This window comes from Opisthocomus hoazin, chromosome 7 (genome assembly GCF_030867145.1).
Source record: "Opisthocomus hoazin isolate bOpiHoa1 chromosome 7, bOpiHoa1.hap1, whole genome shotgun sequence".
Taxonomy (NCBI): domain Eukaryota; kingdom Metazoa; phylum Chordata; class Aves; order Opisthocomiformes; family Opisthocomidae; genus Opisthocomus; species Opisthocomus hoazin.
In genome coordinates this window covers 31018693-31088490 of record NC_134420.1, presented here as the reverse complement: position 1 = coordinate 31088490, position 69798 = coordinate 31018693, and the positions used below count along the sequence as shown (strand labels likewise).

General features: G+C 49.6%; 2 protein-coding genes across 3 annotated transcripts; both read right to left on the bottom strand.

Annotated features, from left to right (window-relative positions):
* Positions 1 to 1795: 1795 nt before the first annotated feature.
* CHAC1 (ChaC glutathione specific gamma-glutamylcyclotransferase 1) lies at positions 1796 to 4190 on the bottom strand. The gene is made up of 3 exons (XM_075426870.1): positions 3885 to 4190; positions 3761 to 3796; positions 1796 to 3572 (listed from the first exon to the last, which is right to left on the bottom strand). The coding sequence occupies exons 1-3, from the start codon at positions 4131 to 4133 to the stop codon at positions 3141 to 3143; spliced, it is 717 nt and encodes a 238-aa protein (XP_075282985.1). The 5' UTR covers positions 4134 to 4190; the 3' UTR covers positions 1796 to 3140.
* A 26570-nt stretch (positions 4191 to 30760) lies between these two features.
* Positions 30761 to 42799, bottom strand: DLL4 (delta like canonical Notch ligand 4). Of its 2 annotated transcripts, XM_075426091.1 has the most exons (11): positions 42651 to 42799; positions 42243 to 42506; positions 41872 to 41929; positions 41004 to 41273; positions 40082 to 40142; positions 39843 to 39973; positions 38255 to 38424; positions 36938 to 37157; positions 35755 to 36463; positions 34896 to 35004; positions 30761 to 33689 (listed from the first exon to the last, which is right to left on the bottom strand). In XM_075426091.1, exons 1-11 carry the CDS (start codon positions 42702 to 42704, stop codon positions 33684 to 33686), a joined length of 2052 nt encoding a protein of 683 aa, XP_075282206.1. In that variant the 5' UTR covers positions 42705 to 42799; the 3' UTR covers positions 30761 to 33683. The 2 variants fall into 2 exon arrangements, with proteins under 2 accessions (XP_075282206.1, XP_075282205.1); XM_075426090.1 differs by lacking the exon at positions 30761 to 33689 and having other exon boundaries at positions 33876 to 35004.
* Between the last annotated feature and the right edge of the window lie 26999 nt (positions 42800 to 69798).

Genomic DNA, 69798 nt, shown 5'->3' with positions numbered 1-69798 from the left:
GCATCTCCAGAACCGTCTGGCAGCACTTTGCAGATGTGGGTGGTTGTCTCGCCTTTTGCCGCGGCGAGTGCTCTTCCCCAGGGCAGCCATCAGCCAGGGGCAGAGCTGCCAGGAGCTGGTGCTGCACCCACAGCCAGCTGCTTTGCCTGGGCTGGCATGTCACGACGGGGAGAGGAAGCCTGTAGCAACACATGCGCGGGGTAGGACACTGTCCTTGCGTGTCACTGTTGGCCTGGCACTAAGTGCCTTGGCTGTATGGCTGCCTCCAGGCAGCAATTATCTTCATCACGTTTGGTTTGTCAACGGCAAGCCACCATGGTCCCCCATCTTTGAGTAGCACAACAACCATGAGCTGGGCATATAGCGAATGTTGCTGAGTGCCGCCTCTCCACACTCACGTGGCCAAAGCTCAGATTTGGGATGTTCACCTTTTAAATGCACAAACTGACCAAAATGTGACCAGTTCCCAGACTCACAGGACACAATAAAAGCCTCAGGAGAAATAAGTTACGCGATGCCTCACTGTCTGCCTTAGTGACTTGACGATGCAGCGACAGCAGCAAGCTGCCACACTCACCACTCCTGAAAAAGAAAATGGAGTCCTTTTTTTGTAAGTCCACTGCACAGAACTCATTGGGAAGAAAATGGTAGTTCAGTGGACCAGTGTATCTGTGCTTAAAATACTTTGTTTTTCAAGGGAAGAAGAAACAGCAGCTGAAGGGATATTCCTAGCGCTGATGGCTCACGCCCAAGCACTCACTGCTTGCCTTTCACCAGCGGTGTGAAAGATCACAGGGCCAGCCCCGGATGGACAAAGCCAGGAGCTCCCCCTGGGAGATGGCAACGCAGGTTGCTTGGTGCACATCCACTGTTAATTCCTGGCAGCAGTGCCTTTGTGAATTTGAAAGGTGTGAAGATGCTGCTGTTTATTCTGGGGGTATTTGGTATCTAACCCGTCTCGTACCAGTAAGGGAGCATTCCCCTGCAGGCAAGTTGATTCTTTAACCCTTTGATTTTCCAGCTGGGGGATACAGCCCCCACAGGGAGATGCAGCTGCCCCACTGGAGCGAGAGCCTCCACCGAACAGGGAAAGCATAGTTTTCTTTATAGTCTGTTGTCCCTGAAACATGCACCTGCCTTTAATTAGTGGTAAATTCAGTTGTTTCCATTAGTTTTCACTCCACCACTCAAGTCTCAAGAGAGGTAATACTGGTAGGTACAGTGGTCTGCTAGTGCTGAGGCAGTTGGCAACTAGAGAAAGCGGAAGGGCAGCTGCCCATTGCCCCTGCGCACAGCACACTACACACAAGGCAGAAGAGAAAAACTCATCCCCCTTACTGCTGCCAGCAGACCCCGCTGCAGCAGCAATTTCTTGTCCTTTCACTATTACTTCTTAGAAACAGCGATGCCAAGTTAGACTCGGAACAAAAATCCTTCTACGTGCCAAGGGAGAATTATATTTCTGTGCCTGTCCTGTACAGTCCAGAGGGCTGGCTCATATCAGTTGTCAGTACTAGCACTCCAGAATCAGCGGGAGCTGGAAAGAGTCAGTCACTGAATCCCCTTTCCTCAAAGGGAAAGAGTCAATGGGTGTCTTCGAGTAGATCCAGCAGAGGCAAGCTGCTCAGCAGTAAGGTTTTTTTTTTTTTTGAAGAACACACACACACACACCACAGGAGCTACAGCAGCATGACCAGCTAAGGTTTTGGTTTTAAGACAAAACACATTAGAAAAGGAGGATCAGTGTGAACTTTAAGTCAGTAATGAAAAAGACCAACACCAAAGCACAGAAGACTAACTTTGCAAGTTTGTTTTATTACTGGGCGCAGCACAGTACCACTTCATATACATACAAGCCACAGTAATACAAACAGTCCCTATCCATTTTTCACAATAAAACCCCACACGGTACCGGGGAGGAGTCCAATGTCCCAGGGGACAGCTCAAGAGCTATTTTGCTGCCATTGCAGCAGCTTTCTTAACAAACACTATGGGTTTTCACACTGTTAAAGCCTGAGCTTGCAGCAGTGCCTCTGCTCAACCAGGATCAAGGCAGGCTGCTGAGTAGCTCAAAGGCTTGGAAGTGCGCTCAGTTACAGTCCTTTGGAAGTACAAGCATACCAGTCAGACACCCCTGCACAGCACTAGAATCCTCAAATGCTTCTGCAGAAACCCACATTATCCTGAAGCACCAGAGGTTTATCCAGCACAGGGCTTGTTAAAACACTGCTGTGTCCAGACAACTTTCCTGCAGGCAGCACAGACTTCCCACACAGGCAAGACCGTTTCTTACAAAGTCAGTTAAGTCTGTAGCAGCACAAGGTCAGTGAAGCTTGGAGAAAAGCTTCTCTCATCAAAACAGGCTTAGCTCCTCAGAAAACTGATTTAAAACTAGAAGGCACAAATGCAAGGTTGAATGCAGGCTACATACCACTGTGGCACACAAGCAGTTTAGATACCCCTCCTAAGGGGAAATATAACACATAATAAATACAACATGGCATTTTCGAAAGTAAGTGCATTACTTTGATCCATCACAACATACAGAAGCAGGATCCACACAGGAGCCTACAGAGGCCAGTTCACTTAATATTGCACAGAAGTCCCAAAATTTAGTGCCAGGTCATTGAACCAGAGGTGGGACATGGCAGGAGTTAAAAAAAGGAGGTCTCATTTGGCAGAACCTGCCCAAGTCTCCACCACCACACAGCTTTTTGCTAATCTGAGGTAGAATTACATAGATACTGCTTAAACCCAGTCAAGTCCTGCTCAACTAGTCTTCAAAAGAAAAAAAAAAAAGTGCACAGAATAAATTAACCTCTTTCTTCTCTAAAGAAAGTGAATGCTTCAGGTTTGGCACCTGGACACAAGCCTTACAGCGAAAAGTTCCAGCGAAGATCCATGCTCCCCACCTGGAAAGCAGCAATGGTTATCTTGGTGCTACAGGTAAGGAGCATAACAGGTACTAACTGCAAGTCCTATAGCAAGCGTGTTTTACTCCACTTCCTCCCGCCCCTACTACTTGCTAATTCTCTCTTTATTCACTCAGTCCCGTATATTTTATCAGAGTTAAGAATGTCCCCATTGCTTTCTCCCTTACGTCCCTTCTACTGGGACCTTACAAAAAACAAATTTCTCTTTCAGCACTTGGATTTCTGAGGGACACTTGCAGTTTCTTCTAGCGACTCCTCTGTGTAGTACAGGCATGGAAGGATGGAAGTGAGAGCCTCTTCGATGGAGAAGAGGTGTTTATCCTCTGCTTGAGGACAAAAGTAGCGCATGAAGTCTGCCAGTCTCAGCAAGTACTCAATGTTATGACCAGCACAACCACTCGAGACGATGATTTGAGCTGCAATGTCTTCTTCCGATGCTGGGCCGAGGTAAGAAGGGTTCTGGGGTGTCGCAATGTAAACAAGAGCCAGGATGGGTTCCTCCGCATCTTTCTCCTGAGGGTGGAACTTCACCAGCTTGGTGTCGTAGCCTCCCAGGACAGCTTCTCGCATGTTGAGATACTGGAGCGATGCAGCAATTTGTTCCCCGCGGACTTCGTAGGCTACACCCCACGTGCACGCCTACGAGCAGGAGAGCGAGGCGATTACGGGACAGCAGGCAGGGCCACGCACACGGCAGAGCGAGCCGGCCTCGCTGCTGGGGCCCCACACGGCTAACCCCAGGGCGGGGGAGATAACACCCCCCGCACACCCCCGGAGGGCAGACGAGCGGTTTCCAGCTGCCCCCCCCCCCCAATCCCGGTACTCACCCCGCAGTCCTCCAGCAGCGTCACCACCCGGCCGGGCTGTGAGGGGAGGCGAGGGGAGAGCCGTTAGCAGCCGGTCCCGCGCCCGCCCCGCCGCGCCCCCCCCCACCCCGCCGGCCGCCCTTACCGCGCTCCGGCTGCCGCGGTGGAAGGTGTCTCCCTGCCAGAAGCGCCGGCTGTACCCGCGGATGAAGCCCACTTTGCGCGACGTGAACTCGAAGCCCGGCCTCCACACCAGCGAGCCGTACCCGAAGATCCACACCGGCGGCGTCGGCTTCGGCTCGGCGCCCTCCGCCTCCCCCGGGGGCGAGGAGGAGAGGAGGGGGGACGGCGGCGGCTGCGGGCGCTCCTCGGGGCGCTGCGGGTCGCGCTTCATGGCTGCCGGCGGCTGCCTGAAGGATGCGGCGCCTGGGCGCTCGTGGGCCGGCGCGCGCCGCCGCCGCTCTTTAAAGCGCCGGCCGGGCCTCCCGCCCCGCCCCCGCCCGCCTCGCATTGGCGCGGGGCTGCCCCGGCTCGCGGCCGGGTGATGCAACGAGGGCGGGATGTTTCGCCGCGCGCGCGGGTTGCGTCAGGCGGGGCGGGGGGCGGCCGTTACCCCGAGCCCGCGCTCGGGCGCTCGGAAGCGGTGCTGGCTGCGGGCGGCTGAGCGCGCTCTCCCCTGCGCCGCACCCAGGCGGGGGTGCGGGCCGGTAACGCGCCGCCGCTCGTTGGGTGCCGGGTCCGAGAGCTGCGGGTGCGTGAGGCGGAGACCCGGCCGCGCGTCAGCCCCGGGCACGGCCGGAGCGGCGGGCTCAGGACACGCAGTTGTTCGTTCTGGTAGCAAGGGAGAGCAGGGGGAAAGAACGAGGAGCAAAACCGCGGGGACATTTTTACGGAAGTATTTCCCATTGTCGTTCTTGTCCTCTGTAGCTGATGACACCAAAGGGTCTGTTTACAGCATTTTCTTCAGTTTCCTGCCGGGTCCCATCGACCCGGCGCCCAGCTTTCTGCTCCACGCCGCGGCGTTGCGGCTACGATGCAGACGGGCTGTGCTGGGTGCTCCCTGCGCCTTGGCCCGTCACAGCGGGTGACCCCCGCAGCCTGCACGGCTGTCCCCCGCGCCGCGGTGCGCAGCATGCCCTGCGCTCCTGCCCAGCACGGCTCACGCTCTGGCTTCTCACCTTGGATGACCCTTCACAAGGTCGGCCTTGACAGAGCCCACAGCTCCTTAATTCTCCTCTCCGCTTGCGCTTTTCCCGGTCACCTTCTCTGTCTTACTTGGGCACAGAGGTACGGGGTCGCACCGCGTCCTTCACAACGCACACCCACACCCTCACAGGCCTGCAGCTTCTTACTCCTTCCCCGCCGGCCCCTCTCCGAAGGCAGAATGGGAATCCATGCCCTGTTCGTACAGCTGCCGTACTCGGGGCCCAAGTCACTGACAGGAAAGCGCTCTGGAGCATGTTCTCCTTAGCAGCCGTCTGTACCAAAGCTCTGCTTGGCAGGACAAGAAGTGAGTCTCCAGTCTTACATTTCCAGTCTTGCCGATCCTGGCTCTTCAGATACAAGACTCCTGCCTTAGCTGTGCAGTTTGTCAATGCTAAAATAACGTGGCTTTTCAATCGCATGAAACTGGTTTCATCTGGGAATTAAACCAGTCCTCTGCATCCCATTGCAGCCAGCGTACATTTTTCGTATTTAGCTCTTGAGTTTTTTCCTGCTAAAATCAAGGAAATTTGGGCAAAACCCCAATATGTGGTTAATAAAAGCATTAAAACTTTTGGGTGTAGCTGCATCATCCTTATCAAGCGAGGGCACAAAGAGCGACTGACAAATCAGTGTCTAAAAGATAAGCTGAAGGAGCTCTTGCTAGGTTCTGGTGTTAGTGATACCAGTAAAAAGAATCTGGCCTCTTTCTTCAGCTTTCCTCAAGACACGAATTTTATCCGTCTGAGAAATGCACTGGATTACGCATGTTGGTCAAATTAAGCACTAGGTATCTTATCTGCTAGTGTAAGCTAAGGAAAATTGGATAAAGAAATAAAGAATATGCTGCTAGGAAGTGACTGCATGCTTGCTGACGGGGGGAGAAAAATTGCTCCTTTCCATTGCAGAGCTGTCTCAATTGTGTGTCTCACCTTGCCAGAGGACTCTGCGGCACAGCTGGGCCAGATTTGCAGTGGAGAGCCAATGCCTGAAGCAGAAGCCTGAGGGGACCAGCTTCAGATCCCACACCAGTTAAACACTATGGTTTCTGGCCCCTTCAGTGCTATTACACCCAGATCAATTAGGTATGAAGTTAGAAACTCCTTTTGAAGTCGTCTGGATTTTCTCATGTAAAGACATTGGGATATTGCTCCATCATTAGGAGCACAGCCCGGGGCAAGACTGCTATTGAAGTTGTGGCATATACAGCAAGAGGTTAAGAATTCTTTTTTGGTTTCAAGCTTTCATTAATCCATTTCTTGTTACTGACTGTACCTTCATTGCACAGTGGTTAAATAAACCAAAGGGTGTGAGGATCACCAAGGAAGGGCTGAGCGCAAGAAGTGTCTTGCAGGTGGTATAGATGTGGCCATGCAAGTAAGGCAGGTGGATACTAAGCAGAGGTCTTAGTGTCTGTTGGTGTTGTTGGAGCTGGCATTCATAAGGCAAGGAGAACAGTTTGCCAAACTAAACCACAGGAATGCTCAAATAGGTGTGAAGGAGGATGTGGAGCGGCAATGGAATTAACTGTTAAGGAACATGATGTAGATTCAGGAGTACAACAAAAGGAGAGGGAAAAAACCATAGGACTTCAACAGTATAAAAGTGACTAAGGGGAAAAATAAGGGAAGATAAGGGTCATACTCTGTTAATTATAATTTTAAAAATGCGTAACAGCAGTAAGAATTTTTATTTTGGCCTGGAAACCTTAAGGAAGGAGAAAAAGGCAATGGTAGTTTTGTTCATTACATCCTGAAACTAGTTTTTCCAGGTTCCGGGAAAAGGAGGAGCTAGTTTCTCTTTGGCAGTATATGCTCTGCTTCCCCAGAGTGAGCATTCCCAGTGCTGGGTGACTAACCCATTGCCAGAGCTGCCTGTTTGTCAGGACAGTGGTGAATCACCCCAGAGCTAGAGGAACCAACAGGGCTGGCATGACACGTAGCAGTGGATTGAAACTGTCATTAGCTTCGTCTGGTGTTTCAGGCCCTGACTTGCTTCAGTAAGCTGGGGATGCACATGGGGTTTTACCAAAAGTTGTTTCTATTCAGAAAATACCAACTGGGGACAGGCAGGTTGCCGGTTCATTTCCAGGTGCCACCACATCTTCCTCCAACAGCTTGGCACTGCTTCCATCTCTCTACAGCAAGCAGACAGGAGAATCTGAAAAATAAATCTGCCCCTTTTCCCTAAGGCTTCAGTAAAGATTACAACTTCTGCAACTGGAAGTGAAGTTCAAACAATGTCACAGACATTTAAAAGTGATGTAAATCACTACTATTCGCCGATAGTCACTATGCCATATCCACGTGCATCACCAAGGGTCTTACTCACTTCTGTTTGTTGAATCGAATTCTTCTGGCATTTACAAATCTCCTCCAGATGTGAACACTTACCATATAAATATGCAGTCGTCCTTGTTTCAAACATGGAAAGTACTGTCAGGACACCAGACTGAAAACCCAACGTCTGCCTATCTACGACAACACGGAAGCTCTGCATACAAGGCACCACTTGTGCATACAAGGGTGGAAATCAAACAAGGCAGTGAAACCAGTCTCCACGTTTATGTGGCCTGTGTGTCAACGCTAACAACAGGATTAATAGTTGCAGTATTCTTCTGCAGGACAGAACCTAAGCTGCTGCTGCTGACCTACTCCATGTTCAGTCTGTTCACCCCTATGGCTGCTGCAGCTGTGACTGTTGTCAGCTGTGTTGGCAGTTTTTGTAGTGAGCTGAATTCATGTCCCAAAGACTACTGAATGCCCACAGACGGGAATGACAAACTTAACTGAGCCATGACAAACTTGATTTGTATTTGAATTAGTTATGTGAGGGGAAAGAAATATAATCGATAAATCCAAAGAGCATTTTAACATGTCATCAATCCCCAGTGGCCTGGTAGCTGACTGCGAAGTCCTCTGAAGAAAACCCAGCGTTATCATTCTGGCTTTGGAGTCTTGTACCCCAAAGTGACCTGCTGCAACTGTGCTGCTTGCTGACTTCCCCTCTCGGTCTCACTTCAAGCTGGGGGGCAGTTTTGACCCTGTGGGCAGGAGCTGGACTCAGTTGCTCCGGACACCCTGCCCCTCTGTCACATCCCATGTTGCTGACTGATACTGAGGTCCCCCCAGCAGGGGTCCATAAAAAATCTCTCCAGAAAGAATCAGAACTCCAATTTCAGACTGGATTTTATCTTGGTTAAAGGCAGACACGGTGAGCAAGGCTGAGGAGCCAGTGTAGAGGGTTGTAGCAGGAGCATAGGGATTTTTGTCTTTCTTCCTTTAGGGTAGGGAAGAAACTCTAGCACTTCATACCAGCACAACTTGAGGGATCAGCAAATTGGATACTGAATGTAAAAGCTGAGTGCAGACCTGCTGGAAACCCAGCAGAGTTTTGCTTGAGCCCATAGCATCCCAAGCCTAGGAGCTCATCCAAGTGCCAGGCTGTGAGCCATGACCTAGACGGGATCATCCTTTGGTGCAGAGTAACTTCCTGCTCCTTTGCTCCCCATGGCCTTGCTCTGCTGCACAGACACTACGCTGACACCTAGAAGGGCATTTTGAGGTGTCACGTGGATGTCCATGTTGGCAGCCTTAAGGTGAGACAAGGACAGAGGAGGCATGGGCTCATGTGGCTTGGGCTGGGAACCTCAGCCTTGACTGTAAATGTCAGCATCTTATCCGGGCTGATTTAGTGTTGTCATTTAGTTTCACTTCAGGAGGTGAGTTAGTTTCACTTCCAGTATAAAGAGAAGAAAAATGGGTTTAAAGCTAAAATTTTAACAAAGCAGAATTGAGAAAAACCTGAAGGAACAGGTTGATGCAAGCAGGTAGACTGAAGGGTCCAAAGACAAGTGTGGAATACCCTCAGAATTTTAAGTCAAAGCTAGAAAGCAATCTACGATTTGCATCCTAAGCAGGGAAGGAAAAGCATGTGGGGAAGTAGCCAGCTAATTTCAAATAGGGTTTGAGAAATAATAGGGAGCTCCTAAAGGATGGAAAAGGAATAACGCAACAGAAAAACCTCTGGTTTGTCACTTTGGTATGAAATGAAGCAAGAACTGCAGAAGTTAGGGGTAATTTATACATCAGAGAGTTTAAAGCTCAGTAAGAAGCTTTCTAGTCAAATAAAAAGGGGATCAAGAAAGAAGTGAGACAACAGGCAGCAATATGACTGTCAAGACGAAAGACAGCTTAGATGCGAACCAATAAAAGACAGGACGGTGACTGTTATGAGGCTTCACATCTGAAGCAAAAGCACAGTTCTGAGAACTCCTGGTGCTTGTGTCAAGGGAGGTGAAAGAACAGACACAGACCAAGAGTCATTAGCGAGGAATGTAAATACATCTAAGTGGGGCAGGTACCAGATGACTGGAAAATAGCAAGCAGTCCCTGTATCTGAGGCATGAAAAATAAAATGCAGTGGAGCAAACTGAAGAGCTGTTAGCCTGACCTCAGCAGCACACAAATCTTTCTATTATATGCTTTGACAGAAAGAATAACTCGGGATGCAAATATAGTTGAAATACGCAATGGGCTGAGCAAAACACTTCAATGCAGACTAATGGCACAGCTGTCTTTGGCAATTGACTTTTGCATAGAAGAGGATGCACAGATGCAGTTTGTCTAGGCTTCAGCGAAGTATTTAATAGGGTAATGCATGACAAATTATTAGGTGAGATACAGACAAGAACTGTTCAAGGGGAGATGACTGCACTGGATAGGAGAGGAAAATTGGGGGATATTAACTGGGTACCATTATTTTGAGACACACCGGTGTGGTTCCAGTCTGCACAAGGGGAACACCTGCCAAATCAGCAAGAGTTAACGCTGTTGCACAATACACTGCTGAAGCCGCAACTGAAAGACTGTTCAGAAGAAAGATGAAAGCATGGACAGAACAGGGAAGAGCTATTAGGCTGATTGAGGGGATGCAGAGCCCTCCCTCCTAGAGGATGCTGGCCTTGCTTAGTCTGGCTGTATGTAGATGGGGAAGTAGGACTGGTTTACATCAAGGGGTTTATCCTGGTGACTGAGGGAGAGGAGGAGAGGGGAGCTGTTACTCAAACTGAATTGGCACAGAAGCGTATGAGCGTTACCTGGACATGAGTGGCGTAGCCTGGAGATTGAAAAGAATATCCTAACCTGCAGGGCAGCATGTTTTTAAAATTGCAACCCCCACTCCTCCAGGTGAGGAAGCAGTAACAGAAAAATAACTACTTTATGTAGATTTGACTGCAACAGAGATTATGTGATGTAATTATATCTATTACCTACAGTGTGTTTCCGTCCAATGCGCTCGTGTTTGAAGAGCAGAAAGTTTCCATTTCAGGAGCATCACAGGAAAGAGCTGGAGTGTAGCCTCAGTCAGTTGGAGCTGAACTCCAGAATTTCCACAGACCTGTGGTGTCAGAAAGGCTTCATCAGTTTACGATGAGAAGCTTTTGTCCTGACTTGCTTGCAGCTACTCTCGCCCACATTGTCACAGTGTCTTCGTAACAACCATTGCTTCTCTGTGGCCTAGTTGTTAGGGATTTATATTTATCAATGACATGGACAGCAACATCGAGTGTACCCTCAGCAAGTTTGCCATCCAGAGGGATCTGGACAAGCTGGAGAGGTGGGCCTGTGTGAACCTCATGAGGTTCAACAAGGCCAAGTGCAAGGTCCTACACCTGGGTCGGGGTAATCCCCGCTATCAATACAGGCTGGAGAATGAAAGGATCAAGAGCAGCTCTGTTGAGAGGGACTTGGAGGTACTGATAGACGAAAGGCTGGACATGAGCCAGCAATGTGCGCTGGCAGCCCAGAGGGCCAACCGTGTCCTGGGCTGCATCAAGAGAAGCGTGGCCAGCAGGTTGAGAGAGGTGATTCTGCCCCTCTACTCTTGCTCTGGTGAGACCTCACCTGGAGTACTGCGTGCAGCTCTGGAGCCCTCAGCAGAAGAAGGACATGGAACTGTTGGAGCGGGTCCAAAGGAGGGCTACAAAAATGATCCGAGGGCTGGAGCACCTCTCCTATGAGGACAGGCTGAGAGAGTTGGGCTTGTTCAGCCTGGAGAAGAGAAGGCTGCGGGGAGACCTGATTGCAGCATTTCAGTACTTAAAGGGAGCCTATAGGAAAGACGGGGACAATCTTTTTAGTAGAGACAGCAGTGACAGGACGAGGGGTAATGGTTTTAAACTAAAACAGGGTAGGTTTAGGCTGGATATAAGGAAGAAATTCTTTACAATGAGGGTAGTGAAACACTGGAATGGGTTGCCCAGAGAGGCAGTGGAGGCCCCATCCCTGGAAACATTCAAGACCAGGTTGGACAGGGCTCTGAGCAACCTGATCTAGTTAGCGGTATCCCTGCTCGCTGTGGGGGGGTTGGACTAGATGACCTCTAGGGGTCCCTTCCAACCCAAAACTTTCTATGATTCTATTCTATGATTCATTTTCTGCTAAATCCAAGACACAGCTAGCTAGAGGATGACCACAAAGCCCCAAACAGGCACAAACTGGGAGTTCTGAAATACCTGATTGATGTACCGATGGCAAAGCAAGAGGTGCAGAATGAATGCAAACCCTGAAGAACCATCTCATCCCAACTACTGAGAAACCCCAAACAAGGTGACATTATAGCATCATCTGGAATTTTGAAGGGGTGGAAGGAGGATGAAATTCATGTTCTACTTGCTAGCAGAGAAGTGAGCTACAAAGTCTGTCACCAAGCTTTAAGAAAGGACCAGAACTAGCCCCTGCGCTTTCCAAAGACAGGAAGCAGCAAGTTCCCAAGTGTAATAACGGCACAGGAGGCTTCCTCGTGGGAACAGAGCCCAGAAACCACACAGCTAAAGAGATGTGAGAAAGGCCGATAAAGAGAGAGTAGGGTGAAGTCTGGAATGAGACTAAACAGCACAAAGAGGAACCAAATCCCCCCTCTACCAGCCAGCTGGTAGAGCCATCATACGCTGCTGTGAGGAGGGCAGCCGGTCCCCCAGCAGCCCTGCCCCTCCTTACTGTGGCCAGAGGGAAGGATTTGCACCTGCAGCAGTCAGCAATAGTCTTCATCTGAGAGAGAAAGGAAACCCCTCTACTACCCACTCATCCAAATCCTTATGAAGGCAAAAAGGAGGGTCATACGAGTGCTTCTGTTTAGACCCTTGATTGCTCCAGGGCAGAAAGATGTGTGTTGACTGTCCAATCAAATCCATAAACCAACCCCTCACCATGTGGGACTTATGGATCAGTGTGGAGAAAGAGAGATAAGTAGCTATCTTGGCAAGAAGCTGCTCCTACACTGGATCCTTTCTCCTTTACTGTATGTAATGCATAAGTGTTCCTTGCTTATATTACATTTCACTCTTTCCAACAGTTGAGTGTTGCTGCAAGTAACCGAGCTAGATAACGTGATGCTTAATGTAGAGGAAGACAAAATGTTTTATGTTGTTGTTTCAGCAAATGAGATTTTCTTATTTCTAGAATTACTAAGTCTTGTTGCTGTGACAAAAAACCCTAAATGGACCTGAAGTTGTGGCTCATACCAGTCAGATTATTGTTGGTGACAGATACCGAAAGACTTTGCTTTAAACATGGACCCACTGGGTCGAATTTTGTATTCTGATGGTAAGACTATGTGTCTGTCTGAAGGGAATTTGCAGTCCTGTAGAGAATTCCTGGAATAAACAGCAGAAAATATTTGTCTTTGTATTTTAGTATCTCTGGCATCTGTACTCAGAACTGTTTGAGGTTTGAAAAATAGCTGTAGATGTGTTGTAAGTGAGCTAACATGTTTGGTTTTATGGTATGAATGGGACAGATTCTGGCTCAACAGTAACTCCACTTCTTTTGCGATTTCTTAATTCATATCCACTTAGGTTTTGGGCCCTCAGTTCTCAGCTGTCTCAGAATAAAACCCTGCTTTCTTCTCCCTTCGGTTTGGTAACCTAGGTCTGCCGTTTCCCTTGCTGAATCTTTTTGTGATTAGCCCAGCGGAACTGAAGATCTGTTCTTACTAATTACAGGTGCTCTTCCCAGAGATGAGGAGCAGAACGTGCCAATGATCACCACCTTCCTTAAAGCACAATGCTATTTATTTAGAACAAAATGTTATGGAAAAAACACTTAATAAGCCAAGAAATGACTCGCACACCTGCTAAACGTTGCCTGTCTTCCTTGTGGTGCCCTGGCAAATATGATAAGCAAGTTCTGCCAGCTCTTTAATTCAGAGAGAGCATCTGTGTGTCAGATCAGGCTGTCTCTCTGCCCCAGAAGACAAAGCTGAGTGCCAGGATAACAGGCACAGAGGACGTGCATGAATACGTGCAGGTTTCACAGAAACACTCTCGTTTGGCCTGGAGCACAAACACGCAAGTCACACGTGCTGCCCAGCAGTCTGTCCAGACCATCCCTTCCATGCTGTGGGTCCATTCTTGAGCATCTCTCCAAAGTTGGATATGCTCCTGCCTGTAACTTAGGTGCGGGTCGTGCTGCTCTGTGAAGTGCTTGCCACCTGTTTGCACATGGGGACAGCAAGAACTTGCATGGCTGGACAGCTGAGAGTCCTCAAAAGTAATCGGTAGCTGTTGGACTTTCTGTATGGCCAGTAATGGGCTCCTACGCTCAACCATGCTTAAGACCAAAGCAGGGAAAGCATCTGCCTGGACAGAGCTGTTGTGTGTGTTGGCTGTGATCCGTCCTGGGTAGTCCTGGTGCTTTCCATGCTTCGTAACCTTTGTGGCAGTTCACTGTAGCGCCATTTGAAACCTCAGTGTTATCACTTCCATCAGGGGGATATCATGACTCTCAGATACTTAAAAACTATTAAAGATGATGAAGATAAAATTATTTCAATATTAAACATCTTTCAGTTCAGTTTAGGAGATATGTTGCTTCCAAGCCCTCTGGAAAGAGAGGTCAGAAAGTGCAGCTGTAGCCCATATGGGAACAGAATTTTTCTAGCAAAATAAAATGGATGTTCTTTTTAAGAAAGCCGTGATTTTTGTGGTCTGTTACCAGACTGGCAATGGCTCTGGTCACAGCCTCTAGATTTGGCTTTAAAAAGAAAAACAGTCATACATGTGTCTTGCTATGCTCTTTTTGGGGAGGGAAAGTTTCCTCTCTGCCCCTGTATGAAAAACCTGGGCCCTGTGGCAGAATGGTTGTGCTGTCCCGCAGCACCAAGATGGAAACAGAAGGCTTGTGAGGGCATGTTGCATCAAGCCGCAGGCTGTGGTGGTAACAGAAGGCAGGTAGGAGGAACATCAGCGGCCAGGCTTCAGGCGCTTGGACTGCCCGGCCAAGGCTGCTGTTGTAGTGGCTGCAAAGAGAGAGGCTGATCAACAGGCTGAGTCAGAGCGTTAGCATAAATTGGGGTGAATTCCCTGTGGCTGCACTGTGCAAGGAGGTGTGTTTCGGGGAAGCTGACTCCAGGCACGTATGAAGACCAGGAGCCCCTGGGCTCATGACTCATGGCACTGTCAATGCAAAGAGCCTTGGACTGTGGGGCTGCACCAGCTGGGCTTACTGTGATCGCTGGCGTTTCTGCCCTAGCTTTGTGTCCTCTAGACATGGCGGTACCTGCAGGCACCAACTTCACCTGCTTTTTCCAGGCAGAAACAAGAAGTCACTACCCAGAGGCAGTGTCCTGCATTTTTGTTCCCTGGGTAGAATAAGGCATGGGCGCATTTTGCATGAAACGGCAGCTGTGTTGCCAAGCTGTGCCTGCCTAAGCAAGCAGGGCTCCTGCAGCCCTCAACAGCCCGTCCATTAACCAGTTACAGCTCTCCTGCTCCGAGTGCAAATGTGAGAAGGCCGCTGCTGGCCTTTTGGTCGAATACGTGGTAAGGAAGGGTAACCCAACAGCTTTTCTAGGTGCAGGGAAGATGTTCCCGCTGCACCTCCTCGCCATGTAAGCTGTGCGTGGGAAGTGTTGACAGTGCAGTTCTGTGGTCTCTGCTCCTAACTGGCAGGCAACAGGAAAGTGACTCATGTGACATTGCATCCCCTTCTACGCAGGGAACATGGTGACTCGAGGGACAGGTGCTGGGCCACACAGTAGCTGTGAGATTGACAGTAAAATTATACTGGCTGGCAGAGACCAAGCTCTTGGTGGGTTAAGATCACCAGTAAAGGCATTTGAGCTCCGCTTAGGAGTTCCTCAGCTACCAATGACCTGTGGACACCAGCAAGCAGAGTTCTGCTCCATCAAGAGCTGGCATACTTTGCCAGTGTTTTGATTCCTGTGGCCAAAAACAACCTCCAGTGTTGACAGAACAAAGTATTTACAGTTAGCCTGTTCTCATGTCTGCTTGGGTAACTCCTCTGTGTGTGTAGCTCCAGTGGCATAGTCTGAACTTTTTCCTGCACTCACTGACTGTACCCTGATGTTGCTCCTCTCTTGGCTGAATCTGACCTACCAATATGCCCTATGAGATTGTTTTTCTCCATCCGCTCTGGTTCTGCTATCGATCCTGACCTGGCACTGAACATTCCCTGCTCTGCCATGATATTTCTCTGTTGCAGATTTTGATTCTTCTCGTGTTCCTAGCCTTGTCTTATCTCAGACCCTGCTACATGCTGAGCTTTTTGGAACTGATGTAAGAGCAGAAGCTAAGCTTAGCCTTCCTGAATTCAGTAGCTTCATCTATCTATACCAAGGCCAGAATTTTCCTTGTCACTCTTAGCTCTCTAATGTCAGCTCTCGGCAGCTCTTTGGTAGTTTGAGGTGCTGTGGTGTCTTCCCAGTGCTAAATACCCTGCTTAGTTATGTCTGTCTGTGTGTGGTGATGGTGATAAGATCAGAATTTAAGAGGAGTTTATCTGCCTTGGCTGGAGTAAAGGGTAGTGTGGGTGCAGGGACACAGACATCTTGGCCTATTGGGCTCTTGAAAAGCAATGGGACTTTTTTGAGGGGAGGTGGAGAAGAGGCAGAAGTGAGGTTGATGTGGCTTACATGTTTTTTACAAGTAATCTACTTAAATTAATACAATCTGAATTCCACCTGCATCCCTGTACCTCATCTGTAGCATTCATCCCCCAGTGCCACCCAGCCAGTCATAACAACACAGGGTGAAGTGTGATGTAGTCTGGATTAATCTGGATGCAGATTTTACCAAGGCACCCTCCCTGTTTAATGGCCAGCGTGAGATCTGGCAGTGAGCTGTACAGTGCTGGCTGTGGGGAATCCTCTCCTGAGCCAGACAAAAGCTGCGGGCACTCTGGTTGCACAGATGCTGGAGGCTGATGACTGGTGTGTCAGTGGAATATCAGAGCCATAACCTGAGTGATCGGTACGTGATGTAATGATTGGACTGGAATGCTGTACGCGAGCAGAGGCAACGTCACCGCCTGTTTACTAACTCTGGTGTTACACGTAGCCTGAGGTTACATCGGGCAACAGAGAGCACGGCCAGATTTTTGTGAGGTGGGAACACTAGACTGATGCCAGGACAACAGCTGACGATGTCAGCTTCTTTTTTTGATAGGTATTTTCCTCCTCTCGTTTCAAGGAAAAGCCTTGAAACGTTCCCTTGATGGTGTGCTTGGTATAAGATTTCACAACTCTCGGCTAGCACGTGTATTTCAAACCCTCAAAGATGTGTGAACCCCACCTTGGTACAGATTGCACTGTTGAGGAAAGACTCTGTCCTGATACCTGTATGTATTGGATAGAAACCAGTTCCTTAAGTCCATCTTTCCTGTAAGAGAATAAATAAACTCTTACCCCAGAGCCCCCAGATGATTACAACAAAGTGGTTGTATAGCTGCTTGCGTTCCAGCTTCTGATGAATATGAAATTGCTCTTGGCAGTGCTGGGACATGCACAGCCCATTCTTAATTTTGTGGGGTACACATACACGTCCTGTTGCAGTACAGTGCGCACTTTCCAATACATTTTAGTCTTCTCTAGAAGAAGTCCCATTTTAGGAAATCTGCTCCAGCTAAGATAGGAAGGCTGTTGCCTTATAGCCCTTTAAGAGGCTAACGGTTCTTTAGGATAATCATTTTCTCTTTTTTAAATCGCCTTCTAATCTCACAGCCTCCAATCCCATAGCGCTTGGCTACAGCCTGCCGAGACCGCAGCCTCTAGCAGCAGGTAGCTTGCAATGTCCGCTGGAGCTTCCGAGCACTGTCTGGGAAAGAGAGGCTGAATGCAGAGGTGCACGCAGGGTGAGGGGACAGTAGTGTTCTGCTCTCTAGGATCTTGGTTGGTGGAGGCTTATTCCTAAAGTCTGTCGCTACAGGCTAATGCCAAAAATCTTTAGCTTTTTTCCATATTCCACTGCTTCAAATAGGAAAGGGTAGTCACAGTGCTGCCCACTCAAGGACCACCTGTGTGTATAATGTTGTGATCAAACCCCATTATGTTGCAAAGCTTACACAAAAAAATAAGGATCTTGCCAAAGCAAGACTCAATCAAAATTCTCAAAGGTTCCTGGGTGAAGAGCGTTAAGAATGTGTTTAAATCACTTGATGTTGAACTTATTCACCTGCTTAAGTAGTTAGTGAGATCTTTAATTTGAGTCTGAGTCTATGCATGACAGATGCCTTCAGAGTCAGAGGTGTGAAGAATCCCTCCAAACCTACCAATGCCTTTTCTCTCCAATCCTGGAGATAGCTGAGGTGATCAAACAGTTGTCCAGGGACTGTTTAATGCTGCATGTCTAGTTGAATCACTGTCCACGTATTCCTCTCCTATCTCCCACTTCATTACCTTCTGTGCTGAAATGGAAGCCTGTAACATGAAATCTCCTTGAAGAAAGACTGTGGGCAGTTGTTCTCTGCAACATCCAGCTGGTGGGAAAGTTCACCAGACTCAGTCTGTCCCAGCTTGTTCTCGCTGCCCCTCCAGACCTGCTGGCAGGTTTGTGTGTATACATTTTAGCAGAGCATTACACATCAGAGTAGGTTAAGCCAACACCTAATAGCACAGCAGTTCAGAGCGCACATCCACCGCCCAGTGTTCCTCTTTCCCCTTAGCTGCTTCCTTGAACTGGCTTTCCCAGTTTGCGCTGCCATGTAGTGTAAAGCAGTACAGTAGAGCCCTGGTATTTCTTAGCCCTTGGATTTCCACGGGTGAGCAGACAGAGGGGAGAGGAGCAGGCAGCTGTTGCATGCCAAGGGCTTGGGTATGAATGGCTAATTGTGGATGGATACATGGGTAGGCAGGTTAAGTGCAACAGCAGCAAGGATTTAGATTTTGCTGCAAGGTGGTAGTGTCTCAAAGCAGTGATGGATTTGGCTGAAGAGGGCTCCATTCATCTAATGCAAAGCCTATGTACTGCACTTCTCGCAGTCAAGGAAAACAAATAAGAGAGAGAAAATCTCAGCCAAGAACTGGGTCTCTTCTCTTCCTCCGTTCAAGGCAGGGTGACTTGGTGTATGTTGAACAGAAATATAGTTCTGCCATGCATCTTCTTTCAAACATCAGCAGGTGTGAGATCTTCTAGTTCTGTCGTGATAAGGAGATCTGCACCAAAGAAGAGTCAAAACTAGACTCCATAGTGTCTTCTGTGAAACCTTCAGCCTGAGAAGTAACCCCTCTGTCAAACTTCAGCCACTTTCCCATAATAGAATTTGCCTATTTTCTGTAAGCTATTTTTTGCTGTTTTTTAGATATATATGTGGTAGAGGAAGATTATGAGAGCAATTAAAACATAAATTGCAAGACGCTGTGCTGGAGCTAATGGAAGAAAGGTGTCATGGTGTGGTTGTGCAATAGCTTTGTGGTTTCCGTATTGCTCATGCTGGAATGCACCGGGAGGCGAGAGGACTCAGTACCTGAATGGAAGGGTCATTGTGGCATGTTACAGTATTGGTGATACATGTAGCAAAGGTTGCATCAGATGGCTGAGCATTACCAGTAAAGAACATCTAAAGAGCCCAAAAGTGGGAGAAATCCCTGTGGGAAGGCCGACTGGTGGCTACATATGCCTTTGCCCAGAAGACTTTAGATCAACAGAGTCACAAGCTGAATACGCCAGTTTTTCTGTGCTGTTTGCTGAGAACCTAGTGCACTGGATTTAAAAACAAATAATTGCACACTCCATGACCAGGCTAGTCAAAAAGCAGCTATAAATGGGAAACAGAAACAATGGCAGGGCAGAAAACAGCATTGACCTCCCAATATGACCATTTAAATTGAAAAAGCTAAAAAAGACCTGCATAAATTGGGGAATAACACAATTTGAAATCATCATTGGTTTTTGTCAAATTTTTATTGACAAATGTTTTCCTGATATGTTGCCTCTGTATGAGAGAAATTAAAGCAACTGCTTAGATACTGTTACTTGTCAAATGTCGTACCTGTGGATCCACTAAGAAAACTGAGCAGGCAAATTGCTCTTCTTCCCATGCAGGGCTCTCACTTCGGTTTTTTGCCTCTGCTGATCTCTCATTCTCCTCATTCATTTCTGAGAGTCCTAAGCAGAACCATTCGCCTCTAATCTGTGTGTGGAGAGATGATGTGAAAGAAAGATGCTGATAACCATGACGCCTGAAATGATTTTATGTCTTTGGTAGACCACAAGGACCACGGAACCATGGCGTTGACCTTGCTGTATTCATTGCCTCTAGCCTGAGCACACTTCTTGCCTGAGCAGGCTCAGACATTGCATCAGTGAGTGTCCTCTAGCAATGCGCAGAACTCTTCTTACACTAGCTAATTGAATCTAACTGTCCCTCTCGGAGGCAGATGAGTAAGTATTAGCCCCACTTTACACCTAGGAAGAGTGGGAGGGGAAAGTGGCTTGCCCAGGTTTAAGTGGGAACCAGTGTGAGCGATGTCAGAGTACCCTGCTCGCCTGTGCCCAAGCCCTGTGCATGCCGAAATTGTAAAGTTCCTTATGGAACATGGGAAATGAGTTAAGTGTTGGGCTATCTATTCTGTGTTAGATATTATATTGCTTGCTGAGTGCTAGGTAATGTGTTGAGAAAGGCATGAGGGGAGTAGGCTCAGAGGCACAAGTTGCACTGCCAAGCAGAATAACAGTACTAGTGACATGGTGGCAACAGGCTTGCACTGGCCTGCTGAGCGCTGGCAGGAGGACAGTCTGGGTAGTCCAATGGCAAAAGGGATGCTGGCCTCATTTCAACTGCTCAGTCTGGCTGCATCAGTGCTCTAGTTGGTATTTCCTTCCTTCTTCTCTAGAGAAAAGACAAGATAATTTGAAGCACAAAGCCAAGACTTTGCCCTCTGGAGGGATTCCAGGGTTGCAGATGGACTGGGCTCTTAGCAGTGCTGCTGGAAAGCAATTACATTTGCAGTTCAGGAGAAGGAAAGAGGAGGAGGGAGACTCACTGAACTGACAGCAGGGATAAGAAGGTAGCTCATTAGCACATCATCTTTTCTGCACCCTTCTGTGTGGGAGCAGATCTCCATATGATGACATTCAGAGCCTGGCAGGAGCTAGTAGGAATTTCTCTGCAAGAAAGAGTGAGTGGGTAGGTTTAACGAGATCAAAAGTGAGCTCCTCTGTGGTCCAAAGGTTCATCCTGCATGGTCATTCCCAAACTTCACCATCAGCTGCTGACCTGGAATATGAAGAGGAAGCATGGAAGTAATGAGGTATTCATCAAAAAGAAAAACAAAAGAGCAGCAAAGAAACCCCCTTCTGCAGCATGTCTCATCCACTTTTTTTGCTCCTGCCTTGGAGTGCAGTTCAAGAAGTACCTATTTATTGTGCTGTGTCTATGGTAAATCACAGCTGGGAAAGATGGTGTCTCCCTTTACTCTGTGAGCATCCTCTATGGCAGACGAATTCTTAAGTGAACGTTTGAAGTAGAGAGGTGATTGTGTACCGAGCAGTGACTTGTGCTTGGAGAATTCCAGAAGGAGCTGTGCAGGAGACCTTGCTGTCTCTGTATGGCATGCATAGTGATCTGGAGAGCTTGAGTCCTGTGGCAGTGACAATGGCCTGTTGGAAACCCCATGGTACATGGTGATAAAGATATAATACACTTAACTGTGAGCTGAAGGGTGAGTTCCTGGCAGGCTTATTCGAAAGACTCAAGTGATGGTTCAACAGCACTAAGGTGTACATTCTCTCATTCCCTGAGCCGTCCCCGCGGCCCCAGAGGAAAATGTCAGGGAAAGCATAGCTTAACCATTCCCTAAAGGAGGTAGTCATGAATGGGAAGTGTATGTGTGTCTCACCTGCCAAGCAAACATGAAGCGCTATGCACTGGAACAGTGCTCTGTGGCACACCTTGTGTCTCTTTTTTGTGAAGATGTCTGCGTTACATGTGAAAATATCTGTGTGAGGATCTTGAGCCCTTTTGCTGAGACAGGAGGAGGAAGGGGCAAAAAATGAACCCATGCTGAAATCTTTTGATCCCAGTGGAGCACTGGGTAAACACCAACCGTTCTTATTTTCTGTTAATTCTTCTGTCTCCTCAGTATAAATGTCTTTCAGCTCAGAGCGGGGGAAGTGGAGTGCCCACAGGACCTGCTCCCAGGACCTACAGTGCCACAGTGTGGTAACACCTCTTTTTGGAGAAGCAGTCATCAGCTCTGGCAGTCTGGTTTTGCAGCCAAAAGGAGGCCCTTCAGTATTGCCTTCAGCTTGTGTCAGTATAGGAACTGTGCCATTCGCTTGGGCACATCGTGCGAGGTGACAGTGACAGCAAGGTGGAGGGCAGAACTGAGAAGTTTGTCTCTAATGGTAATGCAGCCTCCAGTGACAGAGGATCTCAAAGCACTGTACAAACACCTGCTGCAACTTACAGGGGATAACAATACCTGACCGAGAATGCCAGGGACAGAGAAAGAGGGTGAATTCTGCAGAGGGCAGCTGCAGAGCCTGGACAGTGGGAGCTGGGAGAGGAGAGAGGGAATAGATGCCTCACCTTGAATTCCTGTGATCCTGATTTACACTCGTGTAACTCTGTTGGAGTCAGTATCATTACATTCGTAGGAAACCTGGCTGAAAAATGAAAAATGAGCTCCGTGTCTCTTCACCAGTTGTTCTTTGTATTATTAGCACAAGCTTTCTTCACACTCCAGAACACGCTCCATCCGAGTTATAGGAAATTGCATGCCGCAACTGTTCAGCAATGCTTTTTATGTATAAAAACAAGCAGAAAACAAGAGGAGAACACAAGGTATGTGCACCCAATACTGCACAGGTTAATGCAAAGGCATTTTTGGACCTAATCAACCAGCTTTAGAAAATTACAGCAGGGGCTATTCAGCACCCTCAAGGCAGCCGCGTGCCTGCATGAAGAGGCGTTTGCTTTCATTTGGCAACTGTGACCCTGTGGCATGAACTGGACTAACAGCATTAAAATGAAGGTGGTGTTTATGGAAATGAACACTTAGGTTAGACATAAAGGCTGGTATCCACCCTTCTTCTGGGAAATGGCGGATCTCTGCGGGTCTGGGGTAGGGTCTTCTCCTGTGGTATCCTGTGTGGTTGCACAGCAGCGCCTTGAATGCCTCTGCCTTTCTGGAAAATGACTTGGAAAGGTTGGAGAGCTGCAGTTAGTTATTCTCAGGAAGGAGGTGGCAGGGCCTGGAGAAAAGAAACAGGAGCTGAAGTGAAAAAAAAGCAGAGGTGGACTGTGAGGAAACCTAAAGCAAAGGGACAGCTGAGAAAACCAGAAAGGTTTCTGCCCCCTCAAGGTGCAGACCGGAGGGCGGCTGCTCTGCAGCCTTCCAGTTCGGCGATTTTCAGTCAGTTTTGTGATAGCAGGCCGGGGAGAGATGCAACTTGCTGCCTCTCACACGAACATCTTCCTCTGTCATCTTGTCTGTTGTCACTGCAGAACAACTCCTGGTGCCACAGATGCAGCTTGGGGATCCTGCTCGTGGCTGGGGAGCACACAGGAGGAGAGTCCTGGGTGGGAATCTGATGCTGAGGGGACACGATGCTGTTTGCTTTCTTCCTGCGCCCGCTGCTCTGCAGTAATGGTCCTTGTCTGGAGCTGCAGTATAAAGCTGAAACACGAGGGGTGACTGTCGGAGAGATGCCCTTGCCGGCCCTGCATGCCAGCGCCGAATTAATGTGCCTTACCTGGTGTGCTGCATCATGTGCCATGCAGCAATAAGTCACTGAAAGCCAGGGCATAAATTCTCTGATCCCTGTGCGTTTCTCAAAGAGTAGAGTTGGTTTTGTCTCTCACAGCTTTGGGAGAGGGCATTTGCTTTCAGTCTCATTGAAAATGTCCACGTTGGCTCCCCTTGGCTGCAGGGTTCTGATGCCTTGCCTGTACTGTAACGGGGGTTTTAGTGCCGCACACCCTCTTGCCATGACTCCAACCTGGCAACTGTCCTTGCAGACAGCATTTTGCAATGCCCTGGTGCACTTCCCATGGTGACAGACACTTCTTATTTATAGGGTTGCTTGTGACCTTGCCATTGCGGCCCCAGAGCTGTGCAAAAACTTCTAGCTGTTAAAAAAAGCGTTTTGGCCAGGCGTCTTCAGTCTGTGACCATGCAATGATGCACCTGTACTCCCGGTGTTAGCAAGCTATCCCTGCAGCTGCAGATCTTGCTCACAGTAACAGCACATGCCTGTGGCCATGCAGCACAGGGCATTTTACTCTCTGTTAGCCCCGCTACTCTATTCCCCGTTAACCAGGGTGCACAGTGACAGAGCACTGCTGTGTCTTCAGCTGCAAGAGACGCTACTCAGTTTGGGTGCCTCTTGTGACGGGCAGACGTAGCCTGCCGCCTGTGCTGAGCCTTCGCAGCCTCGGGCTGCAGCCTCGGGCTGCGACTCCTCTGCAGAGCTGCATGGCTGCACAGTGCTGGTCAGGGACGCTGCGTGGCTGGCTCCCGGGGGACTGCGACTATGCCTGTGCGGCTCTTGGAACTGGTGCAAATACTTAACTCCCTTTTCCCACTGCTCCCCCTGCCCTCTGGCACAGATGAACGTGCTTGGCTTTCCAAAGACAAAATGTGAGTGCAATAGCTGGTACATGGTGACGAGCTCCTTCAATGCCAGAGCTCTCGCTGCTCCCACGTGCTGCCAGTTTGGATTTGCGTGGTGTGATCTGTTCCTCCCCAGCCTGTTCCCAGCGGCGTGCCCCACAGTTACTCATGGTGGGACAGTCTGTAATCAAGTTAGCGTACAAAAAATGCCCTGCTACCATTGCCTGCTCAGATTTCTAACAACAGAACGCTCAAATGGAATAGCCATAAAGCGTTATACTGCAGTGGGACCACTCACAGTGGTACTGTCTTATTTCCATGAGTTTTAGTAAGAAAACAGCTAGTTCAAAGCATGCATATGTCATGTTCATTTAGGGTCAGCCAAGAAAATTAGCTTTCGTTTTTTGTTGTTGTAGATCAGTTATCGCCACTTTGATGTCTTCATTCTGCAGTTCAGGATGTCCAGGGTCTTTCCTGTGCTGCGTCTCAGCAGCACCTGGATGTTATGAAAGCTGCAGCAAAGGACAGTTCCTTCCTCAAGTAGTTTACGGTTTAAATAGACAGGGCAGGCAAAAGGTGAAGGAACAGGGTTACTTTTTTTTTTTTTGCCTACTGTAGGTGAGATGTGAGGAAATAAAAGTGCCAGCTCACAGTTTCACCGGCATTCTGCTAAGCGTAAATGGGCACGAGCCTCTGGTGTATGTCTGCAAAGGCTATTTCTTCATATTTGAAAGGTGGTGACCCAACATAGTAAGTAACTGGTAACGTGTATTAGCTGAGTCAGGCCCTGAACTGGGTACTGGGTGCTAAAGAGGATTCGCTTAATCTCGCCGTGACAGGTCATTGCTGCTGTGACTGCAGGAGAGCAGGTGAAGGCCCAGACCAGAGCTGTGTAACAGCTCCTAGGAGGCTCCCGTGTGCTTTAGTGTGAACTGGTATTAAATGCAGGCTGTTGTCCCATGTGTCCCTGCCTGCCAGCCCCTTAAATTCAGAACTGTAGTGTTTGCTTTCTGCCAGCCTGGAGGCAGGTCCCAGTCCCTGAGAGATCCCCAGCACCCTGTTCCGACTTCGGATACACTATCAAATGAAAGGGATCCCTTCTGGGGTCCACGTGGTCCTCGGGTGTTTAAACAGAGGTGTAGAGAGTAGGAGGAAGAAGGTGTTTTTCCCACATGAGCCAGGGAGCTCACCCCAATGTTGGAGATTGTGACATTCGGCAAAAGACTTGAAAGGGCTCAGTTGCCTCGGGTACCGAAACAGCACACTGGGGATGTCACTTGACCACAGGTAGAGAGAAAATACCACAGGCTAAAAAGCCCTAAAGAGAGCAGAGAAAGGCATAACCAGAAGTAGCCGGATGCTGAAAGCAGATTCAGCTACAAAACTGGAAGTGTTTCTACCATGGGGTTGATGAACCACTCGGACTAGTTACTGGGGACCACATCAATCCCCCATGCTTTTATGCCTTAATGTGCTTTCCTGCAGCATTTGCTTTAGGCAGCTCAGTGCCAGCTTGCTGCGTAGACGGGAAGCCCCATGATATATCAGGTGTCTGAAGAGATGAGCCCTGAGTCCCTCACATCACCTCCTTCTGTGTCCAGCTCACTCAGATGCCTTGCAGGGCACCTGACTGCCTTGCACTTGCCTGCAATAAAACCCTGGGAGTTACCAGCACCTCATTTCTTTTCTTCCACTTTATGGGATGTGTGAGACTGGCTTCTTTAGCCTGGGACTGGATGTCCAAGCAGGCAGGGGGAGGGAAGGTGCCGGTGGGGGGAGAGGGCTGTGCTCCACACCACAGCCAGCAGTACACAGTGGTATTTTTGTGTGAGCTGAGAAGGGGGGGGGGGGAGGGCTGGGAAGCTGCTTCAGGCTTGGGAAAAACAGTTGGCACAGTCGTAATCGGGAAGGAAACAGGAAATGTTGTCGTGAGGTAACAAACAGGAAGCGATGATGGCAGCGCAGCGTGGCCTGATTTGGGCTGCAGCTCGAGGAAAGCGCTCCTCTGCGTGCCCGCGTACCACTCTTTGGTTTGCACAGATGCTGTTTACTCCAAGTGGCTATTTAAACAGTAAGGCGAGACTCGTAAAGGCTTATTTGCACTTCCACGGCCATGAGGAGTCTGACGGGCGTGAATGCGTCCTCACAACATCCTTCTGAGCCACGTTAGCGTTAACAGCTCCAGCTCGCATGTCAGGAAACCAGGAAACGGGCAGCCACCGAATGGGGGGCTTTCTCAAGGACGTGTAGGGGTTAAGCGTCCACATCCTGCTCACTTCAGAGAAGCATTGCCTGCTCCTCAAATTCACAGCCCAGGATGCCTTTTGCACAGCCTGAACCATCTTAAAGGTAGTTGTCAGGTCTCAGTTAATGGCGTTGACCCTTCCAAGAGTCACCCTTTGTTCCCAGTTGTTTCAGATGCCTCTGCAGGGGAGAACGCTGTAAAGGTCTACCTTTCTCCGTGAACCCTAGATGAGCTGCACGGTTGGCTTAAAATAGACGCTTCATGCTTGGATGGCTGCGGTGAGGTGAGATGAAGCTGCGTCTGCTGAAGATGACTGAGAGCAGACTGTGGAGCAACTGCTAGAACGGCGAGGAAGTTCTTCCTCCCCACAAATCAAAAATGCGTATCTGATGTAAGTGCTTCTTAACTGTGCTGTCTCCGTGAAAAAGGAGATTTTTGTAATTATGAGCACATGGGCATTTCTGCCTGTTGCTAGGATGTAAGTGAATTCTATCTCCAGAAACCTGGCCATGCGCTGTGAATTGTATCTAGAGTTTTGGAGAACTTCAAAAACCTCCTCCTAAGCAACTTATGACAAATGTAAATACCATTAATAGAGTGAAAATCAGTGTTATCTTCATGAAGGGAGCGGATCTGCGGGAAGAAAAGACCCTCTGTGCTACAAGGACATGTGAGAAGAGGAGAAGCTATTGAAGAAGCAAACACCAGGATCTGGCGGGCTGAATTGAAAGAGGGGATTAAAGCAAGGCCATTTCTTTTGTAATTATCACACTTGTATCCTGTGTGGGTTTCCTCCCACCCCAAATACATTTTGTTCAGATTATCTTGTGTTTCTTTGCTGACAATCTTCCAGAGAACAAATGAGTTCATACGCAGGAACAAAAATGCTTTGGCAATGCTTTGGCATTTTCTGCCAAAGCAGAAAATGTAAGGCAAATATTAAACCGTGTTAATAGAAAAGGAATTTCAAATGCACAGTTATTCATATTTGCACCAGGAGTTTTGACCCTGCTCACAAACTGTCGTGGGAGCCATGTGCCCAAGTACAGGGATTGTCAGAGCTCTTGCGTGGTGCCAGGAATGGCCAAATCCTGTTCTGGCTGGTGATGGCCTCTCCAGCTATAAACCTAACTCTCAGCAGATCTTTTTGGATGTTAAATATGAGTTGATCTGATTTAATTTGATTTATAAAAACAGACATGGTGCCTTTGTGACCTTCTAGGTAGTTAGTTAAAAATGTAATCAACAAAACCACGCTGAAGCCAGCAAGAACTGAACAAGTCAGTCATAAAGCGCAGATAAAAGATGTTGTCAGCAAACGGCCTCTCCTCAAACTGCATGTTTTCCTCATTGATCTGTGTATTTGCAAAACAGGACTATGAACAAGGTGCTGTTTTGTACCTTGGGACTCTTCCTGGGAATGACTTGGTCCTCATGCAGAACAGTCTGCAGGGTGGGTTGGCTGCAGGCATAGATGGAGTCTGAGCGCTGTCTCCACCTTGGTTGGCAGGAGGAAAGACATGATGCTTGGAGAGGAAGTGAAGAAGGATTAAGCCCTCCTGTGGCAGTTACATACTACACTGCTACCTATGTGAGAGGCAAGTCCATCACTATTCTACAGTATATGGAAGAGAGAAAGTAATCGTGGGATCATCTGTGTTATGCAGATCACATAACGTCAAGGGTTATGTTGTCTCCAGATGTGGACCAGTCTATTTGCCTTAGCTCTTACGTCTCCCCTCTCACATGATGTGTCAGTCAGAAGCCCTGAGTGACCCAGTCAAAGGGGAGGACAATGAGATGGACCCTTGGGGAGTGGGAGTTATTTTCCAGTCCACTCCATGCTCTGCACTTTTAAACTTTACCTGCTCTTCTTTCTGCCCAGGGGGGCACTCAGGCAGCGTGGAGAGCTGCACAGAGCCTGTCACCACCAAGTCCCTTGGGGACATGTGTTGAGGGCTGCTGGAAGGCAGTGAAGACCTCTGGGTGGCAGCGACCCCTGGGTGAGCCTTGTAAGTAGATCAATGTTGCATCTCTTCCCCCTTGCATCTCCCAAGGGCTGATCAGCTCATTGGAGGGGACGACTGATCTATCTGTGGGGAAGGGAGCACCTCTGGAAAGGTGATGGTCTGCCATCAAGATTTAGAAGGAAAGGGACAAACTGCTGGTCCCCAGAATCAAATGCTGTGCATGAACAATTGCTCTAGCACCTGAAATTATTGCTCTCTACACAATGGTTTACCTGGTGAATCAGAAGTTCTGTCCTAACCCTGCAGCGTGATAGACCTCTGTGCTGCAGAAATAAGTGCCAAAGCTGCACAGGGGAAGAGGAGCAAGGACGGTGGTGGTGATAAGACCAGCAGTGGGAGGAGAAAGAGAAAGGGTAGTTTTCTGGTGCTGATTCATGCTGTTGCCCAGACAGGTCTGAGAGCAGAGTAGGCAGGGTTAGAGCAGACGCAAGGGTGATCAAGGAGAAATCTCACTGCTTTGGGCGTCACCAGCCAGCAGGGTCACTACCTGCAAGCTCCGGGAGCTGAGCTGGCAAAGCTTAACCAGAGGGAGTGTGGAGGGGGCAAAATCTTCGTGTTGACTCTCCAGAGAGGCTGTAAAAGTGAAGTTAAGAAAATATTGAAGCGTGGCAGAGGGCCACTGAGTTATGTAAATTCTCCACAACTGGAGTTTGGACTGTGAGCAAAATGTGCTGGGAGTGTCCTATCTGCTGCATAAAATCAACATGTGTTTGTGGATCAGGTATGTGAGATAAGGGAATGACAGGCAAACACAGACATAACTGTCGCTTAAGCCACTGTAGTGCAGGTTTGTTGGTGACCTGCTGTGCCTTTCTCATTTTAGCATGAGCTAATGAAAAAAGGCTGAGGAGCAATGAAAATACTTGAAATGCATTTTTACAGAGGTAGTTTCATCTGCTGGACCAGATGGCTGCAATGGTGCAATAACTAATAGAGGATTTCTCAGCAGCTCTCTCCAGGCTGAGCGCTGTTGCTGGACAAGTATCACGCATAGTAAAATGCATTCTGCATGTTATGCCATTTGAGGCATGTCCTGTATGAAGCCTAGTTTCTACAAGCGTCCCTCATCTACGCTAGCCTAACTGGACTTCGTGCCCTGCGCTGGGTTTGCATCAGCACAGCCCTGCCGCCTGTCGTCTCAGCACCAGTGGGTGCTATAGTTACAGGTATATCCCGGCATCTGTTTCCCCTCATCAGCGGACTCTAAAGAGGTAAATGCTGAAGGGCTGGAGCCGAACGTGGAACGACTCAAGCGAAGCGCTACACAGAGCAGCAGCCCTCTCACTCAGTCTAGCTCTGAAATTGTTTAAACTGAAGGGCTCTGTGTGGCTGTGAAATAGTTTCTGTCGGGTGCGAATACAAGGAAACACCAAAGAGTTTCTCAGAGTCAAGAGTCTGTTCCTAAAACTGTTGCTTTGTCAACTTGCTCTGAAGTGAGCTTGTGCAGTCTTTTCAAACTGAAAACCAAGTTTAGGCACAGCCCTCGAGCCAGATCTGTAATCTGGCCATAGCTGGTGCAGATTATGCTGAGAGAAGTCAGTGGCACAGTTGGGTCTGAGAACTCTGTAAGCTTGTTAAGAGAAAAGGCATTATCTGTCGGTACACTTACGGTCCCGGCATCACCTGCGCTCCTCAAGTGGTATCTCTGAAATTCAGGTCAAGCCTTGACAGCCCAGAAGCTCCTCCTAGTGAGTCCGTACAGTGTGGCTCGGAGACACGCTCACCTTGCAGGAGCGGGAGGCTGGTGAGCACTCACTGCACAGCAGCCCTCCGTGAGGGAAGTTTTGGCCAAAGACGTGGGTTAAATCCAGGTCATATTATGTGCTCAGCTAATTTGCTTGTAGTTTCTTTGGCAAGGACTTGGGGATATGCACACGTGCATAGGTTCACATACGCTTGCCATCTCCTCCGGTGTGGAAGCAGGCACTGCTCCTGTTTTTCCTGTGTAGGATCTGTGATCTATTCTGGTAGCTGTGTAGTGCAGTACTCCAGTGAATATTCACAGATTTCCTTGCAAGCTGATGCTTTTTTTTTCTTTCCTCTCTCCTGTGTGGATACACAAAGGCATGTGTTGTACCTGCTTTACCCCGTGGGATCCGCATAGTTAGGTCCGCGGGTTTTAATGGATTTCAGCTCCCTTCTGTCTACGGATACGGTTTCCTGTCTCGTTTCGAGCAGGAAGAGCCGAGTCTTTTTTGGTCTTAGCATTCCTGCTTGCCTAGGCTTTGGGAAGAGTTCTCTGGCTATTTTCCTGTTTGATTTTTGTGTGTGTTTTGTTTTAAGCAGGACAGAGTGCATGTGTGTATGTAATCCATGTGCTCAATTAAGAGAGGCATCTGTTGGGTTTATTTCACATTGCCGAGGAAGGACTGCAAGCAGGGAGCATCTGCTCGGCTTTTTGTCAATGGCTTGTTTTTCATAATTTGCTCTACAGGGTGAATGTTTGGGGAGGGGGATGTGGCTTTATATTTCTGAGTTTCATCTTAAATTTATTTTTATGGCAGCCACGGAAATTGGCTGGGATTTGAAAGTTAATTTTGCTAAGAAAAGAACTGAAGAGGGAGAAACAAAACCATCCAAAGTAAACAGTAATTATGTAACCTTAATAATACACTCAGAAGGATCCTTATAAACTATTATTTCCAGTATTTTAATGACAAAGTAAAAATAATTTATTACGGTTGTTTTTTTTTAATGCCAGTGGGGTTTTTTGTTTTGTATTTTTAAAAACCTAGCAAATTTTGGTTAGATGTTGTTTTGGGGAAAGATAGGAAAGCCATCCAATACCAAGATGCTTTTTTGGCATTTTGTCAACGACAACAACAACAAAAGTCTGGTTTTAAAACAGAGCAGCAGCAGTTTCCTGTTCTTATGGTTTTTGCTTTTGTGCATTCAGTTCTTGGCTGTATGGCACCTAGCTGATCTAGTGAGAGATTTAATTGTCTGTGAACGTATGTGTTTCAAAGGCTACTAAACCTGCTGGGAGTGTTTTATACAAGTGTGGTTTTTACGCTTTTTTTTGTCCTCCAAAAGGGCTGTGGAGGATAATGCCCTGGGAGGACACGGCTGCTGGCCTAGCGTGGGGTACTCGGGAGGAGAAAGCCTGAAACTCCCCCTAATCCCACAAGTGAAAGACCAGTCTTGCCCATCGCAATCAAACAAACAAGGATATGATCTTGCAGGTGTAGATGTAGCTGCTGTGCAAGAGTAGGGCAAGAGTACCTGAGCTGGGCAAGATTTGGGTCTTACTGCAAGTATTTAAAGAAATGGCATTAAAAAAACCCAGCAGTTTTCTCTTGTTCTGTAAGTGAACCCCAAGCCAGTGTATTTACTAAGCCACAAGCCACTCTGAAATGGTATTAAATCTGTATCTTCCATGCCACAAGTTGTCATAGAAGAGGAAGAGTGAAGCGTTAATAAAAATAACTTTCCTGACAGTTCAGTCCCACTCCATAGCAAGAGGAAAAAAAAAAAAATTTAAATATTATAAAATATACCACAATATAAATACGTATAACTTTTCTGTCATGAATGCCACTCAGCTGAACAACGTTGCTGACATCAGTTAACGATTATAAAAGCAGCCGAGGGCAGTTGGTGTGCAAAATGTAAATGTAGGGCTGGCTGCAGGGAGCAGGCAGACAAGTTTGCTTCTGCGGCCTGAAGTAACCTCGGCTATCACAGAATCAGGGAACCCGAAGTGTAAAAGGACAAACTACAATGAACTTCGTAGTAGCAGGAAAGTATTTTTGTTGCTTGAAAAAAAAAATAAAATTCAAACTTTGTCATCACATTAAAAACATTACATGAGAAGTAATAAACATATTTACACTTCTGTTTTGATTATAAATATACATTATATACAAAATAATGTTATAAAACGTAGAAAGTTCAGTGCTTCTGAAATTTTTTTTTTAAATTACTGAAATACTAGTCTTCAAAATAAACTACGAACAGACAAACTAAAACCCATATTATTGATTTCTGAAGGTCATCTTCAAAATGGTCCTACACGGTCAGAGTAGAAGGTCAGTAGTGGACATTATGAAGGGGTCTTGTCTGCACAGTTCAAGGCAGTAGATGGGCTAGTCCAACAACAGGATTTACAAGGGCAGGAATATCGCTGTCCAAGAGATAGCACGGTCCAGGTTTCTTTGAAGAGATCTTGTTTCCTCCCTCCTTGTTCTGCCCCATCCCACACTCTCGTCTCACGAGTGTCACAGCACTTTCCAGCGAGGTGTCCAACCTTACTGCTGTAAATATGTCTATCAGAAAAGAGCTTCTGCATGCCTCTGGTTTCCAGGGGCAGGCTTCCTCTTTTCCATGTAGCAGGGTGTGGGTATGAAAGAAACAGGACAAGCCTAGAACCTTCTGACTCTACTCTCCACCTGTCTAGGCAGAAAGCATCTCAGTGGGTGCTTCGCTACTGGGCATTTGGAACTGGGATGAAGGACAGGAGTTGGAGTTTTGCAAACAGATGGAGAAGTTGGGGGGGGGGGGGTCACACTGCTGCTTCTCCTTCAGAAAGTAACAGCTGCAATTTTGAGACTATTTGCAGTAGAAGGTGGCACCTAATTCAGAAACACAACACAAACCCCCAAATTTTTGTCAAAATAAGGCAGGGGGGTGGGGAAGAGAGTGAGGAATGAGAAGAAAGAAAATGTCTATTCACAATCACTGATAGTGCAAAGGACATGAAAACAGCTGAGACAGCTCAGCACAAAGGTTCTAGGAACTGATTGATTTTAAACGCATTTGTAAGGCTTCAAACAGAGCTGAGATCAGCCTCTTCCTTATCAACGGGGAAGAGGCAGTACGCATTCCTCATCAGAACTCTTCCTTCTCGAATGTTTAAATCCACAAAAATCCTGTCCCATCTTGTGGCTTGAGTCAACCAGTTCTCCAAAGCATCACCAAATGAGATGACATGTATATTCGGTATTCCTCTTTCCTTCCTCCTCTCGCCCCTTACACAGTCCCCAGCAGCAAGAGAGAGGAGATGCGAATAGATGTGCAGCAGGAAGTATCAGCCACCCCTGCCCAACACTGTTCAGGTAACTGCAAAAAGAGCAGTCAAGTCTCTGTTTGGGCTTGTTAGATTCTCTTGACACATTTTAGGCACTTTTAAACCCAGAGAAAAATGGAGACCTCATTTATACTGTATCCATTATCTGCATAGCAATGTGTCTTTCTTCACACCTTCCATGGCAACATCTGTGACAGTTAAGTGCCTCCTCATCTACCGGCACCTCCCATAACCAGAGTTCTGGAAAGCCAGGGGTCTGTCCATGAGGAACTGGTCTCAGCATCTTTTAAAAAAAATTAAAACGTTTTAAACCCCTCTCTCTTCCCTCTGCCTCCCCTCTTCTATAGCCAATGACATTTCTGGTATCAAACTTCAAACAAGGGCAGTAAGAATAAAAAGGTGTATTGCATCTTTCGGTAAATTCACAGTCTGTCCAGTTCACCCAGTTCCATCCTCCGCCTGAGAGCAGCAAGTTGCGTGTAATTAAAAACAGTCCAATCCAGTTCTGAATTGTAAACAATGCAGCAGGAACATCCATCTACTGGCACTACCAAATCTGAGGTGCAAATGGGCTGATCTTCAGTCTTATACCTGTCAGGATACAAAGCAATACCAGGAATGAGAAGGAAGCACAGCATACAGGGTACTGCAGAACTAACAAACTGTAATTCAAGTATGTCACACCAAAGCCATTGAAGCCAGATGTTACTGCGGTTTAACTATCATTATTCAATGTTTTTGGCTGGGCCCAGAGACAACGCACCACCAGCAAAAAAAGCTGTATGTATGATGAGCCTCTCTACCTGGACTGAGCGGAGGAATGCTTACAGATCTGGGTGCTTAAAATTTGGTCTCTGTAAAAAGCATACAGTATGGTTAAATAGCTTGTGTTTGGAAGCATTAAGCCAGAATGATGCGGAAAGATGTTTCAGGGCTGTCATTCTGAAAATAAAAACACTGCTGAAGATGCCTGATGTAAATGTGAGAGTCTAGCTTTGGTCAGCAAGATCTTCAAAGGAAGATAACGGTATTTAGGTCAGGTAATGGGAATGAAGCATCTAGCTGTCATTTGTATCTCTGAAAATCCTTTCACTTAGTCTTAGACTTCTAATATCATTGGTTGACTTGTGTTCCAGCTTGCCTTTGAGAGGAAATCTGATATCCACCCTGGCAAGGGAGACAGAATCCTTCAGATCTGACTTCACAGATCCCTGCTATACAGCACAGCAAGCTTCTCTTTCCTGGAGTCTGAAACTAGTCCGAAAGATGGCTACACTGAAGAAGGCAGGTATTGGTCAATGTCAAATTGCCTTTAACTTCCATTGAGCCTTTTTCCAAAGGGTCAGTAATTCTTCAGGAACTGCTTGGTTCCTCAGTAGCTGCTTTTTGAATTCTTTAAAGTTCAGTGCTAGGCCCTTCCTTTTCTGTGTATCTGTCCTCTGACTTTTCAATATAACATCAAAATCTAGCCGTGCTTATCAATAACAGCATTTCTACTTTTGCTGACTACCTATTTAAGAGGAAATAACCCTACAATGTGCTGAATTTTTATGGGCTGATGTTCTGCACTTTCATCTCCCGCTGACTTATCCAAGCTCAAAATCTCTGGTTTAATAAAATCAGAGCTGAAAATTTCTTTATCTTCCCCCCTGGGAGTTATGTGTGGGCCACAGAAGAGGAGAGGTGAATGCTGGGAAGCATCAGGATCTCTGGAAATAGTCACCTTCTCAGATACAGTTCAAAAGGATAATTTACCCCTTTGTGAATTTATGCCTGTCCACCTGTGTACATACTTACCTCTGTGGCTATGATGCACTCATTCCTTTCTTCTGTTATCACAAAGACGGATTGGTACATCGAATCCCTCGGAGAGCATATCGCTGATATCCTACATTCCGGCTTTTCACTAAGGCAAGGCAGAGAGAAGAGAACGTTAGCTGACTACGAACAAGCCTGACTCTCAATATCTAACATGAATATGGAGGGGTGGAATGGGATAGCCGTGACGGTGTGGGAGGGAGATGCAGAGGATGAAGTTCTATATGTCCTATATGACAGCAGGACCTTTTCCTAGAGAAGCGGAAGTAAGGAATAGCCACTGTCTTCCTACGCTTCTACCACGTCCAACCCAATAGCATGCTCCTCAGATCCCTCAGTGTGACAGCCACAAACAGATCCCAGACAAGACTTTCAGTACATGAGTCAGAAGACTGAAAAGCCAGTGAACACCTGCCAATTTCTTTTTTTGAGAAAGAGTAGTTGTTTTTACTCTGTCATTCTTCACAGTAAGCAGATCATTTTGCCTTCTTACTAAGCGAAATACTTATTTTTAATCACTCTATGCCTTGACTGTTGTTCCTGCAAGATCTGTTGAGGAAGCAGTCACTTCTTACTTTCACCACTGACCTAGCCACTCCACAGTACCCATACTAGCAGCACCCCGCACAAATACTCGATTTGATTGACTTAGCTAAGGATACCACTTGGCCGTGACACATACACTCCAGCATGAATATTCCTGGCTTTGCGCTCTGGTTTGTTTTGTATGTTATCTGCTCGAGGTTTCTTTTTTCCCCCCGTATTTTCTCATCTGCTTCTAGACCGGTACAAAGATGCAGGGCCTTAAGGAAGACTAGAAGAAAGACTGCATTCTCACCTGTGTAATCGGAGGGGAGACTTTTCTCCTAAACACTTTTCACTTTTGTAATATTTATCTTCCTGTGTCCCTCTACTTGTCAGGTCTTTTACCAGATTGTAGTCCAGTTTATGATTCTTGGGTTTGTAGTTTGATTTCTCCAGCCCACAGTCCACTTCAAGGTCTTTATTTTTATTAGTGTTTTTGAGCTGTGAAGCTGGAATGAGATTGTCCTTCTGGAAGTCAGACAAGTTGTTCATTGTCTCCAAGTCCTGCTCTGGGTGCATCCTCATCTGCCTGATGACCATCGCTATCATGCAGAACAGTATGAGCAAAGCCACCAGCCCCACCCCCATGGATATCGCAATCCAGGGGACTGGTTTAGGAGGAAGTGTAACAGGCACTGTATAAACTGGCAGTTCGCAACGGTTGCCCATGAAGCCAGAAGGACAGTAGCAGACAAAGTTGGCACTATAAAGTCCACTGTAGCACGTGCCTCCATTCTCACATGGCCTAGAGGCACATTCATCTCTGGTTTTGATGTCGCAGTTCCTGCCACTGTAGCCTGGCAAGCACGTGCAGGTGTAATCGTTGATCAGGTCATGACAAGTTCCCCCGTTGGAACATGGGTTTCTGGCACAATCATTGATGTTTATCTCACATTTCTGACCAGAGAAGCCAGGCCGACAACGACAGACGCGAATCTGACCAAGGTAAAAGCAATTGCCATCTGAGGTGGGAAAAAAGTAAAAAAAAAAAAAAAAAAAAAAAAAAAATTAGTTTGCAATGCAGTTCACTCGGAAACCTAAACCTCTCCCTGGTTAGCATTTTATAGTATCTCAAGAAGAGGGAGGTTGTTTTACAAAACAACCGCACTTTTATAAGTTCCTTCTAGTTTACCTAATTGTATCACCATGCCTTAAAAATATGGCCCTTCTAAATATGTAATAAAGTTAATTACCTAATTCTGCCACCTGCCCATCACATGATAAACCTTGCGCATTGTTTTGTTGCACAGAAAATGCCAGTGAACCCCCCCCCCCCGCAAGAGACTAAAATTAGGGTAGATGTGGAATACAGTGGGGGAGCGGGACTGATGTGTTAGAGGAAGAGTAGAGGTCAGATTGGATTTCTATCACTTCTGCACTGAAAAGCACAAACGAGTCAGAGACACGAGACCTTTTTTTTTTATAAAAAGACTCACCATTTGCACACGGGTTGCTTGTGCACCTGTCTACTTTTTTTTCACAGTTGGACCCTGTGAAGCCGAAAGGGCAAACGCAAGCGTAGCTGGCCCCTTGCTCTTTTTCCAAGCACGTGCCGCCGTTAAAGCACGGAGAATCCACACACGTCAGAGCGCTGTGCTCACAGTGAGTGCCGTAGTAGCCGGGGGGGCACAGGCAGTGATAACTGTTCTCCATATCCTGCAAAACACAACATGAGGCCACTGTTATTTGATGCCACCAAACGATAGCTGCTTGCATGCTTCTTTTTGGTCAGCAGCAAATGCTGTTCTGCCCCTTCTCATCCACACTCTGATGTGGCAAAAGCGATGCTTGGGGAGTAAATAACTGCAGGCTGAACTGAAGGGACAGAGCTGCAAGTCAGCCGTGCTCAGCGTGTAGGAGTAACTGCTCAGCTACGTAAGCAGAGCAGATGCAGTTGTAGGGAGCCTACAGGCAATGAGGCAAAAACATTACTAACACCACTACTGTCTAACGGGACCCCCGAGGTCCTCCCAGAGCAGCATGTGTTGACCTACACAGCTGCAATCGGGCCATTTCTCCTCGGCATGAGAGCCATTTTTTTCTTTACAAGGGCTTACATCGCTTTGGCACAGATGAGTCCCACCACTTAGACCACAACAAAACTGTTTCTTCTTTCCAAGTACTGTACGTCCCAAGGCCTTGGGAGAAGGGAGCTGGGGTCTTGCGCTATTAGCATTAACCTAAACATGCATTGGATTACATTTGATGTCTTTAATCGATCAGCCTTTATCAACACGTCAAATCAATCACTGACTGGATCCGAAAACACCCTGAAACACTAGACTGCAGGAAACTAAAAATGCAGAACCCTGTTTCGCCAAATGTGCTTCAGCGGATTGCCCTCTTCTTGTCTGACACCACACTCCCACAGTAGAAAGCAGAAGTTTTCTTTTATTTGCTACCAGAATACAGACTCGGCGCATTTCTGTATGAACCTTGGTTTGAGAAGCTTTTTTTTTTTTTTTTTTTTACAGCTCTGCTCCCTCGCCAACCTTGGACCTTGCCAAGCTCTCATAGTGGCTGCCACAGAAACCTAAGGATCAGTTGACTAGCTCTGATCTAGATGATACATCTCCTCCTGTAACAGGCTTCCTCCCCTGACACCTCCAGGGAAGGGCTCAGCATGATAGCTGTGAGCGTCAGTAATGAACCTATGTACTATCGAATTCCCATTATGTTGTTACAGAACCATTTCTGAAAAGGTATACCGGGGCTTGCTTCACGCAGAGACTTTACATTTAAAATGCCCTTACCGTGCAGCTACCGCCATTCCTACAGGGATTGCTGTCGCACTCGCTGATCTCGTGTTCGCAGTCGACGCCGGTAAAGCCAGGTTTGCACGAACACGTGTAGCTGCCCTGGCCAGTGTTCATGCATGTTGCTCCGTTTTTGCACGGTCTGTGGTGAGTGCAGTAGTTCAGATCTGCAAAGACACCAGGAGTTAGAGAAAGCGTCTTTAACCGCTGGGAAAAAGACATTCATACCAAACCAGTTTAGTCAACAGAAAAGACAGAAATTTCAATCAAGTGTTTAACTTTGCTGTCAATAGGAATACTATATATAGCAATATTATTATCCAGGTTATTATCAGTCACAATCAGATGTCTCGGATTATCGTTGATTTTAGATATTTCTCCAAGTCCGTCACTGCAATACGCAAGCTCTGAATTTTGGGAGACCTGGCAAAATTTTAACTTTCTTCGTGCTGTGGTGTACTCTCCCTTTTTTTGTCTGCGTAAACCCATTCGCTGCAATGGGATTTAGACGCCAAGTCAGAAAATGTACGTCATAAACGTGTGTTCTCCGAAAGGCACGCCACGGCATTACAGGCACTTTGTGCACAACACGCCACGCGCTAAACCAGTGGGCCCCGTCTTTAAAAGGCGTGCTCCCAGGCATGTTCTGGAGACGCAGGGAGGGAATAAGGATGTTTTGGCTAGGGGATTTAAACAAACACTAGAAATCTTTTGTTGTTTATTTACCATGCGCTCTTGTTATGAATGTTAGCAGTTTAAACTGTCTAAATGCTCTGCCAAGCTTGGCGGTCCTTTTCTTTTTTCCTTTAAATTTGAGGCAGAGGTTAAGCACACCAGTTCATATGACATAAGCAGAAAATCTTTATAAGCTCTATAAATACCATCGAGTAATTGGAATATGACTGGTTAATAGATAACTACAAGCGGAAAAAAAAAAAAATCTGCAGCTTTACTTTTCCTGCTTAATTCAAACTTTGCCATCTTAATCCTATAACTATCTTGGAAACCCTTAGGTCTCTCAAAGCACTTAATGATCTCAGTGCCAGCAGCGCATATATGGCCTTGAGGACATGACTGCTCAGCTGGCTGCGGTTCAGTGATTCAGTGGGTTGAATAGGTGGAAGTGGTCTGGTGTACCTCAAAATGGAACCTGTACTTTTCATTCTTGCTTACATGATTTTTCTCTCATGCTCCAGACTTATCACATGAGTTAACTTCCTTGTACGCAAAATAAAGAAGGCCCAAATGATGGTGTTTACTGCTGCTGGAAACTGTTTAGTAAATTGCTATAGTTGCACAGGCAATAAGATAAACTTAGCTTGAGCAGGCAGAAAACTTGCCTGTTCAACACTCATCCAGGTGGCTGGATTTTTCTCAAGACAAAAACTACAGCTACCAAAAAGGTATGCTTGTTTTCAACCAAAATTACTGCAAATATTGGTATTCAAGAGAGCCGCGGTACAAACCAATGCCTATGAACATAGGCCTTGCGGAAATTTAATTCTAGATGCAGTGGGTCGCATTCCTTAGTCCGGTACTGAGGAATACCCAGTCAAGAGCCATACACTCAATCTTCAGAACTAACCTTGGTCACAGAAGAGGCCACCCCATCCTTCATCACATATGCACTGCCATTGCGTTTTGCAAGTCCCGTGGCGGCAGCCTATATGGGGAATGCATTCATCACAGTAGCGGCCTTGCCAGCCGGGCCGACAGCTAAAAGAAAAGTCAAATTAAAACATTTATGACATGGAAAAGAGTTGAAGTTTCTACTACAAGGTGATGTTTTAACTGAAGTTCAGATCGCAATCGCCATCTACTCACATGCACTCCCCGGGCTTGTTGCAGTATCCATTCTGTTCGGTACATCCGGACAGACAGATGGCTGTAAAGAGAACATAAAAAAGCAGAAACGTTTAGGTAAATACACATGGCACTACAGAATACACATCTAAAAGGTGAAATGCCAGCTTTAAAAAAAACCAACTTTGAAACCTAGTTTTGCACTTTCAGAGCTTTGTTTTAAAAATTCTCAGTACGGGGAGTTCTGGAGCAGGAGGAAGTGAACCAGGAGAGCCAACATTCGACAAATTGTCCTTTAGTTTTTCTGTTTATACAACAAACGTGAACTCTTGCAACTCTTGCTACAAAAGGAGCAAGAGGCAGCAGCTTTGGCTTGTGCTGACCAAAGACCGAAAAGCCCCAACGGGACCCTGAGCCCACAGCAACAACACCGCAGCACCTGCCTCGTCTCCTCCGGCAGCAGGAGCAGAGGAAGCTTTTGCGTGGGCAAGCCGCTAGCATCTTAACTTGGGATAGGTATCACTGATTCGGGGCTATCAGCCAAGATCCTATTTCTCTGCGGCGAATGCTCGCAGAGCTGAAGCGCAGCACTGGCAGCTGCAGCCAAAGGGGCCAAAGTCCTCGGCGGGGAGCTTTGTCTCTCTAGGCAGGGAGCAGGAAGGTCAGCACCGACACTCGGCCCCGAGCGCCTACCGTGTAACCGTGCACGGCGCGTTGTGGCAGCGCTGTCGAAGCCACAGTGCCTGACGGACCGACCGCAACAACAGCTCTAAGGAGGGTCCGGCCAGCTGGCGGAGCTGGACAACGGGGCCTGGCTCTAGGCCCTGGGCCCCATCGCCAGACCAGCCCGCTGACACCTCGGCGGCTTGTGTGTCCCCAGACGCCACTTGGGTGGCATCTCCCACCCCACCGCCAGCGCGGAGGAGGCCGAAGCAGCGCTTACGCTCGGTGCAGTACTCTCCGCTCCAGCCGGGCAGGCAGGCCAGGCTGCCGTCCGTCTCGCAGACGTAGTGTCCGAAGCGGTCGTCGCGCCTCTTGCAGAGGCGGGAGCAGCTCTCGCCGTAGTAGTTCTCGCTGCAGACCACCCGGTAGGAGTAGCGCAGCTGGGTCAGCGGGCTGCTCTGCACGTCCTGCGACCAGTCCTCGCCCACCGACAGCGACCGCTGGATCGACATCTGGCTGATCAGCCAGTCCTCCGAGGGCGGCCGGGAGCCTGCAGGGGGGGACACGACACCGGCCCTCAGCCACCGGCGGGCACCGATGGCCGCGACACCCCCCTCCCGACCTCCCCCACCCCCGAGCGACGGAGGAGCGCGCTGGGGGTCCCCCCCACGCGTGTTTGTGTATCTGCATGCAGGGGTGTGCGGGGTGCGTGGGGGGCGGGAGCGCTACCCCCGGCGGAGGGGCCTTTGAAAGCCAGGGCCGCCGTGAAATATCCTTTTCCTCCCCCGCTCAGAAAAACATCCCGAAGCCATTATTCCTTTCCAAAGGGCGGAATTCGAGCAAGGTGTAAAATACAGGAAAAGGCGGCCGGGGAGCGCTGGCAGCCTCCCGGCTTTCTCACCGCAGCCCGCCTCGCTTTCCCACGCCAAAAATAAACCGGAGGAAACGCAATTGTGTTGGAGCTCGGGCCGGGGCAGAATCAAAGCGGCCCCTGATGGATATCGCGACGGCGGGAGAAGCCGGCCCCGCGGTTATCGCATAAACAGCTGAGGCGGGGGCGGCGTCACCCGCCCCGGGACGGGGGACGGGGACGCGGGGGACCGACGCGCGAAGGGCGCCCCCTGCCGGCGCCACGCGGCCGTAGTCACCTTCCGGCAGGTAGTTGGCGGGCGCGTGCCAGGCCTGGATGATCAGCGAGAAGGTGCCCTGGTGGGGGAGAGGGGGAAACCAGCGTCAGCCCGGCGCCACGCCCCGCCCCGCCGCTGCCCCCCTCCCGCATGCAGACCGCGGATCCGCACCCCCCACCCCACACACCCCCCTTTTGCTTTTATTTCTCTTCATCACATTCATCATCCTAAGTGCTGCTGGGCCGGATGCGCTTTCTCATCGCCTTCCCCCCCCCTTTTTTTTTTTGCCCCTCTTTTGTTTTTTTTTCCCCTCAAAGGAAGTTCTGGAGCTCATCCGAAAGCTGAGCCCCCCCCACCCCGCCGCCCCGCCCGGGCTGGGAGCGCCGTCTCACCGGCCAGGTGAAGTTGAAGGGCAGCTGGATGGGGCCGTCCAACCTCTCCGTGTCCCTGACGCTGAAGGAGTTGACCCCCAGCACGGGGGTGACGACGCTGCCGAAGGTGCAGGAGCCCGGGCTGACCACGGCCTGGAAGTGCTTCAGGCAGACGCGAAAGAAGGTCCTGCAATGGGGGGAGCAGGGCTTCCCGCTGGCCAGGGACCCGTGGCTGTTGACGAATTCGTGCAGCTCCAGCTGGAAGACGCCGGAGCCGGACACCCTCTGCACAAAGGGGAGACACAGAAAACAGCCGCGTCAGACCTTACCCCGGCTTCGCCACGCGAACTGGCTTCCATCCATCACCCGCTTTACATCTCGCGAACACTTTTTTTTAAAACTATTATTATTTTTGCGGTGTGCGATTACCTGCTGCAAAATCATTAACAGAAACGTCAAGCCAAAGCTGCGCCCGGCTGTCATCCTCGTGTAACTCCAGCTGCCAGCCCTCAGCGGGTGTAGCTTTCCCTCCTGTACTCTCCAAACGCTCCAGGCAAGCGCTCCTCGGCCGAGAGAGAAAAAGCGAGGCGTCGCGGCGATCCCTCCGGAGCAGCCCTTCCCTCTGCCAAATATCCCCCGAGCCCCAGCAGAAATCGGAAGGTGTAATCCAGGTGTCGGTCCGACCCCCCCCTCCTGGGAGTTTAATCCTGCAGCCGGCCCCTGCTCGCCGCCGTCCCCTTGACGAACTCCAGCGCCGGGAGGGTCCGGCCGAGGGGCGCGGGGGGAGCGCTGGGCGCGGAGCCGCTCCTCCTCTTACCGGTGCCAACGGCGCGCAGTAAATGGGAAACTCGCTTCCCTTCGAGCTGTTTATATAGTTCGCCTCGCATCCTCACAAGCTCATTATGTAAACTGTCAGTCAGACTCGCGGCCGGTCCCTCCCCTTTTCCATCTTTCCTTTCGGGGGGGGGGGGGGGGGCGGGAAGAGAAGAACCAAATGTTGCGGAGAGCCCTCGTATCCAGAATTAATACCCTGCTGCCGCTGGCCGCCGCGGAGCCGAGCTGATTACGGACCAGCCGAGCATCTGTTGAGATATTTACGGCGCTCGCACCGGGAGAGTTCCCTCGAAAATCAGACGCCTCTCCGCGGAGCGGCTTTCCAGACCGGCCGAACAATAGCGGATGAAATGTTTAAAAACCCCACGCTTGTTAGTTTGTTTGTTTGCTGCTCACCCCCTCTCCCCCCCCCTCCGGGATCGCTGCCTGTGTCCCCCCCGGGTCCCCCCCCCCCCCGCGGGAGCTGGCCCTGCCCGGCGAGGGCTGGTCCCGGGCGGAAAGTAAAAGCAAAACGGTGCTTTGCCCGACGGGCGGGAGACCGGGACGGCCCCGCCGCCGCCCCCGGGGTGCAGAAGGGGCAAGCGGGGCGGGGGGCCGCGGGGGGGGTCTGCCGGCACTCCGTCCCCCTGCCGAAACCGGCGGCGAGGAGCGGGGCGGGACGGAGCCCGGCTTTCCAGCCCCCCCCCCCCCCAATAAAACGCGGGCGCGGGAGGAGGCTGGGGCGGGAGCGGGGTCCGCGGGGGGCCGGGGGCCGTGTCAAGCTGCTCGGCAGCGGCCGGCGCCGGGCTGCGGTCTGGCGTGTGCCAGCAAAGCCCTTGGCCTGATTGCAGCGTGCGCTCATTGTTGGGTCGCGTGTCCCTCATTAAAGCCAAGCACAGAGCAGGCCTTTCATGTGGCTTTTTTATTTCAGCTTGTTAAATGGATGGGGGAGGCCGGGGGGGGGAGATAAGCCCTCAGCTGTATGGTAATGAGGTCTTGCCACCTTTCTGCCAGCGCCCGGCTGGCCGGGCCGCGGACCCTTCCCGGCGCGGATCACCTGCGGCACAGCGCCCGGCGCTCCCAGAGCGCCTTCCCTCGCAGCGTCCTTTCCCCGCTCCAGGCCCTTTTTTTGGGGGGGGGAATAAAGGAGAAAAGCCGGGGGTCTGCCTTGTTGGGAGGCGAGGCGGCGTGGGGAGGCCGCAGCCCAGCCAAACTTCCCCGGCCGTCGTCCGTCCCCCCCCCGCCGCGTTTCCAACAAAGCGCCCGCTTTTCCCAAATCCCGGCTTCGGCCCGGGACGCGGTGAAGGCCCACGAGAGGCAAAATCCCAGGGTTGGCCCGGGAGGGCACGGCGGAGCTGCTCTCCGCGGGGGGGGGGAGCCGCGGGCACCAACGCGGGTGGGTGCGGACGGCTTTGGGGAGGGGGCCGGACCGGGAACCGGGAACCGGGGCCGCCGCCAAGAGGGGCTTCAGACTTCTCCCGGTCCCCGCCGCGCCGGGGGAAGGCGGAGCCGGGGGCTCTTGGCGTGGCCCCGCTGTTGCCGGGGGTTGCGTGACCGTGCGTGACCGTGGGCACGGACGGGAGCTGTGCCCGCGATGGAGACCAAGCGCCGGGCAGAGAAAAGGAACGGGCGAGGAGCTCTTTTGTCTCTGCCTGATAAACAAGTGGGAAAGAGGAATGTGTCGCCGCTGACGAACTCGGAATTTTGCAGCGATCCGCCCGGCCAGATCCCGGCTTTACCAGCAGCAGCGTCAACTGTCAAAATCAAATCTGATGCTAATAGCTTCGGTACTAAATAAAATGAGGGGCCAGATAACATCAGTGCTTGATAAATGGTAATGAGTGTCTAACCTAGGGGAACAGAAGGGCTGTGGGGCTCTTTAATTCAGTATTGAAAGGCTAGCCGGGTACTGCAGGCTCTAGCAGATGTTAGTATGTGTGTGTTTTGATTTTTGACTTGTATTGGACGTTTATTAGGCTAACCAGAGCCACCCCACGCATGGCCACTTGGTCCAGGCACCATCTGGCACAAGCAGGGCGGCGTGCAAGAATAGGGCCGCGCTTCGGGGCTGAGGATCCGCAGGCAGCATCTACCATATGGACCCGGAGCTAATGTAGGTTAAAGCAAGGCAAGCTGATCTCCGCTTTTCACAGCTCCGCCGAACCCCTCTGCCGCGCACCTGGGCGGCTGGGGAAGCGCTCCCACCTCTTGCCTTCCCCAAAACCCGGCAAGAGGGGTGCGAGCCCCCCAGGCGCTCCCCAGCCCGCCCGTGGGCGGCCGCTATTTTTCGAGTCAAACTTTGCACCTAGTTTCGCTCGGGCAGCAGTCGCTCCGGCTCCCCACCGCGTCGTGTGTGTGTCCCTTCCCCCCCCAAAACAAATATTTTCAGAAGCTCGAGTAAGTGGTGCAAACCAGACGTAAAATCCTCCTCGAAACGCCAGGGCATTATTGTGATTGCAGCTATAAAAAGAGCCCGTAATAAAATAATAACCGGGGAATATAATAAACCACCTGCTGCATGTTGACACACACGTACGGGGAGTTCAGATAAAAACCACCTTGCACTGGCAGCCTCGAACAGCTGAGCCTGGAAGTCGTCCAGGAGCATATTGGAATCATAAAAGTTAGAAGAAGATCTCCGAGATCACCCAGCCCAGCACCACCGCACCTGCCAACCACGTCCCGAGGTGCCACATCCACGCGTTTTCTGAGCCCCTCCGGGGATGGGGAACCCACCACCTCCCCGGGCAGCCTGTTCCGACAGGGGAAAGAAGTTCTTTCCTAATACCCGATCCAACCCCCCCCCGACGCAACCCCAGGCCGTTGCCTCTCGTCCCACAGCGGGAAGCGCAGCTCCCGCAAGCTCCGTCCCGCGCCCATCGCCCGCCCGGGTCGCTTAGGAGAGCAGCGGCCCAGCCGGGACCCGCGGCTCCTTTCGGGGGGTGCACAGCCCCGCAGAGCCCCCGGCCTTGCCGGGATGCCGGGCAGCGGTGCTCGCCGCCTCCCCATCCCTCCAGCTTCCCCCCCCCCCGCCTTTCGCGCCCCATTTGCTGCCGGTTTATCTCCAGCCTGGCCAGGCCGAACGCATCTCGCTAACGAGACAACGTTAATTAATTCCGGGCGGGTGAAAGTTGCCCAAGCCTTCCCTCCTCCCGAGCCGCAGGCTTCCGGGGGAGCGGCGCGGGTCCCCGGGCCCCCGCTGCCTCCCCGCCCCACACCCGTTTCAGAGCGGATCGGGGGCCGCCGAGGCGGGGGGCAGCGCACCGGCACTCCCGCGCCCCGCTGCCGCCTTTCCCTGGGAGTCCCCCCCGCTGCCCCCGGGCCGTGGGGTGCCGGGACGCCCCTCGCAGTGCGGCCGCTCCTTGGCGCGCCCTGCTCGGTACCGGCTCCGCTTTCCGACACCGCGCTGCCGGCCTTTCCCCGCGCACAGTCCCCGCGGCGCTCAAACCCCGCAGCTGGGAAGGGGCGCACAGAGGAGAAGAGAAGAGGAAAAGGAAAGAGAGAGGAAAGGGAAAGAAGAGAAAAGAAAAGGAAGGGAAAGGAAAAGAAAAGGAAAGGAAAAGGAAAGGAAGAGAAGAAGAAAGGAAAGGGAAAGAAAAGGAAAGGAAAATGAAAGGAAGAGAAGAGGAAAGGAAAAGGAAAGGGAAAAAAAAGGAAAGGAAAATGAAAGGAAGAGAAGAGGAAAGGAAAAGGAAAGGGAAAGGAAGAGAAGAGGAAAGGAAAGGAAGAGAAGAGGAAATGAAAAGGAAAGGGAAAGAGAAGGAAAGGAAAAAGAAAGGAAGAGAAGAGGAAAGGAAAGGAAGAGAAGGGAAAAGGAAAAGGCAGAGGAAAGAAAAGGAAAGGAAAAGGCAGAGGAAAGAAAAGGAAAGGAAAAGGCAGAGGAAAGAAAAGGAAAGGAAAAGGAAAGGAAAAGAAGCGGAAAGGAAAAGGAAGAGAAAAGGAAAGGAAGAGAAGTGGAAAGGAAGAGGAAAGGAAGAGGAGAGGAAAGGAAAAGGAAAGGAGGAGAAGTGGAAAGGGAAAGGAAAGGAAAAAGAAAGGAAGAGAAGAGGACAGGAAAGGAAGAGAAGGGAAAAGGAAAAGGCAGAGGAAAGAAAAGGAAAGGAAAAGGCAGAGGAAAGAAAAGGAAAGGAAAAGGAAAGGAAAAGAAGCGGAAAGGAAAAGGAAGAGAAAAGGAAAGGAAGAGAAGTGGAAAGGAAAAGGAAGAGGAAAGGAAAGGAAGAAAAGTGGAAAGGAAAAGGAAGAGGAAAGAAAAGGAAAGGAAGAGAAGTAGAAAGGAAGAGGAAGAGAAGCGGAAAGGAAGAGAAGTGGAAAGGAAGAGGAAGAGAAGCGGAAAGGAAAAGGAAAGGAAGAGAAGCGGAAAGGAAAAGGAAAGGAAAAGGAAGAGAAGCGGAAAGGAAGAGGAAAGGGAAAGAAGAGGACGGGGAGAGGGAAGAGCGAGCAGAGCAGAGGCCCCCTCGGCGGCCCGGTCCCGGCGCAGGGCTGGCGGCGCGGTCGGCGCGGGAGGAGGGGGCTGTGCGCGCGGCTGCTGCCACATGGCTGCTCCAGGCCGCCCATTCTCATTGTAATGAGCCCGACGCGTGCCTCATCTGCCGCGCGGGCGCTGCCACGGGCCGGGCCGGCCACGCCGCGTGGCCGCCACGCGGCGCCACGGACCGCGGGTGGGCGGCACGCCGCGGGGTGAGGCCCGGAGCCCCCCGCGCCCCGGCGGCCGGGCCGGACCGGACCGGGCCGGGCGCTCCCCCCGCTCGCCCCGCGGCTCGCAGGGCCTGGCCCGCTCCGCTCCGGCCCCGCGCAGACCCGGACGGCCCCGCCAGCGGCCGTAACGATCGGCGCGGAGCCCCCGGCTGCGGATCGATGGCTGCTTTTCCATACAAATGCCCGCTTACGCCTTTATGCCCTCCATCTGCTTGTAGCTAACACCTGCCATTCAATAAATCGATTTGGCCATTTAATGTAGCAGCTTCCCGGGACATTTCTTCATGCCAGATGCCACAGCAGCTCCAAGCCCAGCGCCCCACCAGCACGGCCCACCGGCACGCAGCTTCGCCTCTGCCGGAACCCTCCGCCGGCGCACGTAGCAGGGCCGAAATGCAAAGAAAACGTTAAAAAAGCTCTTTTAAAAATTTTAATTTTTAGTTTTCAAATTTTTTTTTATTTTATTCTTTTTGGCACCGACCCCTCCAATCTCGCCTTCTTCACCGCCGCGGCATCTGAACGCCCGGGGAGCGACACCGCAGCTGGGCCCCAGGCATACGCGCAGTGCTGGGGTCCCTGGGGGTCACAGGCGCCCGGCTGCTATGGGGCTTTTGGGTTCCCTCTCATTCCGCCCGGCGACAGGTGCTGCGCGCGTTTGAAGGGATTTTGTGTTTCCAGGACGCAAAGGCGCTCTGTGACCCGCGTGACTCACGCAAGGCTGCCCTGGAGCTCCTGCACAGGGGCTTTGCGGGACAAGGGGCCCCGGCCTCCTGCCTGACTGGGGGGGGGGGGGGGCAGGCAGCCCTCCTCAAGGGCCCACCTTGCTGGGCACTGGGGCCGAGGTGGGAAGTGACGGGGCGGCTTCCTCGCGGAGGGAGGGAGCGGAGCCGGGCTGGCCCAGTTCCTCTGGAGGAGGCAGTTTTGGTACTGCTGGGGTTTTGTTTGACCGTGCTTGTGTGATTTACTGTGCTGGGAGTGCTTCAGCGCCTTTGAAAGGTGCCTTTGGGAGGCACCTTTATGGCTTCAAATCAGAATAAATACTTAAAATGAAACGTGATAGAAAAATCGTTAAAGATATGTACATATTTCAGCTATGTGGGTCTGTTTCTTTCTCAATGAATTCAGCGCAGGCCACGGATGCCATTTGCAAATGCACCTGGCTGCAAAACCCTGATTTCCTTTGAAAGTCAGCAAGAAAGTCATGCAGCCATTTGCCACTTTCACCTGAGATAGACAGATAAAACCAGCATTCTCTTAAACAGCACCTGGAACAGCTGGAAGCTACGGCAGGAACTGAGAGTAGGTACCTGGGAGATGACCAAATCTTCCTCTTTTTTTGGAACCTAAGCATTGTGGCTGAGATTGGCAGGGGGGAGTTGGGGAGGATGGAGATGTCTCATTTGGAGCAGAGGTTCCCACGTTTTTGCTCATACAAAAGTCATGTGTGGGTCAACATTCATGGATGGGACACTGGCCCGAAGCAGCGTAACAAAACAAGTATAGGCTGGCTTCTTAAAGGGGAAAAATTCCCTCTGCAGGCTCCATAGTAAATGTCCCAGGGGCCAGGCTTTGGGAACTCCTGCCTCAGAAGGTCAGTGCCTTCAGACAGATGGCCGGGCAGCCCTTGGCTACTTAGAATATGTTTGGGGCTATATTATATAGCACTGAGTAAAGAGATCTGTCACAGAAAACCAGTAAAAGGCAGTTTTAACCCTTCCCCCGGGGAGTGGTGTGGATCCACGCTCCGCTTGTGTGACCAGTCCCTCCTCTCCTGTCCCCCATGCCGAGCCCACGGGATGCTTGGTAGGGGCCCAGCATTGTGTCGTTTGCTTCAGACAGTCAGAGGAAGAAGCCTCAGACCTCTGGCATGTGAGATTTGGCAGAGCAAATCCCGGAGTCAGACGGGTACGGCCTGGGCACAGCCACTGCACAGCCTGTCCCGACAGGGCAGGACCGAGAGGAGAGTGGAGGGGGCATTGGGAAGCACTTCTGGAGCGACCAGAGGTCTGTGGCATCCAACCCTCATCCGTCAGAGGTTGATGACACGCCATCACCGTGGTGGCATCCACCTCCTCCAGGCTGGTCCCTCGTAGCAGGGGGTGTGCTGCCATCAGGCGTGGTGGCCGCACTGGGTTCTTCCTGAGCTCTTCTGCTTTCCTCACTCTCCTGGTAGCCCGGCAATGGGCAGAAGCTGTTGAATGTCCAGGACCGAATTTCTGGAGAGGTGTGGAGGCCAGCACTGGCAGAGAAAGCCGATGGGGCTCAGCAGCGTTGCACCTGCTTGTGCACCAGGACAAGCTGCAGCGAGGCAGTTGTAACTTCTCAGCGCCGCACACTGGTAAAAGTTAAAGGTACTTAAAATACAGCTGGCCACTTAAATAAGAAAATCCGTTTTCAAATCCCCCCACTGGAGGTAAAACTTGCTAATAACTGAAGAGAGAGAAAGACCATCCTGACTTTTTATCCGTAGCATTTATATTCATTTCTAGTAAAAAAGATTTTAACTGGGACCAGCTGCTTCCACAGCCCATCAAAAGCAATCCTAGATTGTCCAGATGGAGTCACTCAAGACAGAGACATGAGCGAGGGCTGCCACCGGCTCCAGGCTTTCTGAGTTTGTCCTATTTTAAGAAGATCTCACATCCTGCAAACACTTCTTATGGGAAATGATTGGATGCAGAAATCCTAGTGGGGGCCCACGAGGCAGGCTCATGTGGAGATGTGGCGATGTGGCATGCTGACATTTTGACATAACGTGGTGATGATTTTATGCTAGCATCAGCCGTCCAAGAGGAAAGTAAATATGTGACATATTGTTCGGGGAAACAAAACAAACCAGACAATGAGGTCCTGTGCCCAGTGACTGATGTAGCTTCTGCAGGCCCATGCAAAACCTCTTTTCCTTTGTGATCTGGGGATGCTGGGAAAATGAGTGCATCAGGGTATCCAACACCCATCCCTGGCCCATCCAGCCCTCCTCCCGTTCTGTCTTTGTGTGCGGCCATGCAGGGAGCAAACACAGAGCACCCGCTGCGTTTCTATTGTTTCTCCTGTCTAATGGCCCTACTTAGCCATGGAGGAGCGGGATGGATTTGCGCCTTGTGCACATTGTTCTTGGGGTTCAAAAGAATACTTAAACTAGAGCAGTAGTTAGTATGACAATGGAATAGAAATGAACATTCACGCCAGTGGCTGTGGATGGCACAGGGGCTTAGATAATGGGACAACAGAGAAGAAAATTAATGAATCTGTCTGTCTGTCTGTTGACCCATCAGCATAAATATCTTGTCAGTCATATGTGACAGCAGAGCTAGTTGGCCGGTAAGAGCTATGCTTACCCCGGCTCCTGGCTGTACTCTTTAAATCAAAAGTTTCCTCAGGTAATTTAGTAGGCTGTAGAAAGCTGGTACTTGACCACATGGTGAGCCCCAAACAGACGAGCAATAAACGCTTCCACTGTGAATGTGAAATGATGCAAAACAATGGTACTCTGAGGGCGCGGGTACCGACTCCTTCCTCCCGCTCCGTGCCCATGGACGATCACGGAGATGCTGCTTCGCAGCCTACAGAGCAGCTTCTCTTGAGCTGAGCAGCTGCGGGGACTCCCTGTCAGGCTCTTCAATGCTCTTGCGTAGGGCTGCGTGGCCATCCTTAGCCCGCAGGGAGGGATCAAGAAATCTTCTGTCACTGGGTGCCCTTTGTCAGAGGCTGCTTAAGGTGACAGCTGCTGAAGTCTCCCCAGGTGACCAGATCACCTGCGGGAGGGCAGACAGCAGCAGCCATCCCATCCTTGAGGGGGTGTAGCTGTCATGATGCAGTGATTAGACAGTCGGGTAAGGCTGACGTACTGCTTTGTCTAAACGCCTGCAAGAGACATGGGCCCACTCTATGTGTTTCTTCTGTAAATACATGCACAAACCCAGGGTGGGAAGCCCTTCTGCTCAGAGCGTAGGATGGGATTTGTCTCATCTTACTTTGGCCATGTAACAGGTATATGGGCTACGTTAATTATCTAGATTTCCTCTTGAGTCAACACTGAGAGATGAGACCATATCGCTCATCCTGGGAGGGCACTCCGTGTTAGACAGGGTGAATCGTCCTCTGCAGAAACCCTTCTCTCTCCATTGACTACTGAGGAACCTGCACGACTAGCTCAGGTGAGACACCTAATTTTTAGCAAGCTAAAGTGAGGTGAGATTAATCTCTTCCTTTGTGCCTGAGTAGTGCAGGGATGATGTGGTTTGCCCTGATGCACAGCAGCCTGTGGCAGAGCTGGGGGAAAAGGGTGGTGTCTCTGAGCATCAGCCACTGGCCAGTGCTTGGGATGTCTGGCTGAGATTGGAACTGGGGCTGTCCCAGTTCTGGCAAGAGCGCAATCCTCCTGACAAACTTGCAGAACTACAAGGTGGCTACAAGGTACAAAGAAATACAGCCTCATAGGTTGCTTGCATTTTGACATGCTTTCAGTTGAAGTCTTCCTTCTGCCAAGGGAGGACACCTGAGTAAGAGGCATTGCTACAACCCAGAAAGGGTGCAAGCTGAGATATCTGGATTAAGCCAGGGATCTGTACCTCAATCATGATGCTGAATGGATTAATTGGTAAAATCAGGTTGTGCACTGGGGGTTGGATTTTGAGCACCCTTTCAACTTTGGGGAAGGAGAGTCTGATGCAAGATTCTGTTTTAGGCTCATTCCCAACACAAGGTATTGTGCCAAAGGTAGAGGAAGGAATGTTTCAAATGACGTAGACCACAACTAACAAACTCTTTGTAGGTTACAAAGCATTTCCATCTTATTGCTTATACATTCAGAATGCTTCAAAATAGATATTGCGATGAATCAATAGCTATTGAAAGATGTCTTGGTTTTACTAGTTCATTAGGGGATCTCATAGTTAACCCTTGAATAATCAGCTTATAAGCAGAAGGCAGATTTACTGACATACGGTTTTGCATGAACATTTTGCTGGTCAAATGCCAAGATCTATAACAATTTAGATGTCCAGTGTGCTTATTATCTAGGATCTAGCAGAGGCTAGAAACGTACACAGTGGCAGCTCACGTCTTTGGTGAATGCCACCAAACTGGGATGCTTTATCTCATGTACTGGGGAATGTTTTATTCTGTTCATGACACATTGTCCAGTGAAGGCACTTTACACAATACATTGTACAACTGCGTATTTTGGTGCCTGCTTGTTTTCCCGTTTAAGAGTTTTGGCCACATTTCCATGTTGTGTTTCATTTCGTGCTTGCTACAGCCCTCCTGCGGATGAGTGCTGCTTCTTGTCTCATTTTAGAAACAATTCACAGCTGATCAGTTTCTGCGAACTCCTCAAATCGATGAGAACACTGAGGATTCACTTGCAAGGAATAATTCCGTCTTTGAAGTATTCCTAGATGTAGCTTTTTTATTTGAGATTTTTAGCAAGGCCTTTACGAGCCTTCTTCCTGATCATTTCCCATTCCTTCTCCCATCAGACACGGTATCAGGAGTTGGAATGGGAGGGCAGTCTATGTCCTGTCGCCATGAATTTTAACCACCGTGATATCTGCTTTTCGTCAGACCGAGTGTAGATGACAGGGCAGGAAAATCAGCAGGGACAGCTTCCCCTAGGTTAGCTCTCCAGCGGTGACTGCCACCAGTGGAGATCTAGGAGGGAGGCAATGACAGAAAATGCTGGAAATAAAAGTCTGGCAGGGATATGACTGCTAGAGCAAATTCTGCTTGCTCCCTCCTGCCTGCTTTTCTTGCTTTGGGGGGATCCAGTCCACTGGTACACTTTGGGCGGGTGGCACAGGAGCCATATAATCCCACACAACATCCTATCTGATGGCCCTGTTTCAAAGTATCTCTTCATCCTGCAAGCAGTGGGGAAATGGTTAAAGGTAGGACACATATCCACCTGCTAACTTACTTTTGTGGTTCTCATGAGGCTCTTAATGAAGGTGGCATGACTACACCCACCTGAGGCAAGGCACTCCTGCCAAGAAGCTCTTCCTAAACCCAGAAGCAGGTGTTCCTCATGATGGAAAATACTGCACTGACCTGAGCTCTGTTGTTAGCCAGCAGTACAGCAGGGTAAGAGTGGTGAGCTGGAGAGAGACAAGCTGTGTGACAGGAAAGAAGCTTATCCTTAGTCTACTGCTGGTACAGTTTTGCTGGGAGTGTGCAGATGAAGTCAGAGATTGCAGGATGTGCTGGATGTTCAAGGGGAGAATAAGCGCTGGATAGGTAAGATGGCATTGCCTGTAAAGATCTCAACACGAAGAATGAAGGTAAGCTGAAAAAGGACAATAATAAAGGAAAAGGAGAAAAAGTATGGAGGTATTTTCTCTGTATGGTGTGGAGAAGGAGGTGGGACAAACAGCAGGGTGCTGGGTCTAAAGAGGTGCCCAGGAAGCCTGCTTTAGCACCCAGACTTATGATGCCCCAGACATGGGTGTATCTGCTCTTCTGAAAGCGACAGTCTGGGGAGATGAACTGCCAAAAACTGTATGCCTCTGCCATGCATTGATTGGCATCAGTTCTCAGAACAGGTTCTTAGCTCTGACTCGTTTCTCTTCTTATTTATCAGATAGGCAAATTGGTGAAATCAAGCTCTATCTTAAAATTGCTATTCACATTACTTTTGTTAACATTTCTCCTAATTGCACAGTCACTCAGAGGCAGCCAGCAAGGGGGATTAGAAGATTCGTAGAAATTAACATACGCTGAGTGACTGTGGCCTGGATGAGGAAATACCAACAAAAGCCACTGTACAAGCACAATACTTCAAGAACAGGACTTTTCTTAGCAAAACATAGCAACGATCACAGTATGGTGGAGGTTTGTGGTGTACCAACATCAAAGTGGTTTCGGTTTGCTCCTAAAATAACAGAGATTGATCAGTTTTGTTGCTTAGAAATCTGACGAAGAGTCTAAGCCTTGTACCGCTGTGGATTCCACAGCACCTATAACAACCGACTCCATACTGCCATATTTTTTTGTAGTGCTTTGTGTAGAGCTTAGCTAGCCTGGAAATGTGCTGCCCGTAATCCTATCAGATACTATTAAACCTATGAAAGCGGCCACCAAATTCTGTGTCAGTGGGTCACAGTTCAGATCAGGTTCCTGTGATGCCCCAAACTGATTCTTCTTGGATTCAGTGCTGCTGGGAGGCTTTGGACCCACAGCTTCGCAGGCTGATACTTTCCCTTACCCATGGATGCACTACAGCACAAGCAGTAGCAGTGCAAGCTATTCCGTGCTGCTCATCTGATGTTCCCTCATGCCAATGTGGAGGGGTAGCCAGCAGCATTAGAAAATTTGTACTACACGCATCAGAAAAGATGCTTGCATGCTTTGCATGCAGCTCGACATCTGTTGGCCGTGAGCCAGATACCATCCAATTTCTTGTATGCAAGACAGGTAGTACGTTTCGATGGCAGTGACTTTTGGTCACTAACATGCTGGGTGGTGACCTGGACGGAAGCTGCAAGTCACAACCAGTTCCCTGAGCCGGCAGGCCCTGCTGGTGATTTTGCCCCAGACTGCTGAGTTGCTGGTTTCCAGCAGCAGTTGGGCTTGAGGGCTGTACTCCAGAAAGTCTCAGGGCTGGACGAAGTGTGGAGCTCTCGGTTGCTAACAGATGAAAGTGAATTTACATTGTTTTGGCCTAGAGGTTCGTAAGTCACAGAATTTATTGCTGTGTTAGAAGTCCTTGAAATTTAGAGTGCAAACTCTGTCCATACCTGGTAAGTCATGTAGGGATGGTCAGAGGGTACCTGACCCTTGGTTTCCAGCACTGCTGTCTCTATCCTGTCCTAATGCAGTGCCGCAGTAATGGGAAGACTTTCCTTGGCTGAGCTCAGGGCAGTCTTCCCCATCAGGATTTGCCCTGTTGGGTCCTATTACTTTCCTCTCCTCCATCTAGGAGAGATCTTACTGTGTTTGGAGCGCTGGACTGCCACTGCCTGCCATTGGAACATCTGCGAAGGTGGGGCATTCGGGCAACAGGGAACAGAGCAGCCCCAAGCAGGGTGTAAGTCTAATTCAAACATGCAAATCAGGATCAATGTTTTGCATTGATCAGAGGGGTTTTTTTGAGGCTTGGAAGTTTTCCTCAGGGACCTAGCTCTCCAGTGGCTGTGAGCAAGTGCTGAAAGCTAGTCTGGTGAAGGAAGCTGTTTCTGTGGAGATAACAGCTGACCATTTGTGCCAGCTCTTTATTAGGAAAGCAGCTCACAAATCAGAGAATGAGATATGAAAACTCTGGGAGCGGTACTGCTTTGGTGTGACCATTTCCCTGGAAATCAGGTGTGTGGACATGTGGCAGCGTGCATGCTAGCGTTCAGATGTGTTGTCAGAGCTTCGTGGGTATGTGATGACTTCCGCGCAGCTGGGTTGTGAGCTTGCTGGTAACACCTAATGCTGCGTATCTGTCTGTTCTCGACGATCTCTCACTCCAAACGCTTACAGAGACCCTCACCACACCTATGCCATGTACATATCCATGCTGAAAACTCACTGCTCTTCCAGGATGCTACCAGATACTGCATGGTTACAAAAGTCCTTCCCTTGCTCTGTCTCAGGCAGGGCCTGAATCCAGGTGACATCTGATGGCCCCGTGTTATGCGGGAGGTGGTCACTCCTGCCCACCGAGGCTGTGAAGCTCCCGATAGTCCAAGCTTTCTTGTGCTTGCTGTAATTTTCACAATTCCCTTTGTGAACAGGTAGGTGGAATGTCAGGAGACTTTATGACAGGAGTTGGGGATGAAACTCGACTGCCTGCAGTTCAGATCTGCAATATTTCATCTCTGGAGCTCTGCACAGGGCTCTGGTCCCTCCACCTGTAAGAAAGGGAGAGGAAAGGGCCACAAAATGTTTGAGGACTTGGAGCGGTGGCTCCACCCTCATCTACCAGTGGTTGGATGAGGGATCTGTGCAAACGTGCACTCTACCAAATCCAAAGACAAGTCTTGAACAATGCAGTTACAGGCAAAGTATATGACCTTGGGCTGATTCAATGAGAAGCAGAGACTGGTTAGCTCAGTGGCATACTTTCTAAGAAGACATTAAATGAATGTTTAACTAGAGTTATATCTTTCTTGCTTCTGTCCATCCAGACATCAAAAATGTAGGAAACCACTGGAATAAACAAGAGCCGCCCATTTCTCTGGTGCATTTCCACCCACACGTTTCTACACCCACATGCAACCATAGGCTATTTGTCTTTATGGCAAGGTCCCTTTCACTCCCCACCTACAAGGCCTCTCACTCAGCCCATTGACTTGATTTCTTGGAATACCAATTGTGGTGTGATACAGCTATTTTAATAATAACTGTAGCTGCAGAGAGCTGATCTTACCTTGAGATTATGGACGTATTCTTATCTGGTAAGTCCAAGGCAGAGTTAAACTGGAGTGCCACTTAGAGGAACTGAAAGTAGGCTGTAGGCTCTCATTTATGGTAAATAGGAAGTTTACTGAAAAAAGGTGGATCGTCTGTGAGTCAACACCTTTACACCTGCTGTCCTGGTGTGTCATACGCTGGTACCTGCCTGGCTGCACAGGAGGGCTGCATCCTTGTTCCCCTTGTGATTGCGAGAGCTGCCGGCAGGCAGGGTAGGACTGAAATAGGTACCCCGCTCGGCTGTGGTCCTCGCCTGTGTGACTGCGTGGCAGGGCTGGAGGAGCTGGGTGAGCTCTGCTGCTACGCCTGAGATCCAGAGTGTGAACTTGGAGCTGCTTTCCTGAAAATAACCTGGGGAAAGAGCCCAGTGCATAAGCAGGATTGCACAACGTGTGTCCCAGAGAAAAGTCACAGCGTACAGCTTTCCCCAGCCTCTGGGAACAGGTACGCGTCCCCCGGCCAGAAAGGCTGAGTGCTGCTGCCTGGTGCACCTTCAGCCCGTGCCCAGGCCAACAGCAGAGCATTTTGGGGAGATGAGCTGTTGCACATCAGCTATGCCAAGAGTGTTATGCTGACATTGCTTTGCTGGGAGCAGAGAAACAGCGATGGATCTACAGTGGATGAGTGGACGCACAGTAACCTTTTCTGCTTTTTAGCTCTACCTCCAAGGAGAAGATTCACACTTTTCTTTTTGCAGTCACAGAAATGCAGCTGGCTCAGCCAGGGCCCATCAGAATACATTTTTGTTGACTCAAGATTATTCATTCAGCAGATTTCTGTTGGAGCTGCTCACAAATGTGGGAATCGCTGGGTTAATCTTCATAAAAGATAGAAAAATTGGCAGCAGAAGGAATTTTTGAAAAAGCAAATTAAAGTAAAGGAAAGAAGCGGGTGTGAAGTAAATTATTTGCAGTGGAGTGTTTTCCTTTCAGAGCTAGAAGAGAATGTAAGGGTATTTCCTGGGGAGAAGAATGTCACATTTAGAGGTGTCCTTCCTTTGCTAATAGAAAGGTGAAAGCCCCTATCAGTTAAACATTTCCAGCTCAAACATGCCCATTACTGGCAGAAGAGGCTCTGTGATCAGTATTTGCTGGCCCTTTGGGCCTTCGGTTTAGTTCCTACATACATTTAATTTGCCGCAAAGAACAAAGTTGCGGTACAAATGATCAAGGAAGCTTTTCCAAACAGTGTTATTGTTTCGCGTGTGCCTGAGTAATTCCTGCAAAGAAGGAAACATGAACTAATATCACATATTTATCACACAGCTCAGAGAATGCTCTGGCTGTTGCCAGAGGAGATTTCTGTTCATAAGCTCGCCTATTGGATTTTTCACATCCATGAGAAAGGATTTTCAATGTGCAACTCGGATCAGCGCCCTGCCCCGTCGAAGTAGCTTTGAGCGCAGCTGAGCTCTGGGGAGCCCTGTGGAGCGGAGCATGCCGCCCTGTGCTTGAAACATCCTAAGGATCTTCATGCTACAGCAGGAGCTTTGGTTCCAAAAGGCTGGAGCTGATGCAGAACTTACGGAGGGAAAGGGTTGACAACATATGAAAGGAAAACAGATCAGTGGATCTCTGTCCTCTCCCAGGTCTGAGCAACTAGGTCTGGGCATAGCCTTTTGGCAGACCCTCTAACTCTGGCAGAGCCCTAGGTACTTACTATGTCTCTTCACCTCTTCTAATGCAAGCAGAAACAATTTTTTTTTCTGTCATTATAGCAACATTCCACTCAGACCTGGCTTCAGGACCTGGAGGAAGAGATGCACGGAGGTTCTCTGGGTGTATCCCAGATGCAGCTGATAGGCTTATCTGAAGAGGGCAGACGCATATCTGAAGAGAGGTTTGAGAGCTTTTTGGCTTTCACTGCTGCAGCCAGCTGTTCTTTCTGGTGGGCATGGGTAAGCCTACCCTCAGCTTAGTTTCAAGCCTAATTTGAAAAGAAGGGGCAAAATACTTACCGTTTTCCTTAACGAGAAGGTTCTGCATGTTCCTAGGTCCCTCACGTCTTGCAGTGGGTCTGGCTTTGTTAGTATCAGGAGTCCTGAGAGATGGCCTTACACAGCTGGAATGACTCTCCTACGTGAGGACTCTGAGTACTTCTGATACCCTTCTGAGCGAAGAGCATCATAAGAGCACTTTTTCCCCTCAGACCTCGAACATGTAACTTCTGGTGTGAGCCTGCCTCATGTTGCAAATGTGCCAGTGTGTGTCTGTGTGCGTGCAGGGGAGCAACATCCTCAAAACTTCCAAGGCTGAAGTTTGCGCTGAGCGTACGGAGGTCTCTTGTTGAAAATCACCCTTGCAATTTAGTGTGTTCAGCAGAGCACTGTGCAATCTGCAAAGCTTCTGTCCCAGTCTGGATGTCCCTCTGACTGAGGTGCTTTGGAGGCTGAACTTTTGACTGAAATATCCCGTATTATTACAGAAATATCATCAGCCGAGAGCGGGCAGGGCCAGAGCCGAATGGTGATGGGTTTGAGCAGTGTCAATATTTGGAGGTAGGACCATTTCAGATTCCAGGCTTCAAATTCTGGGTGTGGAATGTGCAAGATGGTTTTTAATCAGCCTTCAGTCCATTGTATTTCTCTCGTTAATCCGTCAGTGCAACTAACCTTTGCAGTAGGTGAACTTTTTCCTTTTTCCCTTGTCACACATCTAGGTCCCGCTTCATGCCCACTCTAATTATTAGTGAAATACAGCATCTTTATGATGCCCTGGTAGCCCAGAGGCTCCAGGCCGGGGCAGGAAATTCCCATCATTAAAGATTTACTGAGATCTCTCTCTCCAGAAAATGACATTTACTAATTACATCATTTTGATGTATATGATACCCAAACCAAACATGTTATAAATTAGCAAAAGCTCATTTGTTTCACGAAAAGTATTGTTCTTCTTTTATTCAATGACCTTTTTGTTCGTCTACATCCTGGACCAATCAAGTGCCGGTGCAGTTGCTGACTTCTGAGCACAGACAATAGCTTATTCCGTCTATTCTGTTCAGATGACTGTAGGAATAGGCAGTCACTTTGTCATGTGGAGACTGGAGGTTGTATAAAACCCTTTTTCCCACCATTTAGAGAGAGTCTGAATTCTGAGAGGAAAACCCTGTCATAATAATAATAATAATCCAGAAGCTAGAGCCCACTGAAGTTTTCTCAGCTTTATAATTTGGGTGGGGTTGGAATGCAGCCCTCCCTGGCCGAGGCTCACTTGAATTTTAGAGCGCTACAGCGTGGATTGTCTTTCTTTACATTTCTAACAACAGGTCGCCTTTTTTTTCAATGAACTTTATATGCAGTTTCCAGAGTGAAACTCCAGCGATCTTGGATGTGAGAGGTCCAGGGGCTGACTGGTGCAAGCCTGTTGCTTCCTACTCCAAATCTTGTGGGATGGGGAGTGCCTTTCTCCAGTGTGCTTGTTGAGCAGCCCAGCACGACAGTCCTTGGCTGGACTGGGTGCCCTCTGAGCAGGTCTCACGTAGCCGTCATCGGCCACCTTCTCAACGCTGCAGCGCCTGTTGCATGGTACTGAGGCATGGCAGAAGGCTTTGCTCCAGATAAATCATCCCATGGGAAATTCCTCTGGAAAGGTTCTGGGCTGGGGGATGGAACGAGCAGGGTGATGGGGGAGCTGTCACTGTAGGAAAGTCCTCAGGTGCCTTCTGCGAGTGGCCTCAGTGACCACCGTGCTGGGACTGGGGCAGGGAAGGTGTGCTGGGGAAATGCAGGTGGGTGATGGCAGGGGCCACCGCTGTGATGGGAGGCTCTGCCTGGCAGTGTTTTGTACCATCCTCACACCGAGGCACCCCGTCCACGAGATCCCTGTGGCCAGCCTGAACGGAGCAGTGTCTGGTGGGACCTCTCAGGCAAGGTCAGAGCGGGTGGCCACCCCGCACCTGCAGCCTGTGCAGCCCCAGCCCACAGCCGTCCCTCGCCGTGCTACGGGGTCCTAGGAAGCGGGCAGGGACAGAGCGAGGAGGGAGCAGAGGCAGGAGGAAGACTAAGACTTCCGTAAATCCCAGGAATGGCAGCAGCTCTCCAGTGCCACTGGTATTGACAGGAGCAGCACTGAGATGTGAACTGAGAGGCGTTACGTGTGTTTGGTGGAGATAGGAGAGGGCTGAGAGGCCTCGTTAGCATCATTCATATATTTCTGAGCGGTCATTTAATACTGTTCTTCTTCCTGCCAGCCCTTTTGGAAGCCAGTGTGTACCATTCACAACCAGTGTTTATCTTCCAGCTTTAAAGACAGACGTCAGAATATTTCCCTCCTTATTCATGCTCCATCTTTTCTCACAGCCCAATTATTCATGACATCACCACCTTTTCCTCCTCAGCCCCAGACACAGTGTTTCTGTGGCTACAATTTCCTGGACAAGAGTTTCCAGTTTGCATTGTTGGGGGGGGGGGGAAACAGAAGGGGGGGGGGGGAAGGTTGTTTCGTGTGGAAACATTAAATGAGAAACGCAGCCATGGAAAACTCAGATGCGCGCGCGCACACACACATGCACACACACACACACGCACGCATGCAGAGCAACAACAACCATCACTACCAAGGTTATTATAATTAATTTAAAATCTGTTTAGAAAAGGGTTCCTTTTATGTCGGACGGGCTCTTTAAGCGGCTCAAGAAGTATGAAAAACAGGAAATCAAACTGCCTCATTAGGAATTGACTCTGCTCAGTAATTAGAGGCCAGAAAACAAAACAAGGAAAAGCAGGTGGCGAGTGAGCTCCAAGCGGGCAGCTATTGTATCATTTCAATGTTCTGCAGGGTAACTGCGTTATTTTTTCAGAGAAGTGTTACTTCCATGGAGAAATGATTCTGAGAATCATCTGAAGTTTAATGGGAAAGCGCTTCTTGCTCAAGCTCAATGTGGAGGCTGCTAGCTTGCCTCAGCCTGTAGTTTAATTCATAATTAGGTGGTGTTTCGCTGTGTTTAAAAAGACAACTCTGTTCTCCAGCATCGACTGCTATCCTGCGAAAATCATGTTAAAAGTAATTACCAAACGATACCATATTTTGCTGGTACAATCAGACGAGATGACCCTAGACATTAATATCAATTATATATTCTAACAATAACCTTTGCTGAGCAAATGCTGCCAATGATTTCCAGCAAATATCTGTTTATGTTTTAGTCACGCTGGAGCAAGAGTTTGCCTGCCATACCCCCTTCCTCCTTCAGTTTTGCAGGAATGTTTTTTTTGCAGAAAGCTCGCTTCCAAATGCCACCCACAATTATTTGCCAAAACTGAATTTGGGTTGCGTCAGCAATAATCGTGCCGGGGGGGGGATGCCTGCTCTGCCCATTGGTGATGGTCGCGGGACTTTCTGACTCATTTCACCACACCCAAGGAAGGCACACCTTGCAAAAGGCAAACACTTGTGGGGAACAGGGATAGCTCTTTATTGATTTGTAAAATAAGCTTGTAAATAAATCAAATCTTTTCCCAAGAATTAAGCAGCTGGATGCAAAAGATCTAAAAAACCAACACAGACATTGTCAAACTTTTTTTGTGTGGGGAATAACAATGAAGGAAATGGCTTTCTTCGCATCGCTCTCCCGTGTGCAGAAAATAGAAGCTACTTTTGTCATACACATTTTTTTTTTCAGTGGGAATTTTAGGCCAGGTCTCTAAAAACAACAAATACTAACGGATGATAAAGCAGGAGTATTTACCTACTGTTTACCACTGACATCCTGCCAGGATATGGTGCGGCTGAGCGAGTGCGTTTTGGCTCAGGATGAGCCTGGTGGCTTGGCAGGATGAAGCCCTAGATCGGGAATGTCGGGCGAACGGCGGCAGCAGAGCTGGGCGATTTATCTCCTTGCCAGCCAGGTGCTTCACGGCTCTGTGGTGGCCTGTCCCTGGGCAGGTGGAGGCTGCAGCCAGGGGAGAGGACAACGCTTCCCACCGCGTCCACAGCGAAGCGTTGGGTATGGTGCAAGGCAGGTCTGGCAGGGGAAGCCTGAAAGCCAGCTGCAATCAAAGCAGGTTTGCTGGTGTCAGCGAGATTAAAAACCAGCCTTCCTGTGACCGGGGAAGAGCCACAGCTGGCACCAGGCTGGCTTATGCCGAGAGCGGCACCACAGGAGGGACTGAGGCTTGTACAGAGGTTTGCGGCCTCTGGCACGTTTCTTATCCCGTAACAAAACTCAGGTGGATGGAGAAGGAAGCATCTGCTGGGTGCTCAGGTTTAGGTGGTGAGCGGCCACCAGCCCGCTGCCCACAGGGACGCCGTGAGCAGGAATGTGCTGTCGTGGGTGGGCTCGGGGCAGCTTCGTGCTCCGGCAGCGGTGCCCAAGAGCAGGTCTACGTGTGTCCCAGGTCTACAAAAGCCATCAAATAAAAAAAGAAATTCTGTCAATCGTTATTAATAATGCCTCTTTAAATCAGTTATTCCTTGAGGCAAAGACTTCCAGCAGCTAGGAGGGGACACGGCTGAGCCTCTGCCGGTAAGAAGGGAGCTCCCTGGGGCTTGCTGCTTTGCTGCCAGCAGCGAGTGCGTAGCTATTTTCCACACACGAGTCCCCACTTTTGGGCTGCTCCCTGCCCTGGACAGGTTGCTTAGGGCGGGAGAGGTCAGAGAGGGATGGGGGGCTTCACAGCCAGCCCAGAGCTGCCCTGGGCTGCACGTTGCTGCCCATGCCCTGCCTTGGGAGGGAGCTTTGTGCCGGGCAGCTTTTGAAATCAAACCTTGGGCTGCTTTTCTGTCCTGAAGACAGTTTTCCTCTAAAAGATGGTAGGGGCAAATAAATCCTCTGGTTTGCATGCATGGAGGCCCCTTGAGCATACCATTAGCACTACGCACCAACAGATGTGCCATATACTGCTTGATTTATCCATGAAAGAGTTTCTTGCTCCCAGCCAGCAGACTGGTGTGATGGATCAGTCCATCGGTGGAACATGGGCAAGTCCTGTGTCTGGTGGAGGAGGTGTGGGAGCGTCACCTTGCCAAAGGACACAGGTGAGCATTAGGAATGTTCCCAGACGTGTGCCCAGATGGGAAATGTGCCCCTTTCACCCAGCGGCTGGTGACTGCCTTGGAGGCTGACTCTGGGCTGCCAGGAACCACGCGGCTGAACAAAGGAACCTTGTGCTGGCAAGGCAGATCAGATACGCTGAAAGCACCACAGATTGCCAACCTTCCCTTGGTGGAATGGCCCCAGAAAATGTGGATTTGGCTGTGCTTTTCTCTCCTGTCACCCTCCTAGGGGGGTTTCCTTTGGTCAGCAGGCTTGCATTTGTTTCCTGTTGTGATACATGCATCTGTTGCAAGGCTAGAGGTTTCCTTACCAAGCTGAACCCTATTCCTAGATCTATTGACGTTTACTATAAGTGCTTGAGCTGGGCAAATAATCCATGAATATATGTTGACATTTCTAAGTCAATTTGCTTTGGCTAGTACTATACCTGTCTAGGGATAACTCTTTGCAAACATTCAACGGACTGACGACTTCTGCCATAAATATTCATGAAAGGTGTGCTTCAGCACCTCAGAGACCATGTTCGAAACCGGCTCACAAATGTGTGAGGGTGGGAACTGTCTCTGTGTGTATTTATTAGGGAGCAGACATAATTTCATGGCTTAATAGCCTGATTGTAAGCAACTGTGTTACTTAAAACCAGGGTAACTATAACTTGGGAGGCCTTTGAACCCTAGGTTGCTATGCTTAATCTATATGACCAATCAGCATCACAAATGAACCTGTGGGAACCGTAAATAACTTTAAACAACAAAAAAAATCTCTGAATACATCAAAAGTGAATAATTTGCTGGGATCCAGAAGCCCTTAGCAGCCACAGCTTATGATTTCCTGTGGTTTCACAGTGGGGTGGCTGCGAGAGGGACGTGGCGGGGAACGCCACGCCGCCTCCCGTATTGTTTTAGCCAGGCATTCATAGGTGGAATTTGTGAACTCATGAGAATGAAAGTTTCCTAGCCCTGGCAGGGATCCAGGCAGAATTTGGGTAGACATTGTGCAAACTTCCCCGTGCTTCTCCAGGGGCTGATCTGTCGCAGGATGAATGGGGTCCCCCAGCCTCCCCACTAGCATGGCCCGGCATCGCCCGCATCACTCAGTCACAGGGTGGGCGAGAGGTTGGGCTGCCCAACGCCGCGGCTCTGCCTCCTTCCATCCCTCCCTTCCATGAGAGGAGGAGGTATCACTCCCTCTTGCAAACCAGCCTTAACCCTGATTTGCATCAGGCTTGCTATTTCAGTCCTGGGAACCCCAAAGTTGCCGGATTAGGTTCTTTCATTGTTTTTACACGTGTCCCTTTGGGGCTGAGCTGTTAAAAATAAGGCACTAGAAAGACAAATGGTTTCCGGGGGGGGAAGGGAGAAGGGAAGAGGCTTAGGACAGCTGTAAAATGCTGCAAGGTTAAATAAAACATTCGACTGCTTGTGTAGTTCTTCCTCGTGTTTCTGAAACCACTGACGACCTGAAGAAGCTGGAGGAATCATTCTGCTTGCTGTGTATGTTTTGTTTTTTGTTTTTTGTTTTTTTTTTAAACTTGTTACACAAAACATTGTTTTTTCAATTTCAGGAAGTCTCTTGATGCCCTTTGGTTGATTTTGTTTTGCTTGTTATCTGGACAACTAATATTTTTTCCTGTTAGGGGGAAAAAAAGATTTTCCCAAGCAGATTAAAGATGTTTTTTAAGCGTATGAATGGTGACATGGTTCACTTTCATTGCTTTGTTTATTTTTAATAATGAAAAACACCTTAATTTATCGTAGCAAGACGTCCATCCTGGAGTAAACCTTGAATTGAGTTTTCGCTTGTTGTTTCTGATTTGTTTGTGGCTTCTTATCTAAGAGCAGGCTCTGAGTGTTTTCTCATACTTTTCTGAAGCCGTGGCACGTGACAGAGTTTTCTTCAGAGCACATTGATGTCCGCTGAACAACGACAGCCACATTTGCGAGAGGGGCCGACTTTAATTTGGTGGTTTTGAAGCAATTTGTTTATTCTAAACGCGTTGCAATTAGTATTGAGGTGGTAGGTCCATCCAGCCCCGACATTAGGAGGGTTGTTGAGAGTGACCTCAGTTCTTTTTCAAAAAGAGTAAGAAAGAATTGGGCTCTGTGAGTGAGGTGCAGGCCTGCAACAGGGCAGCCGGGGTACAGCTGACCGGACTCATTTTTGGGAATGAGGACCCTGGGTACCCCGTCCCCTTCTCCTTTGCAGCTGGGGTTGCTATTCAGGTCTCTGGGAAGGCAGTGGCACTCTTGGTGCCCTTAGGCTGGTGGTCTATTTTGCACCTGTGTGGTTGTGAGCAAGGCACAGGGAGATCAGGCTGCTGTGCTTTAGAGGAGAAAGGTCTCTGTAAAAGGGATAGGAGGGGGGAAAAAGTCATAATTGTATATTCTGGCTATAAACCCCAGAAACTGTTGCGCACCACTGGTGAGGGGGTGCCAGTGAACCCTGCTGGCATGTGAGGCAGACCCCCGGGGACGTCCCTCCCATCCACCACCATGCCACCTGTCGCACCTTCCGGGAAGATGGCCAGGCTGGCCACGATGGCTGTGGGCAGCCCGGACCCCGCACGGGGCTCTGCCAGCCCCAGGTGAGCCCAGGCGCTGCCGGCAAGTGCGACGGCCGCTGCTCGGCAAACGGCTCCAAGCACACCGAAGGCTCCCATTTGTCTGCTTACCCACCGGCCTGGAGGAAACCACCGGGGCTGTCCTGCCCACCGACGGCATGGAGGAAGCGCGGCGAAGATATTTTTCTTGGCGCCGGGAGCTCCGGCGTACAGGCTTGCACGTGCCGGCTGACCCCAGCGAGCTGCCTCCTCCGGCGCCCACAGCTCGCTTCCTCCGCTCCGAAGGGGAGGCCCCGCAGCTCCCGCATGCCGGTGGTGGCATTAGGATCGTGTGCACGTGGGTTGCTTACAGCTCAATAACAGCATTCTTCTTCCCAAACCGCACTGCTCCTGTCCCTGCTGGAGTCACCCGTTTTTACCTCCTTCACGAATTTTAACAACCTGTGCAAATAATAGCTTGCACTCGTACTAAGGATCAAAAGGACAGAGAAGATGAGAAAAATCTCATTTTCTGGAGAGAAGCGTGTTCTCTCCCTCTCTGGTTTATCTGAATTCTTTGCAGAAGCTCCTATAGATATTTACATTGTACTCGCTGCTGAAGCGATCTGCATTTTCTCAAGCCAGCCTACATGCATGAGGCAGGTTAATACACACTATTTCAAATGTCCTGTAGGTAGAAGGCAAGTTTGGGGAGCAGATGTAGATGCACTTCTTCGCAGAGCTTGCAAGAGAGGGGCTTCCAACATGAGACCTCGCCTCACCCCGTGAAATGCCTGAAAACAGAATTCAGCTTTGCCTTTCCTGACTATCTAATAACAAAACCGGCCGTGCATCTTGAGCAGGTGCTTTCAAGGAAGAAAAACAAAATCTGTAAGCAGCATTATGGCACTATTTCAGCAGTAACTAAAAGGATCTGGGTCTGGTGGTGAGAACAGCTGCACCTAGAGACCTCTTGGACAAACAGTTGGACCAGGCCCAAAGCAGGGCTCTAATTGCCGCACTATTACGTTAGCCACCGAAACATGCACGCTGTTGTGCACAATCTCTTTGCCAAATGATGGTGGTATGGCTGCTACTATTTTTATAAGCTCCTATTGCAGGGATGATGGAAAAGTCCTGGCCAAGACTGGAAATCTAGGGTATTCATTTCTGCACAAGCACGGGGAAAAATATTAACAGAAGTAAATTGCAGAAAATGAAGAAGGGTGAATGTCAAAATCACACCGTGCCTGCCTATGTGCGCAGACGCGTGCTGCCCTTGCACAGGAAGGACACACTGCTCCTGTTCAAAGGAGGATCCAGCAGGTGACCATGCCAGACCCCGAGGGCACCACTGGGCTGTTATGGCCCTGACCCACCTCGCCTGGGGCTTCCCCATGCCCAGGGGCTCTGTTTAATCTCAGCCCAGGGCCCTCAGCCTCTTAACCTTCTTGTCTTAACCTCTCTGTCAAATGCGTTTGGAAGCTCGTTGCCCTGTTTTCTCCTGCTGAGTCATCCAGCCTCTCGTTTGTTTGACCCTGCGGCAAGTGTGGGAAAAAGCTGAGAAGGGAGTGGTGGAGCCTGGGTGGCTGGGGGAGAGGGACAGAGAGGATGCGGAGGATGCATCCCAAGAAGCAAACACCTCACTGGGGGCTTGCCGTTCCCGCAAGTGGTTAATTAACAGGTTTACTCTACAGTACTACTCATCCTCCGAAACATTGACCACTTGTTCAGTAACAGGAGAACAAAGGTTGGGGGAGGTATGGCCAGCACTCCAGGCACGTAAAAATCAGAAAGGAAACCAAAAAGTTTTTGATGAGGTTTAAACGTGGGCCCTGTAACAGTGCTGGGAAATGATGAAACATCCTAGGCATCCATCATTACCCTGATTTCAAGACAATAGGTCTGAGGGCCCGCTTGGTGCAGGGTTAGGTCAGCCTTTCCTGCCAACCTTGCAGCCGCAGTGAGCTGTGAGCCTGAGGAGCCCCTTGCCAGGGGCACCAGAGGAAGCGCCGGGGTGATGCGGGGAGTCGCGTGGACGACAGCTGAGTTGGTAATGCACAGCCAAGGGCTTTGAAGTGCAGGTCCTGTTCCCAGCTTCTTCTCTGCTAGGTGTCTGTAGCTGACTGGCTCAGAGGGATGGCTTTGGCCAGAGGACCGAGGCTGATGGACCACGCTGTTGGCTCAGTCTAGTGCAAACCCCAGAGACCTGGGGCAGAGACTTGCTATGCTGCTCCCAGCACTGCTGTAGTTGCACATGACCCTTCTGAAGTGCCTTGTTTGTTAAGCAAAGGTGATTACTTTTGCCCTGCTCACAGGGCTGATGAGCTGTTGGTGACTGTAATCTCGTCTGCTCAATGCTGCAGCATCACTCTGTGTGGACAGGGAGCTCTGGGGATTCGCTTGCCTGGGCCAGTGTTCCCTCATCTCCTTGTTAAAAGAAAAGCCTACTTCTTGACTCCTCCAACTCCCTCAGCACAGGCATACACGATATTCCACAGGGAGCCTTGGCTTTGCATTGCCACCTTCCCAAAGGGCCGGGAAACGGTGCCTAGCCTGGAGCAAGGCTCAGCTTCCTCAGCAGGATTTCACATGTTGCTTGTGCTTACTGTACTCTGCTGCTCATGGTAAATGAGTGACTTTGTGTAGGATGCTGTGACATTTCTAGCCTGAACTGCTGCTCGAAACATGTACCGTGCAGCCAGGAGGTACCAGGTCAACCACATTTCCTCCCTATACCTCTCTGAGATTCTTATTCCCTGTGCACAGTGCTTTGAGTGCTCCAGATGGAAATCTGCTCAAGCAGCTGAGCAGCTATCGCTGTTGCCCTTCCCTCCACCCTGCTCCGGTGTAGGCAGCCTCCAGCACAGCAACCCTGCGAGTGCTCTCAGTCCTGACCACAGCACCTCAGAGAGCAGGAGGGACACGTCTGAGAGCAGCCCTGCATTCAGTCTGCACGAGGCAGGCAGAGCAAGAGAAGCTTTCGCCAAAATTTTCTCTTCCATGAAAACCACCCACAGGGCTTCACAGGGCTGTGTGCGCGAGCGTGTGTGTCTAGAGGCACAGGACGCGTGTTCCCACTTTAGCCATTCAAGAGCAACAGTGTAAATGGGCTCCCCAGGGAGGCCTGGCTGCCTCGCTGCT

Bases quoted from the DNA above. Each gene is read 5' to 3' on its own strand.
- DLL4 (XM_075426090.1), bottom strand. From the start codon at position 42,704: ATGACAGCCGGGCGCAGCTTTGGCTTGACGTTTCTGTTAATGATTTTG. The intron at 40,143-41,003 runs GTAAGCGCTGCT...TTCTCTTTACAG, and splicing joins CGGAGAGTACTGCACCGAGC to CCATCTGTCTGTCCGGATGT. The intron at 36,464-36,937 runs GTGAGTCTTTTT...TTCCCACCTCAG, and splicing joins AAGCAACCCGTGTGCAAATG to ATGGCAATTGCTTTTACCTT.
- CHAC1 (XM_075426870.1), bottom strand. From the start codon at position 4,133: ATGAAGCGCGACCCGCAGCGCCCCGAGGAGCGCCCGCAGCCGCCGCCG. The intron at 3,797-3,884 runs GTAAGGGCGGCC...CTCCCCTCACAG, and splicing joins ACCGCGGCAGCCGGAGCGCG to CCCGGCCGGGTGGTGACGCT. The intron at 3,573-3,760 runs GTGAGTACCGGG...TCCTGCTCGTAG, and splicing joins CGCTGCTGGAGGACTGCGGG to GCGTGCACGTGGGGTGTAGC.